General features: G+C 38.2%; 1 long non-coding RNA gene across 1 annotated transcript; it reads right to left on the minus strand.

The window, feature by feature from the left end:
- Window positions 1-10,436: 10,436 nt before the first annotated feature.
- On the minus strand, window positions 10,437-32,060 carry LOC138917897 (uncharacterized). Its single transcript, XR_011426554.1, has 3 exons — window positions 31,935-32,060; window positions 26,822-26,895; window positions 10,437-10,571 (listed from the first exon to the last, which is right to left on the minus strand). It is a non-coding gene; the product is annotated as an uncharacterized lncRNA (long non-coding RNA).
- Between the last annotated feature and the right edge of the window lie 40,029 nt (window positions 32,061-72,089).

The following is a 72,089-nucleotide window of genomic DNA, read 5'->3' on the forward strand; positions in this document are numbered from 1 at the left end:
TGTCAAGAAATCGGTGAGTATGTCTAGTAATGAAAATACCCTAATGGAATCTACATATCTTGTAATGAATATAGAATGTCTTTTAAGTGTAAAGTGCTAGATGAACTAACATACTATTAGACCTAGAGTTTAGCTACATAAAAACCAAAGGCCCCTTCTCTTAGTGTTTTTGTTTATCTCTGAAGTATACTTTTTTTACATGTGATCTTTCTTTTTCTTCCTTCCTTACACAAGTAATAGCTTAAGCATTGCTAATCACTCAAGATTCATTGATGGTGCATTGGTGGATGTCATTCTTAAGCCAATCTTGATTATTTTTAAATCTGATCTTATATTGTTAATTTCTTTTCATTTTTTACTTTAATTTACTATAGCAAAGTCTCATACGAAATCTCTGAACATTAAATCTTAAATGCCACTTATTATCCACAGCTCCTAGAGGAAGTCACTTTATTTTTCTGACCCCTTGTCCATTTACTCGAAAGAAAGTAGCAGCTGCCTTTTCTAGCATGGTTCTTTTGATGAACAAACAGCTGATGTACGTTAAAGAACTTCCAAACCTATGAAATATTACACAGTTAGTAAGACTGTTGCACTACTGTGTGATAATAATAACCCACACTGTTTTTTGTAGCAAAACAATAATCTAATCAAGATGATTAAAATCTGTAACAGGAGTCACATCCAGAGGATGCTCAATATATTGACTGAAAGATAAGACTGAAGGATTTAATGGGAGTTGGCAGCACTCTCTTAACTGCTCGTCGAAGACAAATAATTGGGATCTTTCTATGCTACAAACGCTTGACATCAGAGAACACTTTCAGAAACCAAGACCCATGCTGGATAAAAAAGGCAGAAACAAAGAATCAACAAGACACAAAGGTTACAGACATCCCCCAAATGCATCCAAGAACAGCTTCTCTTCAGCTCCAGTAACAGCCATGCCAGGGCTGAGTTCAGAGATGAAAAGCAGTAGTCCTTTTTGACGTTCAAATACAGAGTAATATTGGAGATACGAGGCTTGTGGTCACCTATCAGCCAAATCTCCGCGTCTCTCTGAGTTTTAAACAAATCACTTTGAAGAGTGAGTCTTGAAAGGAATTGAGTAGAGCAGCCAATCTCACTACAAACATATGAGCAGTTCATTATACCCCAGTGAATGGCTTTTTAGTACTGAGTTTGGTGTGTATGTATGTGTGCATATGTGTTTTCTTCTGGAAAACCAGAGACAGTGTAACCAGAGGCTAGTGTTTCTGGAAGCAGTTCTCTCTGCAACTTTATTCCTTTTGTTTAAATAAAATCTGGTATAGCAATTAAACAAAGCTGCCTGTAGTTTTTGGACTGATGACAGATTTACGTGGGGCTTATGGATGGATGGGATCGGGAGAGAAAATGTGGATAAGAGAAGCACCAATGATAAAGGAGGGAGGAAGCACCTGGCGCCATTCTGACTTTAGTGTGTTATTTCTGGTTTGGAAGGATCACTGGGAGAACCAATAGGAAAGGAGGTGGATGGTTGCAGTGGAATCCTAAGAAAAAGGTCATCCTTTGAAATATGTTCAGATAGCAGGGTATTTACTCATTTGTTAGAATATGGAGACTTGCAGTGCAACAGCCACTGAGACTTTCAGAGTCTATGGCCCCTTCTAGCTTCAAAATGCATTTACCTTCATTTGAGTGTGCCGGGGGGAGGTAGGGCGTTCAATCTGCCTGGCTGTCCTGTAGGACGGTGACATTTGGAACGTCTCAAAGAGATCTCTTACATACAGGCAATCTTTATTTGTTGTTGTCCTTCTCTGTTTGGCTTGTTAATATGAAAATGGATATAAATATAATAATTTAATACTATATTCAAACATTAAGTAAGCTTTCTTGAATCTTTCCATCTTTGTGTTGTGCTGGGCATATGGCACTGTCGTACCTGGAGATGTATGCTACAATAACAGTATGAGAATAAATTCCACGTCTTGAGCTTGAGGAATTAATGTTATGTTGAGATGTGTGCATATATTGTAAAAATAAAAGGAAATGCTACAGTATTTATTATAGATGTAGTGCACTTCAAATTACCTAAGGGTTCAAGGGCTAAGTGTCAGATACGTGAGGGGAGGCCTGACAGTGAAGACTTCAATTCAGTAAACATTTGTCAAATATCTCTTCTTGTCTCTTCCTGAACACTTGGGACATAGAGATGAGTCCATCGCCACCCTTGTTCTCTGCTTGCTTATAAATCTTTAAAGAAGGATTGGACAAAGACAAAAATAGAAATAAGAGTACAGATTAATAGGTGAACTGTTATTTTTATATACAGAAATTAGAAATGTGTTAAAGTTAACTCCAGTGCAGAAATAGCCTGCATGCAACATTTTAACCCTCGTGCCGTTGCTTTCCTAAACGAAAGGTCTAAATTGTGTTTCTATATGAATCCATATTGAAAGCTACGATAGAGATGGGCTGGCTCAGCTTTATCTGATAACTGACTTGGTTTTCTCTCCAGTGCTCACAAGTCTTTTCAAAATCTCTTTCCTACGGGTTGAGACATTCTGAAATGCTACTTTTTCTGTCCTTTATTACTCAAAAGGCCTTTTGTTCAAAAGGGTGAGAATTGGAAAGAGTTTGGATATGTCACTGGGGTGGAATCCAAGACCTACTATTCCCCTTTGTCTTTCTCTACTTGACATGCCAACAAAGTGTTATTAAGTACTATTTCTCAGAGAAGTGGGAAACCATGCTTGGTTTGTGTATCAGGAAAGACTTCAAAGAGTAGTTGGAATTTGAAAAGAAATCCAAATACAGATTACAATTTTTGTGGGGGAGATAGTTGAGAGTACATTCCATTGCAGAGAATGACTGAAGGCACACTGATAAAACAGTGTGTGGCGTGACAGGGCAGTGTGTAGTTATATTTTGTGGGAGCTTAGCATGTATTGATGAAAAAGTACAAGTAAATCCTGGAATGTAGGTGTAAACCATATTTTGGAAAGCTTTAAATGCTAAGATGTGTGTAAAATCCAGTAGACAATGGGAGAGTCATAGAGGTTTTGTTGTAGATAGTAATGTGGTTGAAGATTATCTTAGTAAAATTAGTATGGCTATCATACGTGAGTTATCAGAAATAACACAAGGAGGCATTAGAAAAACCAATTGATGAACTATTAAAAGAGCCAAGGTAAAATATCATAAAAGTCTGAATTAATTAGATGGCAATAGGCAGGGAGAGGAGTGGGCAAATGAGATCTGTATCATGCGGGTAGAATTCTACATGACTTGGCGTATATGACGGAGAGTATAGTGAGTGGCTCTGATGAATGTAAAGGGAAATGGAGGGGTGAATGAGTATAACTTCAAGGATATGTGTCTGATTGATTAGGAATGTGAGAGTACCATTATTGGAAACTAGAAAATCAGGAGGAGAAGCTGGTTGTTGCAGATGATGGATGCGTAGCGACCCGGAGGAAGTGTAGATGTTTTAGGAGCAGGAGTGTATGACTTGCAAAGCCATATTTTAGAATGATGAATTTGGTGGGAGTAAGAGGATTGACTGAAGGGAGTAAGTGCTTTGACTAGCAGTTGGTTGATCATTATTAGAAGTTTCAAAAGGACCGTCACAAAACGGCAGGATACATAGTGAGGAAATCCTGGGGCATCACAGTAAACGATGATGGTTTGTGATTGCATAACTAAATGGACTTTATGTCTAGCAAGTGGTCATGCACATTGATTTTTAAGAAATGTTTTCAGGGGTATAGAGCCTACATAATTTAAATATGGAATTCAGTTTTCACCAAAAAGAGCAGCCCTCCCTAATCCTCTGGGAGACAAGCGCACATCCACAGGAAAGGGGGAAAGAATTGCATGTATTTTCACTGAGGGCCCCCCATAGTCAAAGGATAAAGACGAGAAAGACACATATTGATAAAGAAATTTTAATAACTGGGAGGAAAGGATAACACTTTTCAGCTTACAGAACTTGAGTACAATTACCTGACATCTATTTTTTAAGAAAGAGAAGGAAATTTAATTGAATGCACAGTTAGACATCTATCAAAATGAATTTTCTTTAAAAACCTCATATAACAATATCCCATTTCTCTCTCAGCATAATGATTTCTTACCAACAAAGCCTGTCAGTGTTTCCTAGAAGCAATATTGAAGTGACTTCTTGCTGGAAATTCAGCAAATGAACTTTTTCTGCTCCCAGAATCTCTCTCCTCATTAGGCTAGTTAGAAATGCGCCCGGGGCTCCAAGCCCTTCTTCTCTCTGACGGATGCTAAGTGTAGAGGAGCTAATGGACACTTTAACTGCTAGGGGGCTTTCCATTCAATCCCTTGCAGCCTGGCAGCTCATTCCAAGTCCTTTCAGAGGAGCTGCAATCATATGCACAAATATGATAGTTAAATATGGGCTGGAAGCAAAGTAGCTTTTTTTTTCTCCTGACTAAAGAAGATACCTGTTAAAAACAGGAAGTAATTCATGAAGTTTTCCAAGAGGCTGGGACCCTTATCCTTTCAAGATGCCCTCTCAATGGACGGTCCCCTTTCTTTCAGGGAGCCAAGGGAGAAGGAAGCCCTTTCTTTAGTTACAGCTATGCTCATACATCCTTCTCCTATGGGCCACAGTGTCATATATATATATATATATATATATTCTTTAATACCATCTAATAGCAATCGCTAATAAAAAAAAAAAACACCCTTAAAATAGTTTGAATTTCAAATAAAAGACAATTGATAAGTACCCTGTGGACATGAAACATATTTCCATGTAAAGGTGTACTATCTGAGAACTGGTGTAATTAGCAATTTTCCCAATTACTTTAACTTTCTCTGATTTCCCCCTCCCTCCTCTGTACCCTTCTTGCTCTCGTATCAGCAGCAATGAAATTAGTCAGTGGTTGTTCGCTGATGGTCCGTGTCCCCTTTGTTTCTCCATCTAGGTAGAGGGATCGTTTCTTTTCTTGCACTGAGATCTCCCCTAACAAGCCTGGCACCAAGGCTCTGACTTTATGATTCTTGACTGCGTTCTTAATCTACAGGTTAAATTTGGTTTGGGGAGCACTGGCTTGATGTTTCAGATGGTATTGATTCAATAATCCACAAGTATCTAGACATTCAAATGAGGTCAGAAAAAAAAAAAAATCTATTCTTTGAAATTTATTTTGCAAGTCCAGATATCGATTTGGAGAATGTGTCTTCCAACGACAACTAAAAGAGGAATTTGTTCTGGTTCCAAATATGAATCAAAGTGGCAAGACCCAGACCATCTTATCTTTTTAAATGTAAGCTCTTTTCAAAATCTATCAAGATGCTCCTGTGAATTTGGCTGGTGCTGAAGTGTCAAGCCACAATTTATCCAAAATGACTGCCGTTGCAAGGAGTCAAGAGCTGAATGTAAAAAGGCGCTGCCTTGCCAAGGCGTTGGAACTCAAAATTCAGTATTGATGGGATTGTTTTCTTCAGAACGTTACCTCATGATTTCTTCAAGTCTATTGACTTTTTTTTTTCTTGGAAAAACATGATATATTTTGTATGGTGGCTACAGGACTTGGTACAAGATCCAGCTCACGTGTCTCCCAAGACTCTATAAAACCCAAGGGCTTTTAAATGTATGGCAATGTATATGCTACTGCTCTGGCGATAGCATGTCTGATGGCATGACCTAACATAATGTGACACATACTGGAAGGAGTAATGTGACAAAATAGATCAAGCAGGCAATGCTTCACATGAAAAATATGACATCTCTTCTGAAACCAATCCTACTTTTAGCAAAAATACTACCTCAAAGGGCACATCACATTTGTCCACATCCTTCAAGCTTTTTGATAATATGAGGGCCATGTAAAGGCCACATCTGTTATGGGTACCAAAGTAAGCGGTATCCAGACAGTGACAAAAGACAATCTTTGAGAGCTGATGTGCTGTAGAAATCAGTCAGCGGAAGTGTAATTAGGCAGTGAGCGTGAAGATGAGCTGTCTATCTCCTACACGGCTAGGTCTCAAGGACTGACATCCACAACAAAGAAGTCAAGTTGTTCCTCAAGGGGATCAGATGGAATGGACATTGTTGGAAAGCATTAACCTGTATCATTAAGGTTTCACTGCGGAGTGTGACAACTTGATCCAAGTTCATTTCCTCATTCAATTAGTACAGTTCATGTATTTATTACATGTTTCAGCCAGGGTCCAGTCAGGAATTTAGAAACCACTCTAATAATTTCAAACAGAAGAAACTTAAGTATAGAAACGTATTTTCAACTTGTTGAAAGGGGTTATAGGGAACTATAGGGAATGGTGGTGCTACCCAAACAACAGAAAGGAAAGGAAGACACTCCCTCCTCCTCCCATGGCTAGGGAAGGAAAAGTGAAAAAGTGGAATTAGTTCCTCACTCCAACCCACAGATGCTATGGGAGGCCCAGATTTTTCATCCTTTATCTGCTACTTCTGTTGTTAGGGCCCAACCCCAGAATCCAGCTGATAGGGGAGTTCAATACATGTAGCTTCCAGTCTTCCAAACCCTGCAATACAGAGCAGGGGATGGGCTAGGGGGAGGGGTTGGGCATGAGATTTAGAACAAGAAGACAATGTTTGGCATATTATGCTTTAGTTATTGTAATGAAAGGTGAACAAGGCAAGGATATATATATATATATATATATGTATATATACACACAAAATAAATTGTGATATGTGCTGGAGGTTAAGTATCAGGTAAAGGTGTTTATTCTTTGCTATCTCCATACGTCTGGGACCAGACAATAATACCTGATATGTCTTTTCATTAGTGAGATGCAGAGGATGCAACATTATCTAAAGATATGACATATTTAGCTACAGGGCACATCAAATACTTTAATATGGCTTATACTTTAATCCTATTTGCCAAAGGTTTTGCAAATAATTTTAGCACTATATTTCTCAAAGTGTGGAACAGATTTGAAATAGTGGGTTAGAACTGATGTTTTGCTATTTACTGTCTCCTCAACTGAGGCACAATAAATATTTGATATTTAAATTAAAGATTGACCCTAATACCCAAGGCAGACAGACACATATTTAATGTTACTACAAATCTTGTAGAACACCACATTTCTCTTTTTAGAGCAGCATAAAGTAGGAAAAGCCAAATTATGGAAAATTAAAGAATTTACATTTGAGTCTCAAAAAGAGTTTTCTCCAGCAAGCTTTTTTTTACATGGCACAGAAATGCCTCATTATATTGATCATCACTGGGAAATGAGGTGTTCCACTTAGCTGGTTTTTTCACCTAAGTAAAGACTACCTTTTTAATCTATTTTTAATCATTGTAATATTTTAAGAGTAACATTTATTGTTTTCCTGCATGCAAAATTAATATTTGATGGAGGAGTTGGATCAAGATTGCAAAAGGAGGTCATTTTTCTACTTCCCTTCCCACTGAAATTTAACTGAAATGAGAGAAATACAATTAAGAAAGAATAATCTTGTGTAAACACTAAAAAAAAGAAAAGGTTCAAAGCATAAACTTTTAGAAAATCCTGAAAGAGGGAAAGTAGCTGGGATAAAATTTCAGAGGAACCAAAACAAAGAAAATTGCTAAATACCAATAATAACTCTCCTTTCATATAAGTTTGAGAACATCCAAGTTTTATGGACAACAAATACAAAACCACTAGGAGCCTACAGGATAATAAAATACCAAATTTGGATTACCTGGGCGAGCTGCATGCCTTCAGCTCTCCTAATTATCTATTTTATTTCTTTTTTTTTGTATACTCTGTGTGTGAGTTTTATTATTTTATCAAGAAGCCAACACTGATGCTGAGATTTCTTCTGCTTCTTAGAGCAAATATTTTTTAGCTGAATTATCCTTTATAATCTGAGTACAATTTTATGTTGTCAAATGTTTACTTAAGTACTTGTATTTTAATTCTCCCATTCAATTGAAAGAAGTCAGTCTGGGTTAATATTTGGCAGTGCATGGTTGAGTAGGGGCATGAATGTGACTTGTCCAGCTTCTTGGATCATCAGCTGGAGGGTGAGTGGATGGGCATAACTGCTTACCAAATTTCCAGGGCCCTGTAACCCTGCTGGAACCTGTTCTTGCTATCCGGTTTTGTTTGTGTGCTTCTTTTTTGTTTTTTTAATCTACAGAAGGGAACCCAAAGAGTTTATATTTAGTTCTTGGCCAGAATTAACGTCTCCAAATTTAAAACCACTAGAGTGTGTCACTCCTACAACTCATTTAATGATCACCCCTTAACTTCAGCCATCAGTCATGATGTTTACCAGAATTGCGGTCCCAGAATAAATGTATAAAGTGATGTCTACCTTAGAGGGTGTAAGGGACGGGTATCCAGGAGTGAAATGGCCCTGGATACTTCAGAAATCATTTTTCCTATGTAGTCGGGGTAGAAATATGGAGTTTGATTACCAGCCCACTGGTTTGCACATTTATCTCACAATGAAGTTGAGTAAAAATATACAAATTTATTCTGTTTGGACAAACTCCTCTGGACCACAATCACGCTTTAGTTGGTTAATTTCATGCTGGGTCCTGGTAAATTTTTCACCAGTATTCTGCTAAACTCCAGGATAGTTGAAATCCAGCACCCCTTGTGTATTTTCACGCTATTTCAGTCAAATCGTCCTGTAGAGCCACCTCCTTCACTTCAAAGTACAAGGTAGGATTATTTTTATTCTGAAGATATAGAACTTTTGCCCCCCTTAGAGCAATATCCCAATTTTAAGTAATTTGCCAATGATCAAACAGCATGTAAAGTAGGCGATCCAGGATTTAATTCAAATCTATATGTTATTAAAGGCCACGCTCTATATTTCTTTCTCTTTTTAAATTTATTTTCATGATAGCATAAATCATCAAGAAGATGTGATTTAAACTGGGACTTAAAAGGTAGAAAGTATTTTAACACCCAGAAAGATGGAGGTAGGCATACCAAAGGGAGAGAAAAGCCAGAGAACAATTCAGAAGCAAGAAATCACATACGGTGCAGGAAGACGTCTACTTTCCCTGGAGTGTAGAACATATATGCAGGGCAGCTGTGGCAAATAGGGCAATGATGGTGAAGGTATTGCACCCCAAGCTACTCTGCCCTCCACTGAGGAAACTGCACATGCTTCTGTAGGAGCTGAGGGTCATTAAAGCTGACATTTCTATAATCTAGCAATGCGTGCTGTAGTGCTTGGAGTGGAAGAGGTTATAAAAGTGATAAGGCAAGATAAGGCATTTTGTGACTGGAGGTGAGTTATATGTGGAATAAATTAAGATTGATTTAAGAGAATTTTTCAAGAAGTAGTAAATACAACACAGAGATTTATGTACGAGTGCTTAAAAAATGTTAACCTTGTTAATATTATCACATTAACCCAAGTAAGAAGTAGGTAGATTCTTATTTTCAGTGTAAAATAAGTTTAATTTTAGATATGCTGAGAATGAAGAGATTATGGGTTACCCAGGAGATGATGCCCAATAGACACTTTAGGTTTGGATCCATCAGATAGCTCAAGGCTGAATTTTAGAGTATTTTAAATAGAGGTGATAGCTATATCCAGCATGTAGTAATTGCTCAAATATTAATTAAATTGGATGGCATTACATTGAACTGAATTGAATTGAACAGGGTCATCAAGTACAACAGAGAAAAAGTAATCAAACACATAGAAGGAAATGAAGGCAGTTCCGTTGCAGCATCACAGAAGTAGAGGAGGAGCAAGAAGGTGACACATGGGCTAAGGCAGGGCAAGGGCAAGAAAGAAGTCTCCAGAAATGAGGACACAGAGGGGTCATCATGGTAGCCAGAGTTCACGGAATTCTGGAATATGTGGGTGATTTTGCATTTAAAAAGCCATGTTTCTCAAATATCTACTATAGTAAATACAGCAAATACAATAGTGAGATGCCTTTATGGGGAGGTAGTGTTGCAGTTTCCAAGGCAGGCATCTGGGTCAGGTGCTGAGGGAGTACTGAGATGAACTCTCTGTTTTACCCCTCCTGGAGGGGCTTGCATTTTCTGTGGAGATAAAACAAGGGCAAAAGTAGAAAGGTTAAAGTGTCCTAAGAGAAGATATAATTTTGCCTTTTCCCCAAAGACATTCAAGTTCTAATGACATCTAGGGCTTCCTCATTAATTGCTGATGAATTCATGAGAGCATAAAACACTCTTCCTTTGCTGGACTGTAAGCACTCTGGGGGCAGTGACCGGGTCTGCCTTCTTCATGCTGCTTCCCCAGCACTTAGAACAGAAGCTGGCACAAGATTTCCTCAATAAAACATAAAAAAAGAAAAGAATTAATGGATGCATGGATAGATGGGTGAATAGATGAATGGATGGGTAAAGAGATGCATGGATCCCTAACCACTATTCATATGTGAATATACTGCTTTACATTACCTTCTTTCTTTGTTCAATTATATTTACTCATCTACATATTTCTCGTCCTATTTACTTGAACGAAACAGCAAAAGATGGGACTAAAGTACTCAGCAAGTCTCTGAAATCTGCCACATGGTATCTCAACCTTGTGTCCTTGATTTGTTCCTGCAACATCATAGCAGTAACCAAGGTACCTTAAAAATACAATAAAAGATACCGTTAGATTCTTTTGAAAGATAGAAAAATGCAATTTTCTTCACTTTCTCAAAATGATATAGCTTTTGAAAATATTAGACTTTTGACAACTTCGGAATTCAGAGCTAGAGCTGCCTTTCAATTACTTCCTACATGAACATAATGTGATTTGATATTGTCACCTGGTTCCGATTGATGGGAAGTTATTTGCAGTTAGTCTGAGAGGTTCTGAAGGACTCTCTTTTTTTGGAGAGCTGATCAGGTTTTGCTAGACTTTGGAGTCCTTGGGATCCCTGCAAACACCCAAGTACATCAAATTATTTGAGTGGGAGATGAGAAAACTTGTTCTGATTAAACTGAGACCATTCTCTGACTCACTAAGACTTCAGACAACCTAGGAACTAATGCACACTGCACATGTCTCTTTCTGCAGTGTTCTCCACCTTCATTTTTATAGGAGAGTGAAAGCACAGTTCTGCAATATACAAAGAAATCTGTAGATTCTGGAGAGACAAGAGGAGTGTGACATAAATTTCAGGAAGATATCTTATTTCATAAATTTCCCAGTCGATTGCAACGATCATGTGAGGCTAGGCTCTTCGTCTTATCAAAATCAGTCTGGAAGCCTTCTGAGGTTACTTTATGAGAAACTAATACTCCTGCAGATTGGACCATTGAAACCGTAGGTCAGAGCAAACAATTCAGTATTGGTGTGCTTTAAAATTATGTTGTAAATTTCATGGCTAAATTTGCAATATATTATCTCAATTTGGGGTCCTAATAGTCTTCATGAAAGAAAAGACATTGAGCCCACCCTTGGGGACTTTTGATGGGAATTCAGTCGTATATCTAAGGACTGTATGGTAAGGGTCAGAGAATATGATATAGGAGTTATGCGTCAGGATTTTTTTTTCTGATAATTTCCATGGGCTGGAGAGGGGAAAGAAAGATTTATATAGAAGCTCCTGAGAGTAGGAGGCCAGATATATTCTAGATAAACAAGGTCCATAGTACGCTAGTGATAGAACAGCCTTGAGGTAGAGATCCGAGATGGAGGGGAAGGCAGTGGAGGAGCGCTGTCCAGCAGGAGGGCCGGGGAGGAGTACCACAGGAGAGGCGGAGGCATCCAGACGTGTCTGGACAGAAAGAATGTTCTGTTCACTTTTCACAAAGGGAACAATTTTCTCCTAAGTGGAAATGCTTAGACTTCAATCCTTGCACATTTAGAAGCCACTCTGTGTCCTTGATATGGAAGAGCATTATGATAAAAGTAATGTTTTAAATTAAATCTACCATGCTAATTGATAGCTAACTTTTTCCCAGCACTTAGTGTATGCCAGGCACTGTTCTTTTATATTTACAAGTAATTTAAACCTCAGAAAAATCTGATGAGGCCGCTACTATTACTTCTGTTTCACAGATGAGTAAATTGAGAATCAGAAAAGTTAACTTGCCCAAGAATACATAGGAAACGAAGGCAGAGTAGGGAACCATATCTGGACACTTGGACTCCAGAGTCTGCTAACTCCTTACACTGTGCTTTCCGTTTGCTTAATATTTGTCATATATCTTTAAATAAGGGTGAAGATTTTACAACAAAATAACTTTAAATAGTTTTATATTATTGTTTGGTAGGAATAAATAAAGAGGTCTTTACTCAGTTCTCATTCTGGTAAACAGTTTGTTTTCCATTTTTGAAAAATGCCATGATAAACAAAGCTGTACGAATTTTTATCTTTGCAAACACACCTTCAGGAAAAATCAGTTCCTAGCAGTGAAATGACTGGATCAAAGCATATGCAGATTTTTAAGGGTGTTGACATATGCTATCAGAAATCACTCTCCAGAAAGATTTTCCCAATTTGCATTGCACCATCAGAGACTGAGATGATCAATATCCCTAAACCCTCACCAGAAACTATTATCTCCTTTATCTTTGACAGTTTGATAATCGCAGTATAACTCACTGTAGATTCCATTTGAATTTTTCATTGCTAACCAAAAAAAGTTGACTATTTTCATGTTTAATGCTACTGTATATCTCCTGTCTGTGAATTAAGTGATCCCATTGTTTTTTAATTTATTTGTAATAAAGTTTGGTAGAGTACAATTATGAATCCCTTTGTTATGTTTACTGAACATATTTTCCCTAGAGATTTAATTTGATGTCTTTTAGATGTAAAGAAGCTTTTCAAGTTTACATAGTCAAATAATCAATATTTTTCTTTAGGGTATCAGAATTTGGTTTGATGCTTAGAAAAGCTTTCCCTAGTCTCAATATTATATACTTTTTTGTTCTTATTTTGTATGGTTCTTTATGGGTTTATTTTTTTAAACCTATCTGTGATTTATTTTGACGAACGATCTGAAGTAAGTAGATTGCTTTCTTTTTTCTCAAATAATTAACCACTTGTCGCAAGTTTATCAAGTGACTTTTCAGACACTAGTGTCATTATAATCATATTTTTTTATTCATACTATTAACCTGAATTATGATGCTATTAACATATAATGTGAATGTACTGAGTAACGTTGAGTCACACAGCTTCATTAATTTATGTGCTAATGTGAATCAGCTCTTTTCCTTGAGATCTTTATCTTAACTATCAGGGTGTCTTTTTATTTTGTTATTAGAAAATAACTTGTTTTTAATTACACGAATAATACAGACTTCTTGCAGAAACAAATCAAACACACAACAGAAAAAAAAAGACAGGTAGTAATTGTTATTAGGTTTTTAGATTAGATCCCTCCATTTTGCTGGTTATTGTTTTTGACATGAATTTTTCAAGATACTATACATCTTGATTTGCAATATATTTTTAAATTCAATAATACCAGACATTTTTCTTTACTTAAATATACATCTATAATATCAAGTGTATTGACTACATAGTTTGCCCCCCTGAAAAGTGTGCTGCAGTTTATTCAACCAATCATGGAGTGTCTTATATTCAGTCATTGTCCCATGTTGTTTTTATAAACAATGATATGACATTTATATATCTAAATCTTTGAGGAGAGATATATTTGATTGTAAGAAGCTAAAGTATAAGCTTTCTGAGGAGTTCTAACATTCCTTCCCTTCAGTCTGCATAACAGACCTCAACCAAAATCCTCTTCCTAAAATATCGTTTCAGGTTAAGGAGTAACTGACATGTAATGAGGTACATACATCCTAAGTGTACTGCTTTTGCGATTCTATATATAAGCCCAGCAAACACGAGGCTCGGGCCTGCCTGTGCCATTCAGGATCTGTCTACTCTTACATATGTCTCTAGGCTTCCCTGCTCCTTCCCCTCCCCAAATTTTCCTTATCCGGAAGCCTGGTGTGCAGGGGCTGCAGCCTGCAGCCCTCCTGCTCCACCCTCAGCCTGGAAGCGCAGAATGCTCATGATGGCTTTCTCTTGGCTGCCCCTCGCCCCCAGTACTCCGGGGAAGGAGCATCTTTCAGTACTATTTTTCTAACTGCCCCCTATCTTTGGTGTATTACTCAAGCGCTCCATGAAGACAAAGGAATGTTTTGGCAATGAGGTGGATTCTTGCTTGGTGACTTGCCTTTTTGGGATTCTACACTGTCATCCCATGTCAGCTCACACGTGGTCAATTCAAAGCCTGATGAATGTTCTGCTAGTTTACCCCTTATTAGCACATGCCTTCTCCTTCTGTATTGGGAAGGATGACAGAAATGGTCTCTTCTTTCTTATAAGAAGAAACTCACTTTCTGTTGTTTGGTTCATTTCAGTTTCTTTATGTTCTCAGCCCTTGAGGGTTTTTCGAAATCTGTGATATTATAGTTTCTCAGGCTCGTTTTGGTGTTTGGGGTGAGCTCTATAGTCTTGCAATTTTCTACCTCAGAACCAAGTACAGCACTCCCATCCAAGTGTTTTTAATCTTAGGAGATAGATATAGATATATATATATATATATATATATATATATATACATAGATATAGACATATAGATATCTGTAGCTGTTGTTATAGCTTCTTTCTCATTTATAATGGTAGGAACAATATATTCTCTCTCTCATTTCACTAATGAGGCTTGCTTAAATTTGTTCTGTTGTACGAGTGTTTTCAAAATTTTAGTTATTGGGTATATCAATTATACTATGACTTCATTCTCTAATTGTATTAATCATGTTTCTATCTTTCTTAAATTCATTTCTTCTAGTGATGTAAGATTTACTGCAGTGCTGTTTTATAACCTTACTTAAGCTTAAATATTTTATAAGCTTTAAATAAAAGCATGTTAATCTATAAAATTTCCCCTAGTTATACCTTGTTTTTATCTCATCAGTTTTGGGATTTTTTTTTGATGAGGAAGATTGGTCTGAGCTAACATTTGTGCAAATCTTCCTCTATTCTATATGTGGGATGCCTCCACAGCACGGCCTGATGAGCAGTGTGTAGGTCTGTACCCAAGATCCAAACCCACTAACCCCGGGCCACTGAAGCGGTGCACATGAAGTAATCACTACACCACTGGGCCAGCCCTGTCATAAGTTTTGATAAAAGTTTCTCACAGTTCTTATTGATAAATTTTTATCACAGTTTTATTTACTTTTTGATGAAATAATTATTTGGCAGTGTTTCATTTTTTTTTCATTCTTTAGTGATCTGGTATTAGGATATCTACTAGTAAATAATTACTATTAGTATTTCAATGTGTGTAAAGTATTTACTGTTTATAGTTTATTTATATTTTCTTTATTGAGTAGTATATGATCAGTCTTATTTCTAAATATTCCAAAGGCAATTGAAAAGCGTGTTTGTCTTTGTTTATAGGACACAGAACTGAACATTTACCAATTAAACCAAGTCTGGTATTAATCCAAATTCTCAATGTCTTTATTCTTGTATACTATAGCTCTCTCTCAAAAGAAGAAATTATTATAAATATTAATCTGGTGACTAGATGCATTAGAGACCAGAGAAAATGGAGGTAGAGATAACATTTAGACCCCTGCCTTAAAATAGGATAGAATAAAATCCTAAACAAGTGTAGTGGCGGTGGAAAATTGCCTCAATCAATCATCAAACTCAAAAGATAAAATATTAATCTTATATTCTTATGGTGCTTTATCCTTTCAAAGTTATTATGTATGCATGTGGTCCTGTGTTAGAGCAACTAAATGTTTGGGTAGAAACTCATAGAAACTAAGAAGTTTCCCTAACATCACACAACTTTTAAGTGGTGAAGCCATGACTTGAACTACATTTTTATGGGTATTGTCTTCCCACAACATGGAATAGTCAACATAGTGAAAAAGGTCTTGTTACTAATAGAATTGAAAAAGAGAAAAAACTCCAAAAGATGCAGCTGGCCAGAGGTTTGGTTAATTCAGTAGCTCATTCAGGGCCCAGGTTATTTCCATTTTTCCCTTCACCATTCTCAGCAAAAGTGACTTTTGTCCTCAGGCTTATCCCTTACATTCTCAAGATAGCTGTAATGGGTACAAGCATCGCATTCTCATACTATAATGTCTACAGAACTCCCTTTTCTCCAAAATAAGCAGTTTCCCTTCCCTGTGTCACTTTTTAAAAATGAGGAAACTTGCCTAGACTGCTTCTCAGCAAATATCCCCTCACAACTCAGTGGTGAGAATTGCATTGCATGCCCAGTCCTCAACAATTACAGACAAGGAAAATGAAATTACTGTTATTAATTTATACTTATCAAGATTTAGACCTTGAGACATGAGAGGCTGAAAGAAAGAAAAAGCCAATTTCTATTGTCAAGAAGAAGGGAGGGGAGTAGCTTTGGGTGGGTGACAAACAGTGTCTGTGGTACTGATACAAAATTGGAGATAAGAGCAAGAAAAGATGAGTCAGAAACTATTACAGACCATGCATCCTGGGAAATGGGGGAAATAGATTATTATTGAGAAAGATAGGAAACGAACAAAGAGATGTCAGCCTTGATGGAAAGATGATAGCTTTGGTTTGGCACAAGTTGGTCAAAGAGATGGAATTTCAAAAGGAATTGCAGTCACACAGTTACAAAGATTTGAAGCACTGAAGAGCAGTCAGAGTACAGATTGAATCTTGAAAACTTCTTCATAGTTACAGTAGTTGATGTCATAGAAATGAGTAAGATTACTCAGAGAGAGATTGAAAAAGAACAAAGACTGAGCATTAAGAACCATCTCTAATTAAGAGTCCAAAGATACGAATAAACAAGGAATGTACAAATGGAAACAGAACAGATATTATTTTTAAAAAGCCAGTGTCACTCCATTGGAAATTGTAGGCTACTAGACTCAACATTGAATTATTAACATCCTCCACCTTTTTTCTTCTCTGTAAGCAAATATTTTAAGATCTTTAACTGTTCCGTCAAATGGCTGTACCATCATTTATTTAATCATTCCTCTGTTTTGAAATATTTACTTACTTCCAATTATTTTTTTAATGTGCTCCTTTAATCTAGTCTCAGTCTTCCATGTCAGAATCTGAGCCAAGAGGTATATAGTCCCCGAGCAAGAAAATAATGATATTTTCAGCAGGACAATTGGCTTGAAAACAATGTTAATATAGAGAGAAACTGCTTGCAAATCCTTTGGTATATCATGAAATAATCTTGACCTACTTAGACCATATGTTATATTCTCTCACTTAGTTAAGAAATGATATCTTTACACTCACCAAAGTATAGCCACGAGGTTGGATTCAGGAAAAAGGAGAATGTGATATAAAGACAGTAAAGATACTTCTTGTCCTGAAGTATTGTGAAAGAAAAGAAGGCAATGGAAGAAATAGTTGATCAGGTGGGCGCCCCAATATTCCTTATCAAATTTTAACCCAGAGAGGTCAAAATGTGTCATATTGATTGAAAAAAATCAGGGGCTCAGGAGACAACTCTTCTTTATTTGGTTCTGTGCAAACATAAAGGAGCGCTGCATAATTAATGGATGAAGTTTTGTGGTTAGCAAGAGAGGATTCTGGTTTTCTTTCCTAAGCTCCCCTTAATTCCTGTGGAATTCTGGACACTGTGTGGCAGGGGCAAGATGACCTTATAACACAAGCTGGAGATGGCCTAACAGAGGAAATGGCACAAAATCAGAAATATCTGGGACCTGAACTAGAGATGAATAGCACTTGAGTTAGCAGAGGAAAGATCATTAAACTTTAGCTGAAATGAGAAGTAATTCATTTACATTTTATCAGCTAAAGATATCAATAATAGATGCCAACAGAATGCCAGTAGATAATGTGGTTGTTTGTCTCCAAAATAGCCACCATCTATTTCTTTTCTCCCTACACATGGATGACATTCCTCTACTGAGACGTAAAGTGTATGACTCTATTCCCTTTGAATCTGGATTTCCCTTTAGGACTTACTTGACCAATAGAATGTGGTAAAAATAATGTTCTGGGATTTCTGAGGCTATATCATTAGAGGCCTTGAAGTTTCCACGTAGCTCTCTTGGAACACCAGCCACCATATTAGGAAAGCCCAAGACTCATGGAGAGGCCGTGTGTGACCTCTCCATCAGACAGCCTAAGGTGAGCTCTCATCCATGGACAGCATCAACTGTCAGCCACGTGTATGAGCCATTTTGGACATCCAGCCCAGACCAGTCTTTAGACGATTCCAGCACTATAGTTGCGATCCTGTGAGATCTAAAGCTAGAGTCGCTCAGCTGACCCCAATCTACCCACAGATCTATGAAAGATAACTATCAATTTTTGTTTAAGTTACTGAGTGTTGCAGTGATTGATAATCAGAGCAGATGAGATCGGTTCAAACATATCCCAATGCATGCCTCTGAAGCCAACCTCAAAGTGGATCTGGGGGATGACATTTTGGTCTGAGGATTCTTTCACCCTATAGGCAAGAGATCATGCAAACCACTTTCCTAAATCCATTTTTGAGTAAAGCAGGAGTAGGGAAGACTGAACTTTTTTTTTTTTCCAAAATACCAGACATTACCAAAAGTAATTTTAAAATTATTATGTTAAGCTAAATACTAAAACAGATTAAATATAGTAAGCGGAGGCTTCTGAAGAAGACCAGATCACCTAGAGGCAAATAAATAAAGTGTATGTTATATAGGTTGCATTGTAATTAAAGGGATCAGAGATCAGTTCATCACAGCCTGTTTTTGTAGATAAAGTTTTATTGGAACACAGCCATGCCCATTTGTTTGCTCTGTTGCTGCTTTAGCACGCCAACAGTTGCAGCGGAGACTGCACGGCCTGGAAAGTCTAAGGTATTTTCTCTCTGGTACTTTAAAGCAAAAGTGTGCTGACCTCTATCTAAAGTGAAAATTGGAACCATGATTCACACTTAGATTTTAAAGAATTTTTGCTATTATATTTTCAAGGCAAATTCCTAGAAGTGGAATTGCTAGTCACAGAGTTTGTGCAGCATTAACGACTTTCATATATTTTGGTTCTAAGTTATCTCCAGAAAAACTATGTCAGTTTACATATAATCATATCAATGTGAGATATTTAAGTTCCCTATATCCTCAACAGTCTCATAAAATTTAACTGTGAGTCTTATATAAAAAGAGGAAAAAGGAGGAGGAGAAAGAGGAAGAGGAGGAGGAGGAGGAAGAAGAAGAGGAAGAGGAGGAGGTGATGGAGGGGAAGGAGGAAAAAAAGGAGGAGGAAGAGGGAATGGAAGAGGAGGAGGAGAAAAAGATCTTCGCATGCAATTTTTTATCTATACTTATGATCATTATAGTATATTTTGCTATAAGCAAATTTATAGGGTCAAAGGATAGTGTATTAAAAGTGTATTAAATCCCTTACTATATATTGCCAAATAAAAGTTGTACCAATTTACACTCCTCCATATATGAAATTGCCATATTTATTTCACTTAACAAATAAATATGTCAGATAAATTGACATATTTATTTCATTTAGTAGTGTCAATTAAGTTGTTCACATGTTGGGCAAAAATTATATTCTATATTTATCTTAATTCACTCTATTCCTTGATAGATTTAAATATTTCCTATAAATTTATTAACCATTTTGATTTATGTGAAAGACTTCTGACAGGTTTTTTTTGCCAGCTTTTCTTTGGCTTTCTAATCGTATTTATATAACACAATTTAGGAATATGCTTTTTAAAATTATGCATATGGGTTTGTTGCTGGACTTCCTACCCCATTTCTGTGTTGACCTACTTCTATACTGGCACCATTCAGAAATAAGCATTATAAGTTATGATATGTTTTTGCATCTAATAAGGCTTATATACGTTTATTGTTCTTTAAGTTTGAATTACTCATACACATTTTTTCTTTCAGATTATTTTAGAAACATCCTACTGAAGTCCATAAAAATCCTTTTGAAATTTGCATTGAGATTGACTTGGTATGTTTGAAATTTCATCCAATTTTCTACTGAGCTGTTTGTCACTAAAATTTAGTTTGAGTTGATTATAAATTAAACAATTATTAATATTTGCGAGAACCTTACCTTTTAATTTTTATAATAGTTTTATCACAAAGATTGTTTTTATTTTGATTCTCTCATTCTATTTGATGCCGGGACGGTGAGCCGAGGAGTCGAAGGAAAGATTTCTTGGACTCTCAAGGTCTGGCAGTAGTGCTCTTTTATTCAGAGAATAGTATGGAGTAGCATGGGGACAGGACCCATGGGCAGTCAGAGCTGCTGCTGCTGCCCTGAGTTGAGGGTTAGGGCTAAATTTATAAGGCATGGGTACGTGGCTTATTTTTACTGGAAAAAGAAAAGATGATGTAAAAAGTCATTAAATGATTTCAGTGCAGATGGGGTCTGATTACTGTGCGGTCGTATGACTTTAGATAGGAATCTGGTCATATAGATCTGCATGTAGGTGAGGATGCCCTGAGCTTCTCTCCCTGGGGGAGCCCTACTTCACACCATAAAAATCCACCGAGTCATATAGATTGGCATGTAGGCCAGGTCATCTTGGGCTTCTCTACCTGGGGCAGCCTTAATCCACATCATATTGATCATTTAAATTGTGACTTTTCCTTTGCTGAGATCTTCAAATGGCATTCTCTATTGTGTAAATAGTTAAATAAAAATTTTGCATTAAGACAAGAAAAAAATGTTTTAAATTTTCTATAATGTAAGTATAAACTATAAATATAAATTATAATGTACATATAACTAAAAATATATAAACTATGATAGAAGCTGTTGAGATTTTTAAATAGTGAAGCTAGTTTGAGTATAAATAGAGCCTGTACTCTGTGGAATTCAAAGAGTAAATAAAAACAACTTGGATTGTCAGGGTAGAATTGTTTTAGGCTCAAACTTGAGGGCACTCATTAGGGCCTCATTGTTATTCAACACTGGCTGAGGGGAAGGTTAATGGGTTTGTGGTGTTTCTGACTCATTTACATATCAATCTAGTAGTATCCTTAGAATGGAAGCAGGATCTCTTTCTTGGTCCTACTATGAGTTTTATATCTTAGGTTACATCTAAAGACCCTGGTCTTTCTTATGTATCAGCTGCCAAATATTTCTCTCTACTATACAGAAGGTTTCTATGGCCTCTTTAGTTGACATGGTTATCTTACTATATAAAAATTACTTTGACTTGAGATCTAGGTTTTCTGTTGTCTCTTCTATAGTGTGAGTACAGACCTATTTCACTTCAGTAGCCAGGAGGAATAGGCCAGTCTGGACGACTCTCTTATGGCTATGATAGTAGGATGCTGTGAAACTCAGAGTAACAGCTAATTTCAGAGTAACAGCCAATTTGAGCACTGCTAATGGAAATATTATAATAACAATAGGGCCCTAGGTAGGCACTCTAGGGATTAAGCCATCAACCAGCAAATGCTCATCTTAATTCTCCTTAAGATGGGGCAGCCAGTGAAGATGGGGCAGCCAGTGAAGATGACATAAGATTCCTAAAAACTTCTGCAAAGAAAACTGAAAGTTAAACACAAGTTAATATTAGGATTTGCATTAAACAGACACAACAAAACAGATTCATATGCTCTGCAGCTTGAGTTGTAAGGACCTATGCCCATCAACCCAGGGGTTGCTAACTTTGTTGCTTTTTCTTGCTGCCATCCTTCTCCCACCTCGATCATGGATGAAAGGCAGCCATCTTTGATGACAATCTTGACACTACATTGTAGTCCCCAGATGTAAAACACAACTTTGCCCAGAATGCCAGAATCATCTGGCTCTCCACCATAATTGTTAGATTCCAATACCCTTAGCTCCTGAGCACTGAAAAATCTTACTGGAGAAAAGTGAAGCATCACTACTTTTGCCAATTTTAGGTCAAAATTAGTGTCCTACTCTGGCCTCAAGCTGGAAGTTTAATGCTGTTTATTTTGGAAATGTCAGAATCTGTGTAAAGAGTGTCCCCACAGCGCGCTGGCCTACACTCAGGCATTCAAGTAGCTGTCACCTTCACTCTGAAATCTCCCACCGTGGCTTTCCTCTCTTGTCTTCTCTCACTAACTTTCTAACTCATTTTTCAGTTTGCCTATGTTCTTGTTCCCTTAACTTTCTCTCAGATTCTGATTCCAAGTCATTTTGGCTCCAGTTTCGCTATCTTCCTCGGCATAGCACACCCACTATAAAGATCATCTTTTTTAACTAGCTCATAAACTTGATAGTGGAGGTGCAGACATGAAACAGTCTTACTTTTCTCCAATAGCTGTTCCAAACTATGCTATGAAATTATCCTTTTCCTACTGGCAAATATATATTCTAGTATTATTTTGGGCAGACGCCATAACTATCTTCTTACTTAATTATTAAACGTTAATCCAATTCAGTTTAAAACTAAAATCTCATATTTACATCAAAGCTGTCTCTTTTCCATTGCTAGCCACAGCTGTGACTCAGGAGGTCTGAAGTGGGGAGGTGTTATGACCTGACTTTGGTGTATGTCTACTCAACAATATTTATTGAGTAATTGATGTTTGCAAGGATCAAATCTAGGCAATTAGAATTTATCAGTCACCCTCAGAGCAGGGCCTACTATATAATTTGTGGGGCCCAGTGCAAAATAAATATGCAAGACTCTGACTAGGTCTCCCTGTCTCATGAGTCCACTGTGCCAACTCATCACAGATAGGTGGACCAAGGGACCTCTGCTCAGAAATGTCCTCAGTACCTGGATTGGGGGTGGGTGAAAGGCCCCCATCTAGTTGCTCAGTGAACATACATTGCATTGACAGCACAAGGCAAGAACCTCTGCTGCCTTACCTACTTTGAGACACTGCTGATCTTGCATCTGAACCCCCCTGGCTCCCATTGGGTTGGAGAGCAATGGTGGAATACAAGCCACAGCACCATGACCACACCCCAAGGCTAAAGGAAAGCCAGGCAGGGCCCAGGATGCCAGGAGTGGGAAGCAAGCAGCCTAAAACTCCTTATAGGGAGGCAGGAAGTCAACAGGAATCAAGACAGCACATGAGGTTAACAACATGGACTCTAGAGCCAGACGACCCGGAATTGGAATGGGAATCCACACATACCAGGTGAATAGCCATGGGTAAATCACAGACCCCCCCTCAGTCTGACATGGGAATGAAAAGAATAATATTATCAAGTTATAAACTTATAAGGTGGTGGTGAGAACTAAATGAGTTCATATATGAAGGGCTTATTATAGCACCTAGACTGGAATAAATACTATACAAAGGTTATTGCTTTTTCATTATCATTATCTTTACTATTATTAAACACCTACCATATATTGCCTTGTATCATAGTGATTTGTCAATTGTCTTAAGCTTCTTGAAAGAAGAAATTATGTCTCACTTTCATTTGAATAATTCTAAAAATTCATTTATTTGACAGATGTGTATTGGGGACCGTGCTAGGCACCAGAGAAACAATGATGAGCAAGATAGGCATTATCTGTACTGAAGAGAGCTTACAGGTCAGGAGAAGAATGTTTAAAATAGTAACTATAATCAGTACTAATAACTCTCATAGGAAACACAGCATGCTATGAGGGCACATAGCAATGGAATCCAGGCAAGGGATGGTAATCCAGGGGTGCTTCCCATGGAAAGTAATATTTAAACTGAATTGAGTAGGACATGACAAGGTAAATAGGAAAATGGATTGAAGGTTGATTGTAAAGAAAGTAGGCCAGGAAGAGAGAGGAAATGAGTTTTTCTAGTGAGGGAAAACATGGCATATCAGGAAAACTGAAAGGAATGCCATGTAATTAGAAATCAAGTCAAGAACATCCTTATGAGACATTTTAGTGAGTTTAGAATATATCTTAAAGGAAGGAAGAAAACAGTGAATGATTTAAAGAAGGAATAAAAGGATCATATTTGGATCATGAAAGGATGCTTCTGGTCTCTGTGAAAAACTAGATTGAAGGAAGGGGCCTGGAGGTGGAGACAAAGATTAAGAAACTGCATAGAAATCTAGTCAGTAGAAGAATTGGGCCTCAGAGATAATTACAGCTAGAATGAAAAAGAAGGGATGGATTAAAGTTCAGTCACAGAATCTACGGGAATTCTTGATTAACTGGATCTGATTATAGAGGGAAAGTGAGGAGCCCAGGATTATTTCTGGATTTCTCTTGGTGGTGCTATGTACTGAAATAAGAAGCACAGAGAAGAAGTTTCTGGGAGGGAATGACGAGTTAGAGGCCACTTTGAAATGGCACCATGACTTCCAAGTGGTAATATCCAGTAGGGAATTCGGTGTAAAACCTTAGCAATGTACAGACATCTCATGTGCGTGATATTATCTGATTTCCAGAGTCCTGAGAGTAGGATTGACATAACATATTAGGAACAAAACCAAAATCTAGACAGAGCTGTTACTCATCCAAGTTCACCCAGAAAATAAAGGGGATGGGGCAGGAAAGAAGCTTTGCCCCCTTATTTCTTGTCTAGTTCTCTTTGCCCTGCAGCTTATGGTCTCTCAGAAGGCACTACCGAAGAGCTTGCAGAATGGATGAATTTTAATTCTTTGTATAGATTACAATGGACTATTTTACCACATATTTCGTACAAGGTTATTTGTAGATATTGAAGGATGAAGTGAGCAGACCATGAAAAATGAGAGAAATTGTAAAGGACCTGGAAGGAAAACTTCTACTTCATTGGGAAGGCACCTCCATTATTTGGCTTTAAGTACATTTAATTCTTTATTTTAAGAATGTGTATCAGTACAAAATGACCTAAAATTGCACTTTTTTCATGCTGTAGATAGAATGCTGATTTTTAAAGTGCTGATTACAAATTCATCAATTTTATGTAGGAATAATTGGTGGGACGTGGTCAAAGGGAAGTAGAAATAATATTTCCTGAATGGTTGTCCTTAGTATCATCACAGAAGTGACATCTCACAAACGTTATCATAAGGAATGCATTTACAGAATAAATTATAGACAAGATTAAATGAAATAGCAGTGAAGAAAATAGGGGATTATGACACAAGGGAAAGAAAAATGTTGGGAGAGAAATGAAAAATTATAAATGGTTGCACATAAAAATTTCAGGTTAGGACAGAGAAACAATTTGAATAAAGAGAAATAAGATTGGAAGATGGATGGAGAAATAAATCCCAGGCAAGGACAGGAGAGAGCTGTGCAATTGAAAAGTGTCGCTCTGACTTCCTTCTGGAAGGAGTTGGTCCCTCCAAGACCCAGCAGACACACTGCACTGAGGAGGACATAGCCAGAGTGGTGGGGCAACTCTACTGGTGTCCATCATCTCAGCACCATCTTCCCAGCTTCCTTTATTGCATGTCTAAAGGAATGTTTTCTCTTTCTAGACACAAAGAAGGTTCAAACTCTGTGTGTTGATAAAAAAAAAACAGATCTTGTTTGTACCAGTTCAGTCTTTAGACTACAATCTCGATTAATCGAGGCCCAATTACTAGGATATAGACGTGTGATCCGAATGGAGGAAGAGTCAATTTTGGTACCACGGCTGGCTGTATGTACATAGCAAGCTTTGAAAATAGTTCCTTGAGAGCTCCCTAAAAGGCAGGAGAAAAGAAGAAAGCCTTTCCCCCTTCTAACCAGCACTCCCTGGCTCCAGCTAATCACAGGGACTCCAGAGATTGGTGTCATCATCCCCCCCAAAGGAAGGAACAAGATGTTCTCCAGAACCTGAGCATATGTTTCCCACAGAACCCTTTCAGATTCTGAGCCCTGGTCACCAGTCACTTTGCCCTTTGTGGGGATCTAGATAGAGTAGAGGGACATCAATTCCAGGAAATAGATGTCACAAGCTGTTTTTATCTGTGGCTGAAATATTCTCACTCTAAGAAGCTCTCTGATTTCACATTGATAGAACACACAATGACCTGTAAATGCAGTGCAAATAGAGAATATTAATGCAAAGTCACTGATGCTTGTCACTTTAGAAGGGTTCTCAAACTTAACTGTGCATCAGAATCATCTAGAGAGTTTGTTAAAACAGTTTGCTGGGTCCCTCCTCCAAAGTGCCTGAATCAGGAGGTCTAGGGTGAGGCTGAAAATGTATATTTCTAATAAATTTCAAGGTGATGTTAACACTGCTGATCTAGGACCACACTTGAGAACCACTGCTCAGCATCATACGGTGATAACTGGCAGTGCCAGGACTGAAGCTGGCGTAACCTCACAGCCAGCACAGAGTTCTCTCCATGGCAGTATGTCCCTTCACCCTACATGCTGTACCGTCAGTGCACTCATCAGTCTATGTGCTTACCTCTTCTAGCCATTTCCTGGGTTGGATTAATTAAGCTATTGTTCAACAAGACAAAGAAGACCCTGTGACCTCTTGCGAATTCTATTTGCCTGGTTTTCAGCATCACAATCATCAAATAAACCACATACACACACACACACACTATTTAAACTGGCTAAGCTCTGCAAGCAGATTACTCTTAAATTGCCTGACCTGTGGGGTCGGCGAAGTTCGAAGGTGCAGAGTGACAGAGTATGGTCTACCCCTTTGGGTACTCTTGACCTACATACTATAACCCAGACCCAGGAACATGTGAAAAGCAAACTGTCATCACAGAGAGTCAATTCCACACCATCCAGGGTGCTGTTCACCCCATCGGCCCTGCTACTCTGTGACCTATCTTCCACATTTTAGTTTTCTTTAATTGCTGTACTTTCATCCTCATATTGCTCAGTCTTCCTGTACTTGAACTATTCAGAAAGAGGTGGGTTTTTCTGTTTGTTTGTTTGATTTTGGACTAACTTCCTTTTCACATAAGATTTTGGTATTTACCCTCTGAAGCCACCTACCGCTGTGTGGGTAACAAAATTAACAACAGGAAAGGTGCTGGCCACCTACCTGTCACACCTGTCCTCTTGGAGATGAGTTCGGGTTACAAAGGAGCATCAGAGAGAAGCAATAGCATATTGTGCCTAAAAGACAAGACATTGGAGCTAAAAGACAAGATTCCCTTGAGAATACAGCTTGAGCCTCACTTTCACTGCTGTTGTCATAGAGAAACTAGTGAAAATATCCAGGTAAATCTAAGTCATTGAAGCTCTTCTGTATTTACCTCTTGCAGGAAGCTTTCTAAAGTGTCGCCACCAGAGATCTCTCATCTGAACGCCTAAAAAAGGTTGTAATAGCTGCCGACGAGTGAGCTCTTGCAAAGCCCTGGGTGAAGCACTTTACTTAGATTATGCCATTTCATAATTGCAATGTCTTCATCAGAAAAGTACTGGTTTTTCCACATTTCACATGTGAGGAAATTAAGACTTAGAGATGCTAAGTAACTTGTCCAAAGTTACACTTCTAATCAAGGTCAGCGCTAGTATTTCAACCCTGTCAGTTGGATGCCAGACATCACACTCCTGCTGGTGTGATTTCTGCTTTCCTATGGCACAGACAGCCAATCACATGGCACTTTCACAGGTTTTCTTTGATAGATTTGAGATGAATATCTTATGAGCAAATGTACCTCAAATCGACACAGACATGTGGTGTACCAATTGGGGTCCCAGCCAACTGTGTGCAAGGATCCATTGCAAAAGGGTGGGAATTGGGATGAGGAAACAGTTGAATTTGGTCCCTAACTAGGGAGAATTTATATATGCAAGTAAGCTGTAGAGGATTGGACAGGATAACGTATGGCTAAGAGGCCGAATGTGTAAAAAGGAAACTATAAAATATGTATTTTAGCTAAAACTGAGAATGAAAAGAAGAAGCTGAGTACGCTAAATAGTGTAAAGGAATATCTTCCAAAATCAGTGGCAGGGCTGCCCTCAGCTCAAATGATGATAGCCTGGCTGGCTAACGTGCTAGGGACTTAGGCATGTATCTGTTGCACTGGGGGTATTTACAATGCCCTCTCATTTTAATATTTATTTAGAAGTTAATTACTGTCACTGTCAGCTCTTTTATCTCAACAGCATTTCAGAGAAATGTATTCAGGCATTATGTGACTTGTAAGTAAGATTAACAAGAAAGTTCAGAGAAGTGCAATAATCAAGGGATTTGGCTGTTAATAAAGAACTTAATGAAAAACAAATGAGTTAACACCACATAGAATTTGAATTTGGCTAAAGCAAATTCTAGAACTGCATATAGTACACTTTCTTAAGTGTATGTCATTGCACACCTAGGATCAAAATTAATAACCAAAGACCACATTCATGTGCAAATGGGCAATGGAGGTAACCAGCTCTGAGGGTGATTTCAGACTCAAAAGCCATGGCTTTGCTCTGCATTGTTTAAATTTTAAATAAGCACAAATGTGCTTTCAGGTGGGCTTCATTGGGTGTATGATCTGCATTATGCCCTCACGCACACACCCAAGCACACAGACACAGCCACAGACACACATGCACACACTACTGATGAGCAGATAGAGTGTATTACCCCTCCTTTACAGATGGCTGAGGGGATTAAGCAAACATCGTTGCTGCAGCATGAGGCTGAGACTGTGTATTCATTTATAAAGTTAGGAAAGTCACTGAAGAGAAAGAGAAATCATGCAACTGGAATGGAGAAGAAAAGCTCCAATTATAGTTCCAGAATTGGCTGCCACCTTTAGTGTTAACAGAGTGTGCACGTTTCTCAGAAGTGACACCTGCATTGTCTATCGGGAAACATTTAATCCCTGAGGCTGTATTAAGGAGGCTGGTGAGCATGCAAGTGAATAGAAATGATGGCAGTTCTTTCTGTGATAGAAGAAGCTGCACTAATTTAAGTGGGAGCATATCAGAGGGTCCTGTGGACCCCTCTTAATTTGATTCCAGTTGCAATGTACCATTCTGCCCCTGCAGAATACCTGGAAATTGCATAAACATATGACTATTTGAATATAGATGTAGTTCTGATGTTCCCACTGCCCTCTGTCTAAGCCTCTATCCATGATTTGATTAGCTTCTGTCTCTTCTGCTAAAAGGGAAGGCATTTTGTTTTATTTAACATAGTATGGCCAGCGACTAAAGTGTGCTGTATGCACATGATTGGCACCTGGGGACTGTTTGTGGATTGAATGGCAGTGTGTTTACAAAAACATCTCTTTTTCTCAGGGTCACTTGTCCAACAGCCTCACCTCATAGACCATGGCTGAGAGTCAGAGAAGAAATATGGATCTTTTCTGAACAGTCAGAATGGACATAATGACGAGGCCTGTCATTGAAATCTGTGCTTTATCCAGAGGAATTACCCTTGAGGCTTCACATAACATCTACCTTCCTATCCTTATTTTTGTCCCCCGTAATTGTCACAGTACCTGGCACATAGTTGGTGCTCAATATATGTGTTGCATCAAAAACGCTTTTTGTGCATATTGAAAGATTTCAATCTGAAATGGTGAATGTGCTTAATGTTTGGGCACTTAAAACCATAAATTTCGGTAATCTGACAAGCCTGCTCATGGTAGTAGCTGATTCTCTTGCGATTCCAGAAAAATGAAGTGTTTTTGTATTGACTATTTCCAGGCAGCGTCATTGCCTCCTCCTGATCAGGAGAGCATCTCAGTTGCTCAGCCTGCTGCTGGGTTTGCTGTGAGAGTATAAAGTCAAGACGGATGCAGATGCTAACAGGATGCTGACACCTTTTCAGATAACTGGCTTCATCTGTCTGCCTATTTATGGGGAGAGCTGATTATCAGCCATGTGCAAATGCAGGCGAACTGATCTGATCTCTGTGATGTTTTACACCATAGGCAGAGTCATCTTTCTATCCAACATTCACTCAGTGAGGCAGAAAATATAATTATTTTCATGCATATTCCTGCAGTACCCGGCACAGTCATTCAATCATTAAAGGGAAAAAAAAATGAGTCTGTGTCACCAGAGTTTGCTTGTTTGAAGACACTACCTAAGAACTTCAGAGCTCTGGGAGGCAGGAAAAGGGATGTAAGCAATGTGAGGCACGGATGAGGGTAGTAGGTTTCTTAGAGGAGGGAAAAAGGGGCTGAAGGCGATCGTGGGCTATTATTCTGCAATGCACACAAAGTGTATTTAGTCAGATAAGCAGAATCTAGAGAGTTTTTAATAGGAAAATTTAATCTCCATGTTGAACTGCCTAAAAGAGTGCTCAGTCTTGGTCAATGGTCAGGATTGCCAGAGTATAGCAATTGCCGGTTAGGCTGAACCTGCAGTGGCAAGGGACTTTCCTGAGAACGTCTATAGAAGCTGTTAATGTGAAGAAATGTTATCGGACCAACAATCATAAGACCCGATTTGAATTCCAGCTTTGTTAATTATTGTGTGAACTTGAGCAAGTTATTTAACCACTAGAGCATCCATTTCCTCATCCATAAAATGCATAGGCTAATAGTTAATCATAGTATTGCTGTGTGGACCAAATCAAACAACATAATATATTTAATATAATGTTATTATATTAAGCATAATGTATTTAAAGAAACATACTGCCTAGATCTCAATAAGCTGTGGTTGGTTTTATCTACCTTTTGTTGTTGTTCCCAGAAAGTGGTCCACGAAACACTAGTTTTACCAAATGTAAACAACAACAACAAAAATACATATACTAAAATAAATTTAGAAAGCACTGTAAACAAGATCTTTTTTTTTTTTTTTTATGAAGATTATCCCTGAGCTAATGTCTGCCACCAATCCTCCACTTTTTGCTGAGGAAGACTGGCCTTAAGCTAACATCCGTGCCCATCTTCCTCTACTTTATATGTGGGATGCCTGCCTCAGCATGGCTTGACAAGTGGTGCATAGGTCCACACCCAGGTTCTGAGCCGGTGAACCCTGGGTCATGGAAGCAGGACGTGCAAACTTAACTGCTGCACCACCAGGACAGCCCCAGACAAGGTCTTCTTTTTGGTATTTGTAACACATGCTAGGACTTTAAAGGCTCTGAAAAGGCCTGAGGTTAAAACAACAAAAATAGCAATAACAAAAAAAAAATCTGTGTGGTTAACCCAGCATTTTCTAAATAGATTTGACAATGGGCCTTGTTTTTCTCCTATTTATTTCTTACTAATATGTCTATTGAGTCACGAATTGTGACTAAATATGCCACAGATTATATTTTGAGAAACATCAACTTTGTCCAAATTCTTTAGTTTCCAGGTCTCTAATGTCTCTGAATAGATCTCCACCCTATATCAGCTTGTGGCCCTTACCAAGGGCACGCCCCGTCGTGTTGCACTGAAAGACAAACTGCTCTGTTACTGCATCTCAGATTTGGTTCCACACTGCAGTCTGCTGGGGTGCTTTAAAAATTAGTGATGCTTGGGTCCCATTCCTAGAGATTCTCAAATAATTGGTACAGGTTGTGGCCTGAGCACGTTGTTTGCAACCCCCTAGGTAATTCCAAAATGCAGCAAGTTTAAGACTTAGTGCAAAAAGATAACCCCAGGGCTATTATTTCTAAGTGGTTGACAAATTTTTCATTCAAATTTGAGAATACGACTGCAATCTTTTCACAAAGCTCAAAGGTATGATAATCACTCAATGGTCATGAGCAATGTCATTCATGCTTTAACTAATTCATTTAATAATCACATTGTGGTCACAAAGGCAGTAGCTGTGTTCAACAGGTTCTGTTCACTATGAGCTCTTAAACTCAGACACCCGCTATGGAGATGTGAAGACAGAGGCAGTATTGTGTGAAAGAAAGAACAAGAGCTTCAGAGTAAGATAGACACGAGTGTAAACGTGGATTCTACCCTGGTTTTTTTTTTTAAGATTTTATTTTTTTTTTCCTTTTTCTCCCCAAAGACCCCGTATATAGTTGTATGTTCTTCGTTGTGGGTCCTTCTAGTTGTGGCATGTGGGATGCTGCCTCAGCGTGGTTTGATGAGCAGTGCCCTGTCCGCGCCCAGGATTCGAACCACGAAACACTGGGCCGCCTGCAGCTGAGCGCGCGAACTTAACCACTGGGCCACGGGGCCAGCCCCTGATTCTACCTTTTCTCAGCTGAGTGGTCTTGGAAATTTTCTTCAATTTCTCTCAATTGAACCCACCTGTTTACTGAGCTCCGGCTGTTGACTCCTCAGAGGGGAATCTTGTAAAATTCATATCTCCAGGCCCAGGGAAAAGACTCATGGCATTTTATGCAGAGTAATTTTCCCTGAATTCACTATTTCCCTGCTATTAAAAGAAATGAGGAAGAAAAATAATGTGGTTACATTAATGCATGAATATAGAGAAGGAATATATTATCATTCTGAATAAGTAATGTCCTTAAATAGAAATAAATCTGATGAAATTTTACTTCAGTTGGACATGAAGGTATTTCCAGTAAATGCCATTAAAGGTCAAGAGAGAGAAAACATGTGGCAGCTTGGAAAACAATATAACAAACACACTAGCAAGTTATTATCCATGCTAAGGAAAACTACAAAGAAACCACCTTTAATGGCACAGAGAGGCCTCGGAGCGTGTGGGTAACTGTGTGTGGTTGCAGCATGGCCTCCGAGGTTTAGGGCTCTGGCTGCGTGTCTGGGCCAGACCAAAGAACACAGTCGTTTGGCATTTATGCTGCATCAATCGCTACCTTCTAGCAGTGGCCCTTCAACATCAATATACCTACTTGATTTCTGCTTTCTTTGGGCCTTCTTCACTTACTCTAGACTATCCGTATGGCCTTTGCTTCCTAGAATAGAACTGAAGTCATGCATAAACTGGTAGTCTGTTCTTAGCTGACCTGTACTCTGTGCGGTCGCACAAAGTTCAGAGCAAAAGTTATCGTGGAGAGAAACAGAATGAAAAAGGAAGACAGGCAGTCACTGAAATAATCTCAGGTTGTAGGTGTTTCATACAGCATGCCGGCATCTATTATTGCTGATGAGTTAGTCTCTGCTTCTCTGAGGCCTTTCTCTGGGGGCTCTAGTCCCTTCCCAAAACCACCCAGCCAGAGAGGGCGATAAGATCAGAGCCTTGGTACCACCAGCAAATGGGGTTTGGGATCAGTGATGTATTCTCCAACAGGGTCTGCAGGATCCATGGTCCCTATGTACGCAGCACACCAAGAGGACTCTTCACTCACGTGCCACCATATAGCATGTAACTTAGTTTGTTCACCAAGGAAGATGCCAAATTTACATTTCAGGAAAAAAAGTGGAGTTTTAATGTATGTTTAGCACAATGTGTGGCAAATACTTAATACTCAGTAATATTAGCTATTATTCTATTATTATTATCATAAAAAGGAGGAAAGAATAATACCAAGTAAGACAAAAAGGTCCAGTCAGATAAGAAATTTTAAAACTTCACTGGCTTTAGCAATGTGGAGGTCATTGGTAAGCTGATTTGAACGCTTCCGGTAAAGTGCACTGAGCAGTGAATGGACAGAGAGCAGAAAGACTTTTCAAGAAATTAGTGTGGGAAGGATTGGCAAGATACTAGGGAGAGCTAGAGAGGGAGCTCCAGGTCAAGAAATTTTTTTTTTTTTTAATTTTTCTCTCCCCTGGGATGGGGAGCACGTGGGAACGCTGAAGTCTGCATGATTCTCAGCTCTCTTGCACCTCCTGCCTTCAGGGTCTTGTCTGCTTGAGGTCCCTGCGGCATTCATGGCTTTCCTGGTATGCAGGCACCTTCCAAGAGCAACACCTTCAGGACAATTGGCTATTTTTCATTAAATTGCTAGTCCACGGGAAAGATGTAAGAAATCAATGGAATGATGGATTCTTTTCCTCACATTCTTTATACACAGTCGTGACCTCAAGCTGAGGTCCCAGTTGCCAGCCTTTTCTTTCTTAAATTATGACTCATTTAATCATCTTTCTGGGGATCCAGAGGGAGAGGTGGACTCATTCGGGAGAGGCCTGATGGCCAGATCCTGAGGAAAGCCTTGGAGCTGCTCCTGGACTTCTGTTCTGAGAGTGACCAAGCAGAGCAGCGCCTGGCTCACCGAGGAATCAGGTTCCTTTCCCTGGAGAATGACTGGACTCTAGTCTTCCACTTAGAATTGGCCATTCCGGAGGCTGCCTGGCTTTTGTTTGAAGTCTTCAATCTTCTTAAAAAGATTTCTAAGAGCTTTAAAAGCTCAGATGCAAAAGCATTACATCATCAAATCATTTCTACTCTGTGCTATAGCTTTGGTTTTGCCTGTTTTTTAAGGAGTATTACAAATTGACAGTTGGTCAGTAAAAATCGGTCCTTGGTCATCCCTCCTCCCTGAAGTCACTTAAAGGCCTTCATGTTCTGGATTTCTATAGGGTTTATTTCCACGTATTCTCTCCCTTAAGTGTGTTAGTGATTCTTTCTCCACTCATTGGTCATATTTGCAATGTTTTCTTATTGACAAAATACCTGTGGAAAGCAACTCAGCAACTGGGCTCCAGATCATATATGTGAATTCTTGAATTCTGTGATTATCCAAACCTGGCTGGTTGGGACAATTGGCGGTGTCCATTGTCTCAAATTTTCTCTCTGTTTTGAGAAGATAACATGACCTAGACTTCAGAAACTTCACTGATATTGATAAAAGAATGAATTCTATGGAATTTTGTTTTGCTTTTTTAATCAGCATGCTGTGTTCTTTTAAACTCTGCTAGTTCTCTATTGCCTGTTGGACAAATCCCAAACCCTCTCGCACAGAAAAAACAGTATCTTACAACCAAGTCCTAGCAGACTTTTCTATCATCATCTTTTGAGGTTTTCTAAATCTGTCTTCTAAGCTACAGTCAGACATATTTTCTATGCATTTGCATATGCTATTTCCTCTGCTTAGATGTCCCAAGTTCCACACCTATATCTAATTGGAAATCACCCCTGATAATTTCATATCTAATTCAAACATTAAGTCTTTTGTAAAATTTCTGGCAAATCCCTACATAGAAATCTCATTTATATATACCTGTACCACAAATTGTATTACATTAATTTTAATTGGCTAGTTCCACTCACTGTGTGCATCTTGCATTAAGATCTGATTCTAAATGTCTAGCTCAGTTTCTTGTAAATAATAGTTAATAAGTAAATGAAATGTTTACATTGTTAATTGCCTACCCAAAGTAAATTGCTCATATTATTTCCAAATTTCCAAAGTTTGTTTAAAATCTGTCCTTGGCCAGCTGGTAGTGACTGACATCCTCCCACAGGAACTTCATTTCCTTAATTTAAGTGTTTCATTTCTGTTAGAGATTGTCCATTGCCCTAGGAGAAATCAGAATGAGAGTGGTTAGATTTTACTTTCTTGGTAGGGTAGGTGCTCCCAAAGAGAAATGCAGGGGAAAACCCCCCAAAACTTAGTGCTTATCTGTCTCATCTTATTCCTACTAAGTATGGGAAGAATCAAAGAATGGATAAGTGGCTGGTCCAAAACCAGGTAGTGATCTGGAATCAGATCCAGGACTAGAATGTAGGTCTCGTGATCCACATTTCTAGGATTACTGAAAATAAAATTAGATTAAGATATCTGAGTTCCACATCTGGCTCTGCCATCAGTAAATTGGGTGACTTAAAGCCAGGACTTTGTACTCTGAGTTTTGGTTGCTTTATCTACAAAATGAGTAAAACCGTATCTATTTTATAAAGGTGTTGTGAGGATTAAATGTGATAAAAGAGAGGCAAGGAACATTGCAAAAATGACTTCACACTATGTTTATCATAATTTTTATTACGAAACTAATTCTAGTTAATGGTTTTGTGGCAGATGAAGAACCCTGTAGGTCACAGCTCTGGCTGAACTCTCCCTGGCTTTGCTGCCTCCATAATGAGAGAATTTTCTCATGGAGTAACTATTGGCAGCTTGTTAGGAATATGCCTTCATGTTCCTCTCATTGCACCATGCGCCACTCAAAGGAGAGGTATTTTAATGACCAAATTTCAGGCATTTCAGCAGAGGAGAAAGAAAGATCTGGGTACAGTGGTGGAGTGATTTTCAGGGAGCTTGTTATTCACAATGGTCTCGTATCATCCCAGCAAGCAGTTGCCCTTTCTAGTGTATGTCTAGTGTGGGCTGTGCCACACACACCTAACCAAGCCTCCTCTCTAACCATCAGGACTGTGGACTTTACCGTTAGCCACTCTGTAACTGATAAATACAAAGATGGCAGCAAGCGTAGGACACATATGGCTTCACAGCATTCTGTGTTCTGCAGTGAGGGTGGTGGGGTAGGATGCCTGGTAGAGGAGGATTAAAATGTGTCTATGCACAATACCTAGCTTTCAAACCTACCTGTATAACCCAGGCCTCTTCTACCTCTTTGAACTTAGAATAGTATAGACTGTGAGGATAAAGGTCATATATATGATCAATATCAAGGAAAGATTGTCTCCTACATGGACAGCATTGTATTTGCCTTAGCACTCACTGGGCAGAGCTGGCCAACCCCTCTTTATACCCTGCAGACTGTAATCTTTAATCATCTCATGTCCAGATCATTAATTTTGCCAAATATATATATGCTATGCACGTGTGTATGTATTAGGCAAAGCTTCCAAAGACACTGCATGATGGAGACATACATTGCTTGGCGGATACCTTGTTATCTTCTTATTAATGAGATGCCCAAAGCTCAGATTAACTCCCCAAGACTTTGAAGATTCCCTCAATAGGCTTTTCTGAAAATCAGCACATTATAACCCTGGTTATCCTTTAGCCACCCATTTTGAAATTTGGTTATAAAAGTGATCCCATTTTCTTGCCCTGTTTCATTTCCCCTCGTGGCTCTATTATCACCAAGGGGCACCCAGATTTATCCACCTTAATAGTACATTTCATTGTTTTCCATAGAACTAGAGATAAATGGATTTGTAAAGAGAAATGGAATTGGATTTTTCTTCTTCTTTTGATAACTTAGTAGGAATTCCAAAATTATTACTTGGGAGATTTTCCTCACTGTGACTAGATTATTGTCCGTGCTACATTTTAATTTCTCTTGCCTATATCAACATTTTTTTTTAAAGATATGACTATTTAAGGATACACTGTGTTCACTCTCTCTGGAGCTGAAGAAAGAGAGGTGAACAAGTTTCTGTTAATTAAAAGCATGTGCTGGAGGCAGTGAGATACTTGTGGGTCATTCTTTGGTTGTTAATTTTGAGGTAAGTAAGCTGTGCCCTGTAACACTTTGTGTCTGATTAACTATCAGTTTGGACATTTAAATGTTAGTTATCTTGGTTTTTTAAATTATTGTATGAGACTTTTCCATGCCTGGTGCCCCAGACATTTTAAGCCATTACTAAGCTGTGTTCATGAAGATATTGCAGTTCCTGTTTCCTGCCTGATGGTAGGATGGAAAATTCATACAGAATTGTAAAGAGCTGACCGATAGTGTTTTCCAATCAGCTGGGTTGTTAGAGGAAGAAGCTATAGAATGAGGAGATGGAAGGACTAGAAACTTCCATAACAAGGCAGGGAAAGAAGGGCCAGAAATGGGGATGAGGAAGCCCTAAAGGAGCCACAAGAGGCTGGCATGTTAGATTCTGGCTAAGATGGCTGGCACATAGGGGCAGGGAATTGGCTGGAAAGCAAGCTGGCACAGCAAAGCACATTCACACGAGATCACCTTCTTACTAATGAATCTTAACTGACTTCCCCTCACTTGTGTTGTGTGTGTGTGTGTGTGTGTGTTTCATGACTTATTAAATAGATTAGCTACATTGATTTTTACTTTGAGATTTCCAGGCAATCACACAATACTTGAATTTTTCAATCCTGTTGCTACATTATATGTTAATAAAAGCCAATAGCAAACATTAAAAAAGTTTTCCTAGATTAGGGCTCTTCCAAGAATCAATAATCTCATTGACATGGTTCAAAAAGCTATCAATTCTATGAGGACCACTAATGGCTGCAGAAAGCCTGAATGCACACACCACCAGAAAAATCAATATTCTCTCTAAGTCATTGACAATTCTTGATGGCAATTGGAATTATGAAAAACACAGTATGTGCCTCATGCCTTAAGCACTTGCAAAGTCTCCATGTCAAGCTAGCTGGTATCCTGGTATCCAGGACAAAGCAACTATCATTTCAGGCTTGTTGTTCTGATAACTTATTCATGGACAATAGCTTATGGGTTCTAAGATAGAGCGTCATATACAGCATTCATTTGACAGCCAGAGCAACCCTGGGAAGTAAAGAGAAAGGTACACTTGCCTCATTGTTGGGAAGTCTCAGAGAGAATAAGAAAAGTTGTACGTTGGCCAAGCTATGTAGGGGAGAGTTGGGAGTAAGCTCTTCTGATTCCTGTTCTTTCCCCCTTGGTGGTGATGGGTACCCACACTACAACTGCAGATGAAATGATTGCTTCTTATTTACCAACTCTTAATAGGCTATAGTTAAGCAGTTTCCAGGGAAACCTGAAAACTAGTAAAGGATCCAGAGGGGTCAACTACATAGTGCACCTGACTTAGATTCGGAGAATGAACACAAAGGAGTATCCACTGAAGAATAGGAACTATACTTTCTCATGCCCTTCAATTGTCTCAGTGGTTACTGGAGTATCTCTCCTCTCTCAAGTGGGTGATATTTGGCATTTCTTCCCAAATTTCCTCATTTTAGAGGGAGATAATGACAAATAGTGCTGTCCTTAGTGACGCATCCAGCTTTAGCCTCAACACTGCCTCTTATAGTAATTAACAAATCTTTTCTCCTCTAACATTGTAAATTCTTTTCTGTAGCTGATGCTTTGGTTGAATATTTTTAAAATACAATTTTTTATTAAAATAAAAAAATGTTTAGAAACTAAATGAAGCCTCACCCTCAAAGAAATAGAATTAATAGGAGAAAGGAATGATCTGGGGAGCTCCCTAACGCAGTAATGAATTCAACATTCTTCAATCAAATTTAAAATTTAATTACAGGTAATTGTTCTTTTTTTAATGAAATACTTTTGACATAATGCTCCATTATGATGTAATTAGATAATTAACTCCATTAATCACCTTACAACTTATTTTCCTCTATGTTTTCTTTAAATATTTATATACTGTGCCCATTCTTACAGCCACAAAGCTCACTGGAATCCAGAGTGGGAATCAGGGTAGGCAGCAGAAGAGCCTAGTGAAGAAGAGCCACAGTTATGTCCCCAATGTACCTCTCTTGCTCCTTGATTTACCAGAAAATCAAATGTTTTCAAAGTACCTTCTATATTCTTGAACCTTCTATATTCTGTGACAGGCACTCAACATTTCCTATCATTTGCTGACCACCTCATGTGTGCCACTTGAGCCTGTTGCTAGCCGTGGATTCAAAGGAAACAGATGGCAAGAGATGACTAATGCATAGCCTTTGACCTAGAGGAGCTCATAATTTACTGATGGAGAACCCATGGAGAACATTCACGGCTCCTTCTCTTGAGGAGTTCATGGTGTGAAATAGGAAGTCAAGTGCAATACCTGTCACAGGTATGAGAAACTTATCTAGATTTAGTGTCCCAATAATGGCTGGAGAGTTTTTCTGACCACATCCAATCTTCTTTTGGGACCTGGTTATGCTTTACGTGTCGAGTTAACTCTGCATCACATATGATCTCTCTACCCAGGTCTGTGGTAGACAGCTCATGTCCTTGTGGGCATCTTTGCTTCTCGGTTGATATACTAGCATAGAGTGATGCTCATTTTCCATGTTTGCATGTGACCAAAGAATTTTTATTATTATTTTTTTATGAGGAGGATTTGCCTTGAGCTAACATCCGTTGCCAATCTTCCTCTTTTTTTTTTTTTTTTTTTGCTTGAGGAACATTAGCCCTGAGCTGTGCCAATCCTCCTCTACTTTGTATGTGGGATGCCTCCACAGCATGGCTGATGAGTAGAGTAGGTCCACGCCCAGGATCAGAACCTGTGAATCTGGGCTGCCGAAGTGGAACACAGGGAATTTTAACCACTCAGCCTCGTGGCCGGCCCCACAAAAATTATTTTTAAACTGCATTTATCTTGCCCAGGGACATCTAGCTGACCAGCTCTGCAGGTCTCCACTACGTAATCTTAGGCAGGTTTCTTAGCCTCAGTCTCCTCACCTAGAAAACGGATATTCACAGAGTAGTGAGAATTGTAGAAGTTAATATGTATAAATCACTCAGAACAATTCCTAGCACAAAGTAAAAATGTAAAAATTGTAGGTATATTTCTATTCTATTTTTATTTTTCTATTATCATTAGCTAAAGATGCATGAAAACAGACTGCATTATTGCCCTGTTTCTAGTCTGAAACTCACAACTGAATATCTACAAATAGCTTTCATGGGAGTGGTTGGGGGGTTGTGTGTATTATAAATCTGCTTGTTTTTAGGAGGCAAAAAAAGACATTTGAATTGACTGTTGCCTTAAAGTATCTTCTCCACTGTTTCACTGTCTTAATGCTTTTTTCCTATGGATATGGCACTAGTAAACATTCTCATGGCTAAAATTAGCAGCCTTGCAAAAAATAATAAATAAAAGAAGGAAAAAAGAAGGGAGTGGCTCGGTGGTGCAGTGCCTAAGTTCACATGCTGTGCTTCTGTGGCCTGGGGTTCGCCAGTTCCAATCCCAGGCATGGACCTATGCACAGCTTATCAAGCCATGCTGTGGAAGCATCCCACATATAAAATAGAGGAAGGTGGACATAGATGTTAGCTCAGGGCCAATCTTCCTCAGCAAAAAGAGGAGAATTGGTGGCAGATGTTAGCTCAGAGCTAATCTTCCTCAAAAAAAAAGAAAAGAAAAATGAAAAGGAAAGAAAACAAGAAAGAATCTTCCTGTATCACTGACTTACTGGTCCTTTGTTTAAGTGCTTCAAATCTGCTTATATGTGGTTGCCCTGGATTCTGTACCATTGATCTGTATAGAACCAGCCAAACTGTGGAAAGCCACCGAAAACCTAGAGACATAGAGTCTCTTTGGGAGGAGCTGTCTGCTTTTGGAGGAAGTTCCTGAAGAAAACCTTAGCAATCTCAATATTAGTTGAGAAATCAAATGATTAAATATTGTTGTAAAAAATATTTTCTCTTAGAACAGCCCCAGAATCGCTTTTTTTTCTTTTCTGTAATTAATAAAAAAGGAAAGAAAACATCAAATGCTGAAAGAAATACTATAGTGAACACCCTAATGGAATGAACCATGGTTTCTTGCCAGGTGTCCATGACATGCGGAGCTCCCCACAGAGGGATTCTTGGAAGCGTGGTAAATGCAGGCCTCACTAGGAAAAGTGAGTTGTCCACAGGTCAGCCCTCTCTTCATACCCATGGGACTACTGCCTGCACAGGAAAATATAGCCATTGGAAATGAGAGGTGGAGTTAAATCACCAGGAAACTGAGCAAAATGGGGCAGAAATGGACCCAGGAATTTTTATTTTTCTGTGTTGTTCTTTATCTGGTCTCTAATTATCCTGAAGATTCTTCAAAGCTGAGGTTCATATTTTCCCTTTTCTCCAAGCACCTAAGTCACTAGTGATGCTCAGCAAAGGTTGTTGATTTGTCAATTGGTCATCAGTGGGAACTAAGGTGATACAAGCTGATATTTAATGAATGACAAGTCTGTGGCAAGAGCTTTGGAAGGTTCTACATATGCATTACCTCACTTAATTCTCACAACCATTCCCTACAGCCAATGGTATCAGTCCCAATTTGCAGACGAGAAGACTGAGGCTCAGATAAGCTAAATAAATTTTCCACAGTCAAAACCATGGTTCTATCTCAGCTCTATCTTTGCACATTTTCCGAAAGAAACCAGGTTGATGGTACAAAGTAATGACACCTTTTGTCTGTTTATTACTTCCTTCCCAGTTAATCACTAATATTAGAATTCCACATCTTTTCCATACAATTATTCACTTAGGTAGCAGAAGTTCTTGAAGATTTAAAAGAAAACAAGAAGGGCTACAATTTGACTTAAGAGTAAAAAGGCTAAGAAGGTATCCAAAGATTGAGCCAGCGCTGATGGCCTAGAGGTTAAAGTTTGATGCTCTCACTGAGTTGGAGGCCCTGGTTCATTTCTGGTCATGGAACCACACCAGCCATCTGTCAGTAGCCATGCTGTGGTGGCAGCTCACATAGAAGAACTAGAAGGACTTACAACTAGAATATAAGACCATGCACTGGGGCTTTAGGGAGAAAAAAAAAGAGGAAGATTGGCCACAGATGTTAGCTCAGGGCGAATCCTTCCCTGCACAAAAAAAAGAAGCAAGAAAATATCCAAAGACAAAAACATACAAATAGTATTCTAGAAGTATTCTTACAGCAAATAGCTTAACCAAAAATGAATCCACCTTTCAATCCAGCTGTTGGGGATGTTAAATTATGTTTAATTAACTCCACTGATACCAATAAACACTCAAGTTGTGCTATTTTTAAATTGCATAATGACCCCAAAGGCTTCTTGGTAGATGGGGAAAAATGGGAGTGAGTCCTGATTAAAAGTAATCATTCATAACTTATCAATCCAAGGTTGGGAAAGCTGTTGGGAGAAATTGAGACTGCAAAAGATAGATGACTTCTTTTCCCAGTCATTTATAATCTAACCTAATGGGGGACATTCCTAGGGCTCAGAAGCAAGACCAATCTCTCTGAACCTCAGTTTCACAGCCTGTAAAATAGGAAAGCAAACACCTGCCACCTTCTTAGCAAAAGGAGAAAATGATGCGTGGCAGTCACATGTCCGAGCTTAGCAGCAGGGCACTTCTATATTGGGCTTCCATCCTCCACCCATGCAGCCTCAGAGCGCCGAGTCCTCTTCCTTTCCCTCCTGACCTCCTCTCTGTCCCCTGTTTGAGGTGCTGTTTGCCAGGCAAAGCCGATTGTTTGCAAAGGTTGCTCTGTCAAATAGCCCATGCTCTCTTTGTACTCCATGAAAGAATGAAACAAGGCATTTGAAATCCACAGCTTCTACCAATTCAAAAAGCAGCTTTCACAAATGGACAGGGTAGACCCAATGGGCCAGAATTGTTCAGAAGAACCCCTCTCGGGGGGCTGGGGAGTTGTGATGGTATACCTAGGGTTTAATAAGGAAGCTTAAATGTCTGTCTGACAATCCTGCCCTGGCTAGGTCAAGTGCACGCTAGACTACCTTGCAGGAGGACTCATACCATACCAGTTAGCTGATGAGTAGGGGAAACTTAGTGATGCCAAAGGCCATTTTCTCTGCATGGAATGGATTCAAATGCACCGAAAGTACCAGGGCAGAAGTTCAAAGTGGTGCTTGTTCATTCTTCTGGAAGAAGTAGGATCACAAGGGAGAAGGAGTTACGCTTTGCAAGATCTCAGAAGAGGGAGGATTTTGAAGACATAACGACCAGCTCCAGAGAAAGGACAGCTGCCCTGCACCAGACTCCTCAGACTACAGAAAGTTTCAGGCTGATGGTGTAACTTCATTCTGATGGGAAAAATAAAAAGTGTTTCCTCTAGTTTTGGCAGCCCAGCAAGGAAAAAGAAGTATTAGCAGAAGTCTGAGCCTTCGGGGGTCTGGCCCACATCCCAGCCATATCCTGAGAAAACGGCAGAACTTCCAAAAATTCTTGTGACAAGGATCCTCATTTCCTGTCCTAAATGCCTAGGCCATCTGGAATGTCTATTACAGAAGCATTAAACTTATGGAACTGTCCTCACGGGTTCCCAAAACCACTTCAAGTTCTACAGAAAAAAATAAGTTGAATAAAAACAAACTATGCAGATTACCAACTCTTTCAGAGGGGGAGGCACAAATGTACTAGAGTCATGTGGAAATATCAAAATATGAAAACGAAGGATTTTAAAAGTACATTTCACTGAGCGATTTCCAAGAGTAAATTTAAGGTGCAGAACTGAATCTAAGGTCAGGACATTTGGGACATGGTCTTCTCCTGGAGTTTCGACAGCTACCTCCCTTTTGGAGGCTGATGGTCTCCACAGAGGCAGGACAAAGGAAGGTAGGTGGATCCATGCAGTGGCATCGACCTCTCCCCAAACAGCAAAAGTGCTTTACTGATGGAGAGGCAGGTATATCATCTGTCTATACACAAGATAGCATTACTCTTCCTTAGATGTCATTGTAATTTTAGAATACATGCAAAGCAACTTACAAGTAAAACCATGTAAAAGGAAATCTAGTCATAGTGCAGACAGGCCCACATAACAGTTTACCCAAACTCAGCGACTTTAAGCAATACTCATTCATCATCTCCCTCCTGTGTAGGTCAGAAGTCCAAGCAGGCTTGACTGAGCTCTCTGCCTGGGGGAAACAAAAGGCCAAAATCAAGGTATCTGCCAGTCTGGGCTCTAACCTGGAGGCTCTGGGAAGAATCCACTTCTAGGCTCATTCTGGCTGTTGGCAGAATTCAGTTCTGTAGGGTTGTAGGACTGAGGTCCCCATTCCTTTGCTGGCTGTTAGCTGTGGCCTCTCTCAACTCCTTAAGACCACCTGCCTGCCTTGTCATGTGGGCTCCTCTGTCTTCAAATCAGTAAGGCCCATTGACTCCCTCCCACCCTTGGACTCTCTCTGACTTTTCCTTTTCCCTGCAGTCTGAGAAAACTCTCTGCTTTTAAATTGCACTTGTGAGTAGATTAGGTCACCTGGATAATCTCCCTTTTGCCACATAACAAGGAACACAATCACAGGAGTAACACCCGGGGCAAAGGTCACGGAGATCACCTTAAAATGCTGCCTACCATGCATAGTTTGTGGCTCATTCTAAAGACAGAAGCAGTAGTGTGCTTTCCTAAGAGATGATGACTGGGGAGTAGGCAACCTGCATTTGCTTGTGGAAAGTATACTACAGGGAGTGTGACACGTGGTGGCAGTTGTGGTTGGCACATCTCACATGGTTGCTGCTTAGTAGCCTTTAAAATGACCTCAGTCATACATTCCACCTCTGCCCATACAGTTCCTCCCCCACTTGACTTCCCTTTTACCCCATGCCCCATCACAGACATCTCAGCCCTGAGGCTTGAAGAAACCTCACTTTCCTCTGGCCATACGGCCCTTCTGAATGCAGTTAGTGCATTGATTATGCTTTGTCCATGTTGATCTCCCTGAAGACACCATCTCTTCCCCAGTTTACTCTGAGCTCCTTGAGGGCAGTTAGAGTGCCCGAGGGGTTTCTACTCACCTGTAAATCCCCAGCTAAGCCCTGCATGGAACCTGACCCAGAACAGGTGCTCAATGAATGATTATAAGATTGAGGTAGGTGGCGCCATTGCACTGTACTGTGTTATGTATAGGCAGTAAATTATATGCCCAACAGCTTTGCATGCTGTTATGTTAGCAAAACAGATGAAGGTTTTAAGTCCCACAATAGCCAATCAATATATATTGCAACACAGAATCCATATACTTCTAAATGAGTTTGTACAGTTCACTTACCTTCTTTCCTCATTCAGGTAATACAATTCTCATATTTAATCTGTTGGCTGATATGTGAGCTCTCAGAAGCCAGGGGATTATCTTCTTTGCTCCTGCAAATCATATCAGAATTAGCTACAGTGAATACGTCAGTGCCACTCTTGCTCCAGGCAACCACATGGTTTGGGGAACAGGCAGGTATGGTCAATGAATTATCTCTTCTCCACTCAGATTATTCCAATCCCAAATTATCAACCTGTATGGATGTCATTCAATCCAAGAAAGAGAAAGCTCAGTGCCACCAATCAAAATGTGATGCAGAAGTCCAACAGGTACAACCAGATCTGAGAGGAAGGATTGGATAGGGAAGGTACCTACAAGGGTCTGCTGCCAGATAGCACTCAGATGTGGAGATATGTCCACCCGGAAAACGGCATTTAACTGCTGCCCAGAGAGCGTAAGGAGCTACCTCTCAGATACGCGGGGTCAGAGTGGGAACCTGAACATGCGTCGTTGAGGCAGCTCTGAGGAAACCCCTGATTTCAGATATTGAATGCCTCCAGTGACATGAATTTAAATGTTGTCCTGAGGCTAACACAGATCCAGGGACTTTTCCTGAATAAAATGTGATTGGAGAGCAGCCAGGTGAAAGAAGGGTGGGGGAAACTTTTGTGAGACTAAATTTAAAATGATCTGTCCATGAAGGATCTCCGAGGCAGCCTAGCCAGCCCCTGAAATGACCTGCCTCTTTTCACTTTGAACAGAAAAAAACCCTGGACAGATGTCCCATGGAATCAAGGACAGGCGCAAGATTTGGATACTTAAAAAAATATTTTCTCTGTCCTCAACAGCCTTACTGATGCCTCAGCGAGTTCATTTAGGGCAGTGTTTGTAATTCAACACCCTCTATGGGTCCTGTCTACACACTGGTTAAGCCTTAGTGTACCCTAGTCTAAAAATATAAAGAAACTAGATGAGCTGTATATAAACTGATTTTATAAGGAAAAATCAGAAAATGAAGATGACTATGAAGATGAGGTCTTTATTGTTTACCATATATTACAGTTTACTATATATTCTAACAATAATCTGGCTTTCTGCTTAAAAAGTTAAAGACTGAATAATTGGTCTTCTTGGTACTTCAGGATAAGCCCCTTTAGACAGGGTTCAAAAACTGTCCTGAATGGATTGCAAGTGTGTTTTGCATTGAACAAGTCCATCACTGAGGTGGTTCTAAACAGATCAAGCTTTATACTATTTTGGTAGAGGGTTTTTTTTGGTTTTTTTCCCAGGGAGCCCTCTTGTGGGTGACAGGCATATTATGAAACACAGATTTTCATTGACTTGGTTGGAAACAGGTTGGGAAGAACGCTTCATGTTTCATTCATGATAAACCTGAATACGTATGCACTTTTTTGCCCCCAAATTGTTTCTCCACTTTTAACTTGCCAAATTCAATTATAGAATCCTAGACTTCTAAGCTTTCAGAGGACATTAAAGGTCATCTGGCCTGGTGGTTCCCAAACTGACTGATCATCATTATAATCCAGGGACTATTTTAAAAGTATAGATCCTAGGGTAATACTCCAAGATATTCTGGGTTGATAAGTCTGGAACGGGGCCAGCGATCTTTATTCTTTTAAATATCCCCAGGTGATTCTGATCATGAATCAGACTTAACACTGAAACTGTCCAGCTCCCCTTCTGATTATACTTGTTGTAACCTAAGGGATATTAATCTTTAAGCTTATTCATTCTCTCTCCAACTCAACTGTGAGCTTGACAGGGATAGGTCTCTGCCTGACTGCCTGTCTCCCCAGAACCTAGTGTAATGATGAGGAAAGAGTAGGTACTCAATGAATGTTCATTAGATTGAGTTAGATAATTCTAATCTTTTAATCTATAGTGTTAATAGTATGCAAATTACAGTCCCAATGGATTTGCACTCTAGAAAACTGTGAACAAGGAGATTTCAGTATAAAATCTCACAATAGTCGATGACCTTACAGAATCTAGGAGCATTCAAACAAGTATTGTGTGTATTTGTAATCCTTATGTTGAATAGTGGGAAGAAGGTTGATATTTGTTTTCCCTCCCTTGCGTTTAGAAAGAATGTGCTGTTATATTTCAGTTAAAGTTAATAAAGTTTTTCAGCCCTTCTCACCATTCAGTGTAATAGACTCGTACGAGAGCAGTAATGGAAAAAGACAATCTAAAAGGAATGGTGCAACATGGATACTCTCATTTATATGCACAATTTTGAATTCTGAGAAAATAAGAAGCAAGTTACCATGCATTTACCTTTACAAATGCTGGGATGAGGCAAGATTGGATATAAGCAATCGGATCTGACGATAATATATTCCATTTGCAATTGTTAGAGATTTATGCAAGATAGCAGGTAACACCTTCCTTTTGAATTTCAAATGCTGTACAACCTTTTGAAGATAACAAGGGATATTCATCCAAAATAATGGTAGGAAATTTATAACAGAGACCACATAATTAGTTGTTATTTTTTGCCGGTAACTTATTTTCTGATAGGAACATGGCTGGGAAAAAAAATATATCCCTTCAGTAAAAAGTCAGTTCTTCTTTCTTTTTTTTTTCTTTTTTGTGGTTGAATATCTTGGTACATAGGGTATCTAACAATTTAGAAGAATATAAATAAAATGTAAGACAGCATTCTGAAGTGCTTATGAGCTCTCTTGGATTTGGGGTTTATTTCTAATGTGTATCTTTACCAAAACAGCAAATTACATGGATCTGGGTTAAATTCCTCAGCATGACAAACATCCTTTAGTCTAAAATCTAGCAATTCAATATAAGAAGAAAGAAACACAAATTTAATTACCTTAGGGTGATAATTCCTTATATGAGATTTTCTAGCAGAATTCAACACCTCAACTTCAGTTTCAGTAGCTTTACTCCAACAGGAATAACTCAACAGGTGCTCCCCTAGAACCATGGTCTGATAATTGCTTTCATCTAGGCTAATATTGCAAGTTGATATTTCCAGATATGACCATTAACTCCCTGTGCAGTTGACATGGCTCATGTGGAATAGGCTGTCACATTAGCTCTTCATATATCTATGGAAAGTTCTCCAATATGCAGCAGCTACAGCTAAGTGATGCATAAGTAAGTATTTATTCATCTCTGCCATTTCAACTCTGGTCTGGTGGTTTAGAGAGAAAGTTATCCTACCTCACTTCACCAAACTCTTGATCTTGGTGTAATGACATAGAATGATCTCCTTTTGCTGCCTAGAAGACTCCTTCAATTCCAGCTGCTGAGCCAGTAGTTTTAAAGGTTCTTCTTTTGCACCAGACCCTTGATGTGATTTCAGAGGCAAACTTCTTGACTCCTTGACTATTCCTCTATCACCTTTCTCCCACTTGTATTCACTCAGAGAAACCATTGTCCTAAACATAGTGCAGTGGAATAGTCATTTACATCTCTTTACATCCTTGCAGTGACTACTTATCCAGGTCTTGCTTCTGTTAAATATTAAATGAAGGATATCTTCCCCCCACCAAAAAACAGAAATAAATCATCCTCTTCCTTTGAGAAGACAAAAAATGTTAAAACATGCTCATAGGAATGTAAGCTCTCATAAAATAACAACAAAAAATACTGTAGACAATAAAGTCTATGGGAATTCAGCACATGGAATGGTTACATGTTCCAGAATAGCTGAGGAAAGCCTCATGGAGGAAGTGAGATGTGAGTGGGGCCTTGGAGCATAAGTAGATTTTGATAGCAGAAAGAAGTGGGGGGAAGCATGTGAATGTCTCGTGGTCTTGTGTCTGTGGAAAACATTGCCATCTCAAACAAGAGGAGACCCCTTTTGGATGCCACTCTTAAAGAGGACTGATCCCTGGGCTACGGAATATTTGCATACACTAGGTAACTAGGGTTGAGGTGTTGGTTCCATACATTTGGTCTTGTCTTATACCAGCTTCAAATTGGAACTTAAATGTCAACATTAAAATGACAAAGCTTTAGTTGAAAATGATTGAGTACACACTACTGAATGCAAATTACATACTGTTGGTCAAACACATGACTTGGGAGTATATAGCCACTTTCAAATTACCAGTGATATCCAGAAATAATTGCATTGCGGCTCTTGTATTAACTGTCACATTAATTTGTATGCACCTCCTCTTCCTCCTTCTTTGTTGTCGTCATCACAGAGCGTTGTATTGCAAAACTCAGTGTTTAAACTACAGACACTTTTGGTTTCCATGAGAGACTTCATTGACTTAATTTCTATTGTTCTGGCCATTTCTGATATTATTTAATGCTGTGTATGAAAGGGAAAATTCAGTCAGGGCCCAGCTCTTCCAGTGCAAACAGTCTGCTAATGCCCTTCACAAATTGCTTGTACATGGGTTTCCACAAAATGCTTTCTGCTGCAATAGTAGGAAAGGTATTGAAATGCTTCCTAGGTTTAGGGTGAACAAAATGATATCTTTTATACTGAGTACCCATGGGAAGATTTGCTTTTCTCTTTGTAATAATCAGGCTCTTGAATTTTGCAAGGACAGAATACTCCTGAGTTACATTGGTAAGGGGATTCCTGCATGGATACAAAGGAATAGTTCATATCATGAGACTATCTACTCAGTAAAAAAATAAAGTAATAATAATAGTAATTTAGGGTCCCAACCAAGAAATAGTATGATATTGTGCGGTTTATCATGAGTCGTCTAACACTAACACCCTCCAAGAGCGAGGATCTTTATGGATCAGTCACTCTCCAGTATGGATCACCCCATGGAGCAGAATTTTTCACCAGGACCTTTTTTTGTATTAATCCAACAGCCTATTATGTATGAAACACTGTCCTAAGTACTGGGGTTCCATTGTTTTGTTTTGTTTTGTTTTGTTTTGTTTTGAGGAAGATTAGCCCTGAGCTAACTGCTGCCAATCCTCCTCTTTTTACTGAGGAAGACTGGCCCTGAGCTAACATCCATGTCCATCTTCCTCTACTTTATATGTGGGACGCCTACCACAGCTTGGCTTGCCAAGCAGTGCCATGTCCGCACCTGGGATCCCAACTGGCGAACCCCGGGCCACCAAGAAGCAGAACGTGTGAACTTACCCGCTGCACCACCTGGCTGGCCCCGGTTCCACTGTTTTTTGAACAATCCCCTAACTTCTTTGAGCTTACTTGAGCTTCATTTAAGAGAAATTTAGCTTTTGTTTGTAGTTAGTCCAAAAACAAGTGACTTTGGCTCAGCCAATAATAACCAGAATAGCACAACCAGTTTCACTTGACCCAAGTGGCAGTAGCCACTACAATGTTATCCAGACAAGACTTCCTGGAGATCTTTTTATTAGAGAGGATTTTCACTTTATGAGTTATGAGCATTGCTGCAGGACACATCGTACTTTGGAACTCTTTGCTCTGTGGTCTTTCCTGCCCTCAGTCTTAAATGACCCCCTGAGGAGAGTTGAAAGTAAGTCTAGCCCTTTTCTGAAAAATAATTGTGTTGTTTCTTACATGTTTTATTCCCACTTTCACATTAGTCACAAATATCAGCAAAGATATGAAATAAGTAATGATCAGTAATGCAAAGCATGATTAATATGGCTTTACTGAAACAAAAGAAGTTATTCTGACAGACACATCTTCTTACAATTAAGAAAAATAGATTTATATGAATTTAATCCCACCTCTAAGATAGTTCTGTGAGATTGGCTCTGGAGGCATTACTGCTCCCATTTTACAGATGAATAAACAAGGTGACATATTTTGAAAGTGGGATAGTTAGAATTTAAACTCCCATTGTCTGGCTAGAAACCCAGTTCTATTTCCATGTTACGTTCTGCCGCCCCTAAAACTGCTAATTTGATTCAGCAAATATTTACTAAATGCATGATTGAGTTTTATTTCCCCCACGCTTGCTACTTGATTAACTAGTGGTTGGAACTGATTGGTATAAGTGGCAAATTCTACCAGGCAGCCTTCACAAAGGAAAGGGGTATTTTGGTGCATGATTTTAAGTGATGATGTTTAAGCAACAACAGGCTTACCAAGATATACAAAACCCAGAGAGAAGTACTCTTTAATAAATTTAAACCCTGAGTTATTTGAACGAAACATTTGATTAGTATAGATATAATTTCATTGCTTCGAACAACTGGAAGTGGCTTAGATGAACCCACCCAGGAGGCTGGAGATAATACTAACATAGCGTGTGTCTGAAATCTCTAATCTTTGCCTCCTTCCTTTCTACTCAGATCCCTGAATTCTGTTCAGGGTTTGCTTGGTTGCCCCATTTGCCTTACTCGAATTTCTGATCATCTACAGCATGTATTATGAGTCACTCATTTTCTTCTTTTATCACATTGCATTTTTTCATGACTTATGAATGCATAGTAAATCTTATGCACAGCATGATCTAGAGTGAGGAGTGTTTTTCCACTTCTTGAGGTACCCCCTTAGTTTTTAGCACAGTGCTGGTGCTGACTACACTTGAAGAATAAAATTAAAACATCATCAAGCAATAGAAATGCCCATTATGGAAGTAATATAAAAAGGCCAAAATCCTAGTTCTCAATTCACTTCTCTGCCACTGGAGTCTATTAATCTGGCTGATTAGATTCTAAACATGTGCACCCATGTTTCTAAGGAAAAAAAACATGGAAAGAATTTGTAGTCCTTTTAAAGAAAACATTCTACTTATTGATTCACTAAAATACTCCTTTTCCCAGAACACTTTCCCATGTTTGTTCTAAGGGAGAAACGTGGTACAAAGTCTTCAGGCAGAAATTAAAGAGAGAAATATGCTTCCACTGGGATCCATTGACTATACATTTGAATAATTCTGAAATGGAAAGAAAAGTGTTCATTATTATCCTAATTCTCAAGTGTTATGTTTCTTCCCTTCAGGGTTATGATAGAAGCTATTTCTTATGGGTCATGAAATGGTGGCCTAAGACCTGGGAATATGCTTCCACAGGCTCAAGGCTGAATGTCCTTGAGGTGGACTTAGAGAAATTTCACACTTGGCCTCAACAGAGAATCTGGGAAAGCTAATGGAGGTGGATGTTACATGGGCAATATCTATTGAGCATTTTCCGTGTACCTAGCACAATCCCAATTGCTGAATATCCATTATTTTACACAACCTACAAAAAGCCCTCATGAGTTAGTTATTGTGATCCTATTTTACAACTGAAGAAAATACATTTTGATAGTTCTAGTTATCACAGAGTGAATACGGTAGCTCCTTATAAGCTGTGCTTCTCCTCACTGTCTGAACACAAACTTCTGTGTCAGCCTGACTCAACTGAACAAGGTTTATCCACCCCTTAGTTCACTGTCTTATTTTCTCTCGGTAGTGCTTTAACTCTTTAGCTTAGTTGGATATTTTCATGCCTTATTGTGAGGGAATATAGTCAGAAATGCAGTGTGCCTAATGTTGGTAATTTTAAAATTTGATATGATTTCAAGCTCACAGAAAAGTTGCAAGGATAGTAAAAGGAACTCACATGTAACTTGTTTTCAGATTGCTCAATCATTTATATTCTGATGCAATTGTTTTATCATACTCTCTCTCCCTCTCCCCCATATATTATATTACATGCACATATGCATGGTATTTTTCTGATCCATTTGAGAGTAAGTTCAAGACAGCATGTCCATTTGCCTCCAAACACTTCAGTGTGTATTTTCTAAGAACAAGGACGCACTCTTTAATAATCATAGTACAGGTATCAAAATGAGAAAATTATGAATTGATGCACTACTATTATCTAATTCACAGTCCATATTTAAATATCATCAATTTTCCCATTTATCTCCTTTTAACTATTTTTCCCAGTTCTGGGTTTAATCCAGAATCACATATGGCTTTTAGTTGTCTTGCTCTTTATTACCCTTTAATCTGAAAGAGTTACTCAATATTTTGTTTTTTGGTTTCTGGACCAGGGCAATTTTGATTAACACATGCCAGTTATTTTGTAGAAATGACCTTGGTTTTAGTTTGTACAATATTTGCTCCTATTTAGATTCAGGTTAGACATTGTGGCAGAAGTATTACATATGGCAGTGTGTCATGGCAAGAAGCACATGATATTGATTCATCCTAGTATTGATATATTGGTGATATTAGCTTTGAATCACTTGGTTAAATTGCTGTCATTCACTATAAGATTACTATTTTCCCTCTGTAATTAATATAATTCATAAAGATACTAAGTACTTCATTGTTGAGATGATATAACTACCCTATTTGTCATCAAACTTTCACCCTAATTTTAGTATCCATTATTGATTTTCTAAATACATCTCTTCTCCTACACTATTAGGTAGGATTCCACTGTAAGGGAGACTTTTCCCTTCTTCACTTATCTATGTATTCATTTATTTATTTATATCACTTTATGGACTCAGGAATTCTTGTTTTACTCATTAGATTATAATCCATTACTATCCTTTTTAAATTTTGAGGCCCAAATTGTTCCAGATTTGATCAATGCAAATTCCTGCAATCTGGCTCCTGTGTCCGTCTAACATGCCCCAGGATTCCTTGAGCATCCATCCCTTTCTTGCCCAACATGTTCGTGTGCCTTGTCTTTTAATGGGCTGTGTCAGACTTCCACTAGTTACCTTGGATTTACCTTCTCTTAATTGCCCTCTTGTCTCAGTTTACGTCTTTCCTTTCTTTCTTTCTTTTTTTTCTCTACTGAGGAAGAGTAGCCCTTAGCTAACATCTGTTGCCAATCTTCCTCTTTTTTGTTTGAGGAAGACGAGCCCTGAGCTAACATCTGTGCCAATCTTCCTCCACTTTATATGTGGGTCACTGATGCAGCATGGGTGACAGGTGGTGTAGGCCTGTGCCTGGGATCCAAACTTGCAAAGCAGAGTGTGCCGAACTTACCCACTAGGTAATGAGCCCAGCCCCTCAGTTTGCTTCTTATGGACACTTTGGAAACACATTCCACCCCCTAGACTGGTCTTCCTCTTAGTGCTTGAGGTTAAACATATTCCCAGTTGCCTCTGTCACGTGAAATGATAGGCTGGTTCCATAATCAAGTCCCCTCTGTTTGTATGCACTCTAAAAGTGTGAATGTCAGCATTTGGACAGTTCCTTAAATTTCTAATTTGCATCCTTGCCTCTATAGCTCCCTCTGGCGGCAGATGCAATGCTATTTGGCTCAGAAATTAGTTGTTACGAGTCAAGCAGAAGGTCTGCGGAGCAGAGACTATATACTTTCACCACAATATGTACACCAGCAATACAGATGGTAACTTGAGCAGGTTCAGACCACATCACAGTAAAATCAGAGTGCCAAGGAAAGGGTCTCAGGGATTCCTACACTCCAGTGACTGACTTAATGGAAATGAGAAAAGTATATCCTGATACCTGATACCTGTCACTTAATAGCTATATGACTTTGGGGAAGTCATTCACCATCTCTAATTTTCAGTTTCTTCATCTGAAAAACATGGAAAATATGACACTTGCTCTGTGAAATTTGAAGAGGTTTTTAATAGAACTCTAAAGATAAATAATGTCTGGCTAAAATACATACTCAATTTACTGAATTCATTTTGATATTCATTTTGTCAAGTTAAGTGTACTACATAAACATTGTGGAGAGTTGTCTAAAAAAATGTACAACAAAATGACAAATCCATCAACTACTTTTACATTGCAAAAACTGCATAACTTTCTTTACGTGACAGAGAAGATCACTACAATGAGCCATAGTATATGCAATGTAGTGTAGCTGTTTAGTATAAAACTATATCAGCAGTTCTCCTCAGACCCAGGGCTTTAAAGACTGGGGCCAGAACACATACACTGTATCATTCTGCCTCTTCCCTATTCATCTAGAAGTAATGTTTCCACCAAGAGAGGAGTTGATTGGAATTAGGTTTTCACAGGCCAATATAAAGAAAACTTATTGAGTAGAATTCAATCCCAGATGCCTAAAAACAGGGGCTACCCACCTTGTCTAGGTCACACGTTGCCTTTGCAGTGCACTTTGACCAAGATGGAAGGGGTGGTTTTACTGAGTCATTGTGGCAGGGCATGTAACCTAAGGAGAAACAAACTTTCTAGGTTCACTTTTCTCAGAGGGAAATAGAGCACAAATGGAGCATCATGGAGTGTGAAAAACACTAGGGTATTGCTCCATATTGGTTCATAAGCACAGAAAAATGTTTCCCAGAAGACAGACAGAATCCTCTATCCTGCCAAGTTCCTTGGCTCTGACTTGTGCCTTATTTTAATGATCTCCTCTCTCACAACTCACTCCTTGAAATTGAAATAACTTTGCTTCTGAATATTGTGCCATCATGTTAATCAATTATGAAATGTTGATAACATAGCAATGGGAGGATCAATAACAAATGAATTGTACCATGCCTGATAAATATTTACTGCAAGTGGAACCAACTAGCTCAATGCATGCCATATAGCAGATGCTCAATAGATGCTAGATTCTTTGATCTCCTTGTACACATCTAGTTTTACATATGTGCCTTGCCTAAGATGATGTTTCCAAATTCTGGAAAAAATGAAATCAGCAGAATCGATTTTATTGTGATATAGTACGTTTTTTCTGAATCGATCATGTTATGTGAATTAAGAACATCAGGATTCTGAAAATTATTTTCCACAGCCAACTGCTTAGTGTAAAGTGCTGTTGACAAGCCCATTAAAGCCTACAAAGGGTCCCTAAAGGTGCGTTCAAGGATTCATGCTATCTGACCGCAATTCTGAATGACAGCAGTAAAACGCAGCTGTAATTTGTTTGCTACATATTCCAGGCTAATGAGAATAATGACCAAAAAAGGTATCCAAGGCAAGCACTGTGCCGATGGCAAAGATCCAGGGCAACAGACGTCCCCAAGACCAGATCAGTCTCAAGCTATGAAGAGTCACACGTTAACTATGCAGGCTAATAAGCTATTCACTTTTTACCTCAAACATCATTAATCTCTCACTTTTTATTCCCTTTCTAAGAACAGCATTGCAAAACAGAGTGCCTTTGATACCAAATCTCACATTTGTCTATATAGAAGGTACCAGAACATATTTTGATAAAAATTTAGTTATTGCATTGCTTACATTAATTAGAGTATGTGGATGATATGAAATAATAACATTCACATTTTTGAAATGTCAAATAAAAAAATTTTCCACCAATAAACCTGCTACTTAAGCACACGATCTTCAACTTTGTGAAATTATCTCATTAGTCAAAATAAATACACATTTGAAAGTGCTAGAATCTTCCTATGGAGTGACATATGAGGGAATGTGACATAAAATGTAATGAATGGTTTGTCAACGTTAGACTTAAATCTTTCTACTAATATGGATGCAGAGAGCTAAATCTTTTTCATAATCTATAGGTCAAAGCCCACAATAGTTAAAGTCAAAACAATGTATCAAAGTAAAATTAAAGGAACCAAGTTCAGTCAGGTTCATTATCATTATATTCAGGATTTTGTAATACAGAAAATAACATCTTTGTGAAAGCAGAATCAAATTATACTTTTGTTTTATTACAGCTCCGTTTTAAGATTTCTCATCTTAACAGCTAATTCACTGCAACTGATTTTTATGCAAAAAATTTATCTATTTTTAGATCTTCCCATCAAGCTGCATTGAGACTTCATGCTGGGAAAATGATTATTAAAATATGTTATATATATATAATTTTTTTAAGTATAACCTAAATTTTCTAATTTTGATACAGTTGCTAACGGTAACTAATGTATTTTGTCTGTGTTTACCATTCTGCCATTTAAAGGGAGAGAGCATATGCTTGCTCTCATTAGGAAAGTTGGCATGAATATAATTTTTATGGCCTTACCCAAGGCTTTTTAGTTGGAAAGGGTAAATGTCTTTAGACATTCTCTGAATTAAGAAAAAAAAATCACCTCCCCTAAATGCTACAAAGCTGGATCAGTGGCAAAGCAGCCTTGATGAACTTTGGTAAAGCTGGGCTTTTATTCTTGGCAACAGGAGGAAGGCCACGCTGGAGTTACCTTTTTCATGTAAAAATACAAACAGCAGGCTACGGCAACCAATGCCATTTCCAGTAAACACTGCCCTGGTTTAATAATTGAGGGCTAAACACTATCAAATTGAACTATTTTTCCTATTTCCTCCACAAAATATTATGATTGAGCTTTTAGGCTTAACATTGATAAAACAGATCCATGAAACACATAAATTCCTGAGAATAAATTATAGGGCAGAGATAAGAAAAATACATTCTACTTGCCGGCCAAGATGACTCATGAGTAGCAGACATTTGAGACTTGCAATAGCTCTGAATCACCTAGTTAAGGATGCCCAGTCTCTTAAGGGTGTCTTTGCTTCTGTCTTGCATTTGCACACAAGTCTATTATTCACACAGAAGCCAGAGAAACCATTTTAATACAAAAATCAGTGCATGTCACTCCCCTGCTCAGGGATTTCTCATGAGTTGTTTCCTCTGGGACACTCTTCCCAAGATATTGGTATGGTTTACCATCTCATGCCATTCTGATCTCTACTCAGATGCTATCTCCTCAAAAAGGCTGTCCCTAAACACTTTAAGCGCAAATGTTGTCTGTTTACCTGCTTTACTTTCCTTAGCACTTTTCAGTCCCAAATACTCCAGTATTTATTTATTTGCGTATCTACAATGTAACATCTGTGAAAACTAGGGCTTTATCTCTCATGATCACCACTGTATCCCCATGGTCCAGAACAGAGCTAGAAAATTTTGGATACTTAATAAACATTTGTTGAATAAATAAATGAATTTATTCTCAGGATGAAAGGACAGATGCTCGGAATAGACCAATCTAAAAACATAGAATTCACTAAGAACCAAGGAGGAGTATCTACACAGAGGCCAAGACATGGTGGGAGTCAAAGAAATGGTCCAAATCAGTCTGAAGTTGAAATGGGCAAGTTGAATGCTTGAGTTTGGGGGGGACAATTAAAGAATGTTTCCAGTTTAGTAGAGTAGTCCAAACTACTAAGGAAATAAGAACATCTGCAAGCATTGTTTTTTCCAGTCATAATTTTCTATAAGATCTTTTTTTAAAAATCCATACATAAGTGAAGACTATATCACACATACAAAAATTAAACTTTGCGTAGTTTTTGCTGTTGTTGCCTTTTCTAAATGGCCTTCTTCCTCCCATTTCTGAATCAGTCTTCCTCCTTATGGCAGAGTTAAATTTGTGATGAGTGAGCCTCTTCTAAAGTTTACTTGCATTTTGAACACGATCTCTTACTGCAGAAAGACTTTCTTCTGTGTCAAAGAATTTCATGTCATAATTACACAGAGATCTCCTTAAGGAAATGAGCTATGTTCATTCCTCTCTAAATATCCTCTTGTTGTAGCACCTTGCCTCATATAGAAACTGTGCTCAAGATATAAGAGCGTTTGATGTTGACAGATGAGTGATTCAGGACTTAAGTGTAAGGCATATATGATACCAGTTCTTGGGATTGGAAGACGAGAAGAAGAACCTGGAAAAAGACCTTGTCACCAATATACTCTAGTACCATGGAATCTGATTGGGCCAAAGAACTTTGACTCTAGAAGTGCAGCAAAGTGGGCAAGTCAAGGTTCAAGGAAATTCTTTAAATTCAGGTACTTCCTGGGGATTGCTAATAGTGCCTGCAAAACTGGAGGCTGAAGTCTTAAGGACTAGGTTATTAGGAAGGATATTTTTTGAAGGAAACCAAAGGAAACTTCTTCATATAAAGAATATAAATTGTACACAGTTGGTAGGAGATAAAGTTGGAACCAGAAAAGTTATAAATTAGTGTCAGGTCCAAGGATGAGGCAACCCTATGTTTAGAAGAAATGAGAGGTTCAAGACAAGCTTGACAACAGCAGTGACACAATGAATAGGGGGGAAATGATAAGCTTATTATTAAGTGTTAGTGGGGGTCTGAAGTAGGGAGTGGGCCAGGCTGCTTCAAAGGTCTGTGCATGGCACACTCAGCCATGGTTCAGAAGTTAGGATCTATGTGAGCCACAAGGTGGGAGAAACATAGCAACAATGTGGACCGCGTGAGTCTCATACCTCCAGGTGCTCAGCAGTGGTCATCTGAGTATTCCATTGATGAGCAGCACCCTGAGGATGTTTAGAGAAGAATCTAGATCCAAGAAGAAAGACAAAACAGCCAAGATCCAGAAACATAGGTTGAGGATTGGGAAAAGTTTCTATTAAATAAACTTTCTATTAAATAAACAATGCAGATCCCAGGAAACCTATAAAGCAGAGCCAACCAATAGACCACAGAGACAATGGTGTCTCTATGCCTGTGCTGTCCAACACAATGGCCGCCAGCCATGTGGTCATTGAGTACTTGAATTGTGGCTACTGTGACTGAGAACTAAACTTTTCATTTAAATTTTAATTTAGACAGCCTCGTGCAGCTGGTGGCTACCGTATTGGACAGCACAGCTGTAGAGACATCAGGTCTAGGGTTTGACTGGCAGTGTAGAGATTGAGAAAGCAGTGCCAGCCCACAGATGAGCTAGGAATGTGGGCAAAGTATCACAGGATGGCTTGGAAGTGTGTTTTAATTTTCAGCAATACATACGTGTTTATTCACTCTGGTCTTATTTCATATCTCGATTTTTCTGGAAACTTGGAAGGAGCTAAGCCTTTAAGGACACCATTGCGGGGGCTTTTTGGAGGTCTGAGGAGAGGAAAAGGGGAGAAATGCTAAGCTTCAATGCACTAGATTGTGAGCTCCTTGAAGTAAGAAACTTTGGTTTTGTTATTGTTTTTTATTGCTGTATCCTCAGCACCTAGAAGGTAGGCATCTAATAGATAATTGCTTCACTAACGAGGGAAAGGGCCTGGCGTCTGATGTTCCCTGTGTCAATGAGTTGGTGGAGATGGGCGCTGGGGATCTGTGGAGACTTTCTCTTGACCCTATAAAAAAACTCAGACAACCAACAGGCATCAGTTCCCCTTTGGATGAACTGATTCCTGGTTATTCTGGCATTTTACAATTATTATCATAGGAAGAAAGAAAATCATTGCTATTGTCACTTGTGACATGGGGACATTTGACAATCTTGACAAGACTGGTGAAGGAGGGACTTCACACAGGACTTGCTTTTGAAGGAATGAAGTGCTTTCTTCCCTACTTCACAGAGGTGTTGGGAGAACTTATAAATATTTGGTCATTAAATGCTCATAAAAATGCCTGTTAAATGCCTCCATAGTCTGTCACAGAAGATGCTTTTTTGAACGTTTAGTGGGTGCGGTGCTGTCAGCAAAAAGGCGGCACGCACGGCAGAAGGGCAGCCACACTTTTAGTTTATTTTTAAGGCTTGCCTTTTTATTCTGACTACGAAAACAGTGGATGCTCATTAAAAAGAAAAACATTTAAAAGCAGAAAAGTTTAATGAAGCAAACGAATAACTTCAAATCAACTGTATGTCTATTAACTGCATATGCACACACACGTATGTATCAGTAATGTACTTTTCCTATCCCCGCGTCTACACGCACTCACGTGCACTTGGAGCATTTTGTCCTATTTTCTACAAGTATTTTTCTGAGTGTTTATATGTGTTGCATTAAATGAAACAAAAAGGTTTGCCAATTTTGTATTCCGCATTTTTACCTATTACGATGATGGTGGGTAGTCTCCTACAACGTGGTTTGTAGTTAGTGCCTATCACTCTCTCCTCTGGACATTCTGCATTTATGAATTCTCTGCTCTTGGAAACTTGGGTTGTTTTCATTTTTACGCTCCGATAAAGTTTGATGGGATAATCATCATTTTTCACAAACAATTTCCTGTATCTCTCTCTCTCTCGAAAAATTTTAGATAGCTTACTAAAAGTGACGTTGTTGGAGCAAAGGATAAGTTCCCATTAAGGCATTTGGTAAATTTTGAAAATTGTTTTATAGTGAGGTTACCCAAATTCATACTGCCATTAGGAGTCTATGAAACTGCTCATAAAATTCATTCTCCCTAGTATTGAAATACATTAAAAAAAATCTAGTTCAATGTGGTGAATGACAAATCAATATTACTTCCATTTGCATCTCTGATTACTTGTGAAGCTGATCTTTTCAACATATTTTCTGGCCTCTGTAAATTCCTCGTATTGAATGGCCATTTCTGCATTGAGGCATTTTTAAAAAATTGTTTCTTAACTCTTTACCAGGTGAAAATATATGTCACAACAATGTCTTAGGTGGCTATTTGCTTCATAAATTTATTTTTGTTTTTGGCCTATAAATTGTGTCTTGTACATATAATGTAATCTTTGTATGATGTTATCCATGGTTTAATTAATTATTTCTCTTTAAAATTAAATTAATTTTAATTTTACAATCAAAATTTATTTTCCTCACTGTAAGATATTGAAAAACAAAAATAAAGCAGAAGTTCAACTTGAACTTTACTTAAATCCTGCGGCCGTCTTCTAAAATCTCTTTTTGTGTCTCTCTGCAGATTTGATCTAAGCGCATATTTCCTCATTTTACATTTTTAACAAAACTGGGATCATTTATTTCTTTTTCATCTTGCATTTTTATTGAACCACATGTTTTGGATAACTTTTGGCTGATTTATACTTTGAAAATCTATCTTCTATACACACACACTTACATGCACAGATGAGTAGATTGTTTTGAAGAGTGTCTTTATTTTTTACATCAGCACTTTAAATATATGGAATATATATTAATGAACTGCATAAGGAAAAATCTAACCTCATCATTCTTTTATATAATTAACCCTTCTCCTAACACCATATCCTGAATAATTAATTGATTTCCCATTGGTGTATGTTGCTTATTTATCATAATTACATTATAATAAATTCTGTAGTATAGTTTAAGGCTATCTAGTCTATTCAACTAACATGTGTTCTGATCCTTACACCAATTCACCTATCTCCCGGTTGTTGTAATTTTGTAGTTATATATCCATTAAAACCTGGGTAACTTTTTACTACATCTGTGACTTTCTGTTTCAATATTATTTGTGTTTTCATCCATTCAAACTTTTTCGAGCCTTTCCTGTCCTTGCAAGAAAGAATGAAACAATCTAATTTAATTTTTTTTTTCTTTTTTTTGTGAGAAAAATTGGCCCTGAGCTAACATCTGTTGCCAATCCTCCTCTTTTTGCTTGAGGAAGATGGTCCCCGACCTAACATCAGTGCCAATCTTCCTCTATTTTTTATGTGGAATGCCACCACAGCATGGCTGACGAAAACTGTAGGTCCACACCCAGGATCCAAATCCAGCTGCCAAAGGAAAGCATGTGAACTTAACAGCTATGCCACTGGGCCAGCCCCTAATTTAAATCTTGATTGGAATTATCTTGAAACTATATATTGATCTAAGGAGAGATAACACCCTACTATAGTTGATATTCCCATCTAGAAGCATGGTGTATCCCGTCGTGTTTTATATGCCATAGTTTTAGTTTTTTGTTTAATTTCTGTAAGTTATCCACATTTCTTATCAAGGTGTTTCATAGTGTCTGTGCTGTATTTTTTCTCATGAATAGCATATTTTCCCACTGCATCTTCCAGTTTGTTATTTCTGGTGCTTTGGAAGGGTTTTGCTTCACTTTATATTGTCTTGAATCATATTCCGGTTAACTATCTTGTGTTTCCACAGAAGCAACTTGTAAATATTTATATTTGTCTCCTCATTACCAATAGCTACAGATTATTTTTGGGTTTCATGTCTCCTTAACTTGGTCAGTGTTTTAAAACAATGTGATATAGCAATAGGGATAGTACACAATTTTGTCATGATCCTTATTTAAATAAAAATGTCTCCAGTACTTTCCAGTAACCATAATGTTATCATTAATGGCTGAGAATTCATATCACATTAGTTTAGAATAGATGTCAGTCATGTTGAAGAAATACATTTATCCATGCTCTATTTTGTTCTTGTTTTGGTGAAGAAGATTGGCCCTGAGCTAAGATCTGTGCCACTCTTTCTCTATTTTGTATGTGGGATGCCACCACAGCATGGTTTGATGAGTGGTGTGTATGACCATACCCGGGATATGAACCTGCAAACCCCAGGCTGCTGATGCAGAATGCGCGAACTTAATCACTGCAACACTGGGCTGGCCCCTCCATGTTCATTTTTTGATAATTAATTTCCTCATAACAATAATGAAATAAATGCCACTTGTTTGTCATAAATCCTTCTACCAATATACTATTTATCAGTAATTTATTTAGAATTTTCTCAAGTGCTTCCATAACTTTTGGTCTCCAATTATGGATTATATTAATCAATGGATTGTTCCTTAGGATGATATTAGTATCATAGAATAATTTAATAATCTTTCTATATTTTTTCAAGTGGCAAAATGTTTGACATGACATTGGAATTTTTTTCACAATCTAGAAGAAATCCTTAATAAAGCTATCAGATCCTAGTAAGTCTTTGATTATTTTTCATTCTTTCCAGTAGGTACTAGATATTTTTTGCTTTCTAAGATTTCTTGAATCATTTTTCATCACTTAAAAATATTATGTAAAACTATCTTTTTTCATTAAGGTTTTTTAATTTATTGGCATAGAGTTTTACATAAAATTTTCTTACACTTTTTAATGAGCAGTCTATCCATTGAAATATTGCCTTTTTACTTTAATGCAATATATTTGCTTTTTTGCTCTTTGGTTCTTAATTAAAACAGGAATTTTATTTTTTTGCCTCTTTAATTCATTATGTTCTTTATTGCCCTACAGAATTAATTCTTCAGTTTATTTTTTAAATGTCCTTTTTGAAGACCACGAATTAACTAATTTTGATATTTTTCATCCTTCTGCTTCCCTTAGGCTGGTTGAGTTATTTTACAGAAGTTGAGGGCTCAGCTTCTGGATATTTGCTAATGAATAATGAAACATTAGGACTGCACCTTTGCCTCTGAGTATAATTTTGGACACATTCTACAAATTTTTATTTTAAAAAATCGTATGGTGCTGCAAACAACCTGAAGGTTTTTTTCCCCTCATTTATTTAATTGGCTTATAATAAATCTTTATTTTTTTAATACATTTTGTTTAAACTTTTATCATTACTTTTCAGTTATGCCATTCATTGGCTTTGATGTCAGAGAGCCTTGTATGTTTATTTTCATACACTTGTAATGTTTTAGTATTTAATTTGTTGTCTAAAATGTGATTTTTAAAGTAACTATTTCATCAGTTCTTAAAATTATATACTCTGTGTTTGGAGGGTAGAAATTTCTGTATAAGTATCTTTAATTGTGCTTTATTAACGATTATGTTCTGTGTTTAAGGATGCAAAGTTTGAAAATATTTTCTTTTCCAGTTTTTACAAATTTGTTTCTTTATAAACTACTTATCTATTAAAAAGCTGAATATTTCTGTCAATTTAACCTCGTTTTCATAATAGGCTTTATTTTATATATTTGAGAAAAAAATACTTCATGCATAGAGATTTATCGTCATTGAAAATCTATCTTCTATACACACATACTTACATGCACAGATGAGTAGATTGTTTTGAAGAGTGTCTTTATTTTTTACATCAGCACTTTAAATATATGGAATATATATTAATGAACTGCATAAGGAAAAATCTAACCTCATCATTCTTTTATATAATTAACCCTTCTCCTAACACCATATCCTGAATAATTAATTGATTTCCCATTGGTGTATGTTGCTTATTTATCATAATTACATTATAATAAATTCTGTAGTATAGTTTAAGGCTATCTAGTCTATTCAACTAACATGTGTTCTGATCCTTACACCAATTCACTGGGATTAATTTTTAATGGAAAACTCTTCTCTTTATCCAGTGTAATCTGAAGGTTAAAAATACATTAATGAATTTGGTCTTATTTTTGTCATATTGTTTTATGGTTTAAAAAAAATTTACACTTGTGCTGTATCCTTTTTTCTCCTGCTACATGCACTGTTATTAATTGAAGAAAGTACTAATGATTATGAAAGAATAAAACATTTTGAAGTAGAACTGTAAAGACAATTTAATTTGCAAAAACTCATTCCTAACATTAATTTGTAAAATTGTAAAAATCATGAATAAAATATTGCTTTGTATTCATCATTTCTGGTAAATCACCTCAGTCTTTGTTATTTTATTTTGAGGTTTTATATATAGCTCACACTTCATAAAAGATGTGTATATCATTCAACTTTCAAGAATAAGTTGAATATTTTTGATTCTACTTTGCTACCAAAATTTAAGTAATTATAAAGATATCGTCTCTGTTTCTATTACCAAACACTAGACTTTTCATATCTTGACTACACTGTTACTGCTTTTCAGGCTTTTTCTTTTAGATTTTTTCTTTGGTTGGGATTATTCATATTTTTTGAGTAGAAAACGTGGAATTAAGGGCCAGCCCAGTGGCACAGTGGTTAAGTGCACACGTTCTGCTTCAGCGGCCGAGGGTTCCCTGGTTCGGATCCTGGGTGCGGACATGGCACTGCTTGGCAAGTTATCCTGTGGCAGGCGTCCCACATATAAAGTAGACGAAGATGGGCACGGATGTTAGCTCAGGGCCAGTCTTCCTCAGCAAAGAAAGAGGAGGATTGGTAGTAGATATTGGCTCAAGGCTAATCTTCCTCAAAAACAAAACAAAAAAAACATGGAATTATAGTACCTTTTGGTGACTAAAAATGGTATTTTTGAGGTACACATTTATTTCATTGAAGCCTTTCTCCTTAAATTTCTATAGACATTACTCCAAGGATTTTGTGTGTTCCTTTATCTATGGAGTATGTGTTAGTTTTGGTGCTTGACATTGGGCAAGAGAAACCTGAGGCCAGCTTGGGTTTTGTTTAATGAACCTATCTTTGTTTTACACCTGGACTTTTTAGCACTTTTTGTTCCAAGCAGGAAGATGTCTTTTTTACCTAGACCAAATTCGTCTTTCCATCCAGGTAAACTTTTATCCATTGTATGTCTCTTTATTTCTTTCTTCATTTTTTCTCCCTGTACACCTGTTTTTCATAAGTTGGATCTCATCTCTTCTCTTCTCTGTGTAATATCTTCTTCGTAGCTGTTTTCTAGTTTTCCTCTGAGTTAGTGAAGGGCTTTCTCAATCTCATCCTCTCCACGATTCCGTTTCCTGTAGGACCACTTCTGATGATGAAGACCTCTGATTTCTACCATCGACATTTAGAGCAGGGTTTCTCAACCTCAGCACTTACGGCATTTGAGCCAGATGATTCTTTGTTTGAGGGAGTGTCCTGTGTAATATATAGCAGCATACATAACATATTGTATAATATTTAACAGCCTCCCTAGCCTGTAACCACTAGATGCCAATAGTGTCCCTCAAGTCATGACTATCAAAAATGTCCCCAGATATTGCCAAATATTCCCTGGGTGGAGGAGGGGTGCAAAATCACCCTCAGCTGAGAACCATTTCTTTAGAGTTTAAAAATATTTTTGCATCTTTCCTTCTCTTTGTATCAGTCTTCACCTGAGTCTTTGCTTTCTTTATGACCCCTATTCTTGTTTCTTTGATACCGTAACTACCTGTTGGTTTATCTGTTTCTTGTCTGGCCAGTATTTCTATGGTGGACTTTTCTGAGTCTCCAATGTCTATTTCTTTCCACAGTGTGGTAAGCAGACACGTTCAATTCTTAATTCTTGGCTAATATAGTTAAAAGAGCAACTACAGCATCAATTACTTCAAGATTTTTCCAGAAACAGCTCTTGCTTTGCATCGTTATTAAGGAGAAACAGGATAATACCCGTCAAGCAATGCAGGTCCCACTTTTCAGACCACAATCTACCCTTAGCATCCTCAGGACAACTGCAGACTGTTTAATCTCTATCTCCTCCCTCTCCCTCCACCCCTTCCTCTCTCTTTTCCTCTCTCTCATCATTCCTTGTTCCCTGTGTGTGTGAGATGGTGGCAGGAAGCACAATAATATTTGATAGATGATAAGTAAGAAGAGTCACTGAGTACTTATTGTACGTGCAATCTTGGGCTAATGATGCCATGTGTACTGCCTCCAATAAGCATCACAACTCTTTGAAATAAGTACTTTTATTATTCCCATTTTACAGATGAGAAAATTAATACTTAACCTAAGTAAAGAGCTTAAGCCATTAAGTGGTGGAGCTAGAGTTTAACTCAGGTTCCCCTGACCCCAGATACTGGCCACTGCATTACTCTGCACAGTGATTTCTTTAGATCCAGGAAGTAGTCACCATGATGTGGAGGTGGGGTGGGGGTGAGAAGGAGTGGCTGTTTAGTTTTCCACTTAAATAGGCTTCTCTGACCTTAAGCAAGGGCTAGACAATGCAATGAATCAAAGGCTTTTGTTTCCATTTTCCTGGTTGGAAAATGTTTTAGTTCAGGCCTTAGATCATTCACAAAACATGACCTTTTTTCCAAGCCTAATTTATTAGTCTCATCATCAGTGAATATCGTTGCCATATTTTGGCCTGAGTCCCCTTTTTCCTCAAACTCCAGAGGTTTATAAGGTTTTCCTAAATTATATAATCTTGTTGATATTTTTATGGGATCTTGGAAGAGACTCTATTAGTCATTGATAGCACACACATTAAAATTTTACTAGAAATTTAGGATTTAAAAGTTTTTGAAGATTAATCTTTTTTAGCACTAGTAAAAATATTAATGGTCCATGAAATAAATACACGTATTACATTTATGTATTGAATTAATAACATTAATCTTTTATTACATTAAGCATGTTACTATTTTTTTTCCAAAGATTGGCACCCGAGCTAACATCTGTTGCCAATCTTCCTTATTTTTTTTCTTCTTCTCCCAAAAGCCCCAGTACATAGTTGTATATTCTAGTTGTAGGTCTTTCTGGTTGTGCTATGTGGGATGCCACCTCAGCATGTCTTGGGGAGCAATGCTGTGTCAGCACCCAAGATCTGAACTGGTGAAACCCTGGGCTGCCTAAGCTGGGCGCACGAACTTAACCATTTGGCCATGAGGCCAGCCCTAAACATGTTATATTTTAATACTATATTAAAGGGTTTTTAAAAAGGGCCTAGAACAATGTGGGAGTACTTGTCCTAAATCTGGTTGGCAATTCTGGTATCTGAGACTTTTACATTGTTATAGGGCTGCCCTTATATCCTACTTTGGCTCAAGAGTTACAAATACACATGGGACACTGAATGAAGATTTTCAACTTATCCTCTGACTGAGGAACATTTCTATATGAAAATGTCTCTTTTCTTATTTTTAACAAGATACTCAACTTGCAAAAATAATTCTTCAAGTTTGTATCCATGCAGTAGACTTACATTTTTTCCAGAGAATAAAATCCTTCACGGAATAGTCAGAAAGGAAGCTCCCTGAGCTGTAATGAGATGAAGAATCAGTTGCATCCCGATCCTGGAAAGCCAGATTTTCATTCTACGGCACAAGGTTAAAGCTGGGACATAGCTCTGCACCTGAGCTACCTACCAGATAGATACTACCTCAGAGATGCAATTGGGGTCCCAGTCTGCTTATACCCAGAAATTGTGCTCGGTTCCACTTAGTCTCCAGGATACCCAATTGTCCATCACCTCTTCTTCATGGCTTAGGAAACCCTGGTTTTGTTTGGGATAGCAACACATCCAGCCCAGCCTATAGATTAAAATTAGTCTAAGTTAGTCTTTGTGGCCATATTGCACATTTCTGGCCAATGAGGCCTATGAAGAAGTCACTGGGAATCATTTCTAGGAAAATATTTCTTTCCTAATCCTGATAAAAAAAAAAAAAAAAAAGACAGACTCTATGAGTAAAGTTCTGTGCCCTTACCTCTCCTCTCCTTTCCCATGAAGTCTGGTGCTTGGACAGCCATGTTGTTCTATCAAGCAAAGAACGTGAAGATGAGAGGCATCACTGAGGATGGTGGAGTGGAAGAGCATTAGCAGCCTCAGTTTCTACCCTTCTACTAAGCAAACATCAATATCTAGACACTTAAATCTCCTGTTACGTGAGAATAACAAAGCCCGTGTTCAAGTCCTGTCAGTCCGATTTACGGTACTTGCAGCAAAACAAGTTCCTAATTTGTCTACCTCCAAAGACTTCTTCTCTATCTTACTTTTGAAACTTGGGAATAACCTCTACATATAAGCGTGGAGTATTAAGAAAGAAGAAAATTTGAGGAGAGTTGTAGTTATTTTATAGCATAAAATATCCATGTAAATTTTATTCTATGAGGAAAGCTTCCTCTCCCTCAGCCTCACAATTAATAATCTCCAGAATACACAGTTGACTCTCGTTAGTCACACTAGTAATGTTCCCCAGGAACATTGAATTAGTGAATACTGAACCAGTGCCCCTAGAGGAAATAGACAGTATGGTAGGTAGATAGATGACAGATAAATAGATGAGGATAGATAGATACGTAGATGATGATAGATAGATGATAGATGCTATATAGATAGATAGATATAGATGGTAGATAGATAAATAAAGATATATAGAGAGAGATTCCATAGATTATAATCTTACATTATAAACAATTTATATGGGAAGATTCTATTTTCTTGATTTTACACAAGAGTAAATGAGGCTCAAAAGTTTTAAGTGACTTGCCTGAGGCTGCTCCACTGACAGGTGCCAGAGTTGGAATCAAACCCTGCCCAACTGGCCCCAGACCTGGAGCTTCTTGCACCATGCTGCACTACCCCTGACATTCTCCATCCTGTGGTCATCTCTGAGAGCTGAAACAGGAAGGCAGTGTCACCTTGATTGATCTCAGCTGGGAACACAGGGGTGGGGAGCCAAGGGAGTCAGATGTTTTTGCTGTTCCAAGTATGTCCCCAAATGATTTCAAACCACGAGTATTGATTTTGAGGCTACAAATAAATTTTAGCAAGTAGATGAATTGCAAATACAGAATTTCCAAATAATGAGAAGCCTCTATAACTGCATTTTTGTTCTTTTCTTAGTAAACTGCAACTAGTTATACCCATATTTGAGTATCTCTGCTGATGGCTTTTGCTATCAAAGTGTAAGCTGACTTCCAACCTCTGCTTCTATTCAGGAATGATCTCTTGCATTTCCTTTTAGCCTGTGTGGATGGACGCATGAACACAGGCACTCATACACACACATGCAACCATGTAACAACCACACCAAATCGTGTTCTCCAGTGCCTAAAAGTCCCCTTCAATTATTCATTGGCCCAATACACAAAGCAGCAATCATATGGAATAGTCACTATTTTCTATACTAAAATGTAGTAAAAATGAAACATCACAGTACTTGTCTAGGACTGAGGTGGGGGATGAATAGGGAGTAACTATAAATAGACATGAGGTTTCTTTTTGAAATGATGGAAATCTCCTAAAATTAGATTGTAGTGGTATCGATTTTACCACTCTGTAAATATATTAAACATTATTGAAATGTACACTTTAGATGAGAGGATTGTATGCTATGTAAATTATACCTCCATAAATCTGTTAATAACAGCAAAGCGATGCCCCGGCTACACAGGCACAAGCCCACCGAACAGTGGGGGACACGTCGTCACTGCTCAGGAATTCACACTCACTGAGGCTTTTCTATGTACAGTTGCCACATTCTCGTGCAGCTTTATTATTCACCTGTCACGAGCAAGCTGCAAAACTCTGTGTGCTGGCGCGAGTTGGAAACCTCTATTAACTTGTCAGCAGATGAACAGGGTGAAGGGTTTTCACCTCTGCAGATGAATCAGGACAGGTGCAGCGCGTCTCCAACATCACTAATTAAAACTACTCGGGACTTGTATTTATTTTACATGAGAAAGAGTTTTACGTGTGTTGGAAAACTGTATGGAAATATAGCTTTTTAAAATTTGACTATAGAGTCAAGCTTTTTTTCTGCTTTATACCACTTCATAAAGGGAACCCTTGCTAGGTCATTTCTTACCTTTGGATTAATATGCTGGAATGTTTTATATTCCACATACCCACATGGCAAATCTAAGCTGTACTTATTAGCAAGAAAACTTGAATTAGTTTGGCATAAATATATGCTTTCAATTTGTACCATTTGTATTTGACTCCATGGAATGACACTAATGTTTTTATACATAATCTTTGGAGAGTCTGAGGCTCTTGCCCTTCCCAATTCTGCATAGTTTTTTTGTTTGTAGCTCAATAAAAGGGAAATAAGGTGCATGGATAAAGAAAGGAACAGCTAGATGGTTCTATATTGTACATTCTTGAAAAAAGTCTGAATCTAAGTAATAAGAAAACCTGTGTTTGAAGAACTTATGAAATTTTAAAGAAGTCACTGAGCCTCTCCGTTTTTAGATAATCTCTTAAGGCCTAGCTCCAATGTCACTTCTTTCACAAAGCTTCTGGGGATCTCTTTAGCTGGAATCAATATTTCCGTCTTCCATCCTCCCACAGAACTGTGCGCCTCACGTATATTACATAGCGTCGAGGAGGAGCTGTGGAGAAGGCAGCGTGTTGAGAGACAGTGTAGTATGGTGATGAAGGTTTGGACTCTGAAGTCAGAGTCAGCATATCTGGGATGAAAACCCAGTCTGACCACTTACCAGCTGTGTAACCTTGGAGAAGATTCTTTAAATATGTTATCTACAAAATTAGAGGGATAATGGGACTTACCTCTCTTAGTTTTGTTGTAGGGGTTAACTGGGAGAAGTCAAATAGAAAATCAGTGAAGTATTTGAGTGTGAATTCCCTCACCTATAACGTGACTCAGCTCGTATAGGGATGTTAGGGATCCAGTACAGTTAAGTGTATGGACATGTTTTATAAGCGATAAAGTGCTGTTTAAGTATTAAACATTCTTTAGAGGAAATTGAGTATTATAAAACAATAAGTAATTTGTAGTCAATTAGATCTAGATTTAGATTCTGGCATCATCATTCACTAACTTTGTGGCTTAGTAAATTACTTGTCTCTGTGCCTCAGTTTCTTCATATTAGTAAGGATCAGATTGTTGTT

This window comes from Equus caballus, chromosome 15 (genome assembly GCF_041296265.1).
Source record: "Equus caballus isolate H_3958 breed thoroughbred chromosome 15, TB-T2T, whole genome shotgun sequence".
Taxonomy (NCBI): Eukaryota; Metazoa; Chordata; class Mammalia; order Perissodactyla; family Equidae; genus Equus; species Equus caballus.